The sequence below is a fragment of the Hevea brasiliensis genome, chromosome 6, assembly GCF_030052815.1.
Source record: "Hevea brasiliensis isolate MT/VB/25A 57/8 chromosome 6, ASM3005281v1, whole genome shotgun sequence".
Classification (NCBI taxonomy): domain Eukaryota; kingdom Viridiplantae; phylum Streptophyta; class Magnoliopsida; order Malpighiales; family Euphorbiaceae; genus Hevea; species Hevea brasiliensis.
The window spans coordinates 22,837,138-22,894,506 of NC_079498.1; the positions used below are offsets into that span (position 1 = coordinate 22,837,138).

Below are 57,369 nucleotides of genomic sequence, written 5' to 3' on the forward strand. Positions count from 1 at the left end.
ATTCAGTATCTAACATGCCCGCATTCAAGTTGTTTGTCAAGCATTGTATTTGCTTTCAATGAAGTAATATAATTTCAATTCCAATTCCTTCTAGTGAGACAACCTCTCATATTTTAGTTTACTATGTAATTAAAGGCGAATTTGCATTCAGTGTAGCTGATTCCTACAATCATTTGATTTAGAAGTTAGGATCGTAGTCTAATTAATACATTCAGTATCTAACATGCCCGCATTCAAGTTGTTTGTCAGCTGAATTATTTTTACAGTAAACCACAATGAATTAGTAATGAATCCATTACTAACCTATAATTTTGCGACAAATTAACAATGAATTTAGCAATGAATTCGTCAATCCGTTGTTGATATATTTTTTTAGTGATTGTTTGGAATGTCTTATGTAATTTTATTTTCTTCCATATTTACAAATATGTCATTATTTTTTATATTAACATATTAAATTATAAATTTTACCATTTTTTTTCAATTCAAAATTTTCATTACATTATTATTTTGTATGAAAAGAGGTTTTCTAATTTTATCACCATATTGAAATATTTTATTACAATTTTATCTTTTTATCTAATTACAACTTTACCATTTCACTAAAATTAGTATTTTTTTCTCTGATTTGCAAGACTTTGATTAGTTACATATTTATCCATTCACCATGAGTACTTTACATAATTTTGTTTTGTTTGTTATTTTTAATTTTTTCGATGTAGTTAATTTATTGTGAAATAGTAAAATTAATTGACATGAAAATATTATTTTTCTCTTCGAAAATTTATAATTTTTTGATATATATATAATTTAAAAAACTATAGAGAATAGTTTAAAAACGAAAAATGACCCCTAATAATTATAATCTTCTGTTAATTTCGCTACAACTTTACCAAAAGTTAAAATGTTTTCAAATTTCTTTTCAAACTATTTTTTAAATTAAAAATTAAAGTATTTTATTAATAAAGAAAATTAGAAAGTTAAATTTCTATTAACAAAGCAAATTAGAAATTTAAAGCAATAGTAATAATTATAAAATAATAAATCAATTTATTATAATATTTTAAAAAAATATTTTTACTATTCATAACTATAAAGAATTTAGTATTTCCCCTCCAAAGTTGGAGCCTAGCCCATGATATGTATGCTTACCCAATTTTTAATTGATATATCACTATAAAATATAATGAGTTGATTATAAAATATAAATTTAATTTTAAATTTTAATTAATTGAGTGCATAATTTATGCAACCCTTTGATTTTGCTGTCTCCATTGAAAAACTAAAATTAGCGAACACAAAATCTTATCTCATTTCAATCGACACTTATATGGTCTTAATCATCCAAATCAAATTAAAAATATACAACAAAGTAAAAAAATAAAAAAAAATCAATGTCATATCATCAAAAAAAGAAATTGACCAATTCAATTAATATAAATTATAATCAAAGCAATCAACTCAGATTTAAGAGATCAAATTATTATATATACGAAAATAATAGATATTGAATTATTATAAAAAAATAAAATATAATAGATTAATTTCGAAAAAATATTTTGTTAATATAGGAATATGGCTGAGCACTAATTTATTTTTATAAAAATAAATGAATTAAATTTAAATAAAAAAAAAATTTAAGAAACGTTAGTGAGAATGAAAGCATAGAAAAAGAAAGAGTGGAATAGTCTTTTCGAGAAGGAGAAGGATAAGTCCTTTGGACATTGCGGTCAATCCAAATCATCTGCCAATATTAAATTATATTTTTATAAATTTTTTATTTGTATTTAATGTCTCCTAAGTTGACAGGTGTCCTGGAACGATGTGTACGTGTATCTTCCAGTCTCCGCGTATAGAGTCTGCTTTTTTTTTTTTTTTATATCATATGGGAAAAACCAATTTAGTATTTTTTATAAAAATTATTTTCTGATATTAATTTATTATTATTTTAAAAATAAATTGTTAAAAATTATTAATTTTAAGACTATGATCATAATTTTGATATGATTATACTTTTGAACTATAACTAATCATTAAATCTTCAAATATTACTCTATTAAATGCCATTAAAATGAAAACCTAGAAGGCAAACACTAAATTCTTGGATGGATAGAAATAAAGCATAAATGATTAATTTCTTTTTGATTAAAAACTTTAGATCTGCAGGTATAAAGTCCGGAAAATGCAGTTTATTTTTTATTAATATTTAATAGTTTAATCTTTTTTATTGGTCATAAAAATAGTAAATTCTGAAAAATTAATGATATAAAATATTCCTTCTTACAAAATGAAAAAGTATTAGTTACTACTCTATTCAAAAATTTATTTCGCTCTATTCAAATTATTTCTTAACATAAAATTTTAATTATTTAAGTTTGTATTTTTTTTCTTTTTAAGAATATTATGTTACATTTAGTTAATACTTCTTATTAATGAATTGTTAAAATTTTTATGTATAAAAAAATGAAAATCCCCAATTGCCCATCAAAACAGAAACTGAAAAATAATTTAATAGAGTTATCAGATATTATCAATTGGTTAGACTTTTCAATTCTATGAAATAGTGACTTCTCATAATATCATACCAAACTATTTAGACTATAGAGACTTCCAGTCCACACGTCTCCTTTTCCATCTTGAACTGCAATTCTAGCAATTAAGCAGCCTCAAAGCTTCTGTGAACTCTATAAATACCGCCTCTAATTCTCATTTGCAAGCATGCTACTCATCACTTTTTCACTTACTCTATTTAGGCCAGTCTCTCTCAAAATGTTAACCCACAACAGCATGATGAACCTTCTGTTTACCATCACCCTGGCAATAATTCTTGCAGGAGCCCTCCCTAAAAATGTCATGGGCCAAGGTGTCTCGGTGCCAGACCTTGTGACACCAGCTTTCTTTAATGGCATAATCAATCAAGCTCCTGCAGGTTGTGCTGGAAAGAACTTCTACTCAAGGGATGCTTTTCTTGAAGCTCTCAATTCATATCCTCAATTTGGAAAATTAGGTTCCGCTGATGATTCTAAACGGGAAGTTGCTGCCTTTTTTGCTCATACCACCCATGAGACTGGATGTAAGTGCATGTCTTTTCTAATTTCTTTTCTTGTTTTTCATGAACTTTATATATGCTGATGTGTTTTCTGCTTCTCGTTTTCTTTTTCATGTCAGATTTCTGCAACAAAGAGGAGCAAAATGTTCCTGCTAACGAGAACTACTGCGATACAAACTTCCCAGATTATCCATGTACCCCAGGCAAGAGATACTTCGGGCGCGGTCCACTTCAACTAACATGGAACTACAACTACGGAGCAGCTGGTAAAAGCATCGGTTTTGATGGGCTGAACAATCCTGAAATTGTGGCCACAGATCCTGTCATATCATTCAAGACTGCCTTATGGTATTGGATGCAAAATGTCCGCCCTTCTGTGACCCAAGGATTTGGAGCTACAATTAAAGCCATTAATGGTGCTGTTGAATGCAATGGAAAAGAACCTGCCAAAGTTCAAGCTAGAATTGATCTCTACACTAAATATTGTGGCCAATTTGGTGTTTCTCCAGGGGGTAATCTCCAATGCTGAGATACTTTTGTATTGAAGAAGTCAGAATAATAAATGCACGTACGCCAATCCTGCTAGCTTAGTTGATATCCTTATCTAGGAGAAGGTCGAGTTTGAGTTTTCTTATTGGTCAATAGACATGTCCTGTATTGACTGAATTATTATGTGAGGTGGGATTGTAAAAGAGGATGAGCATCCTCCCATTGTATGTGAGCTTGCTGCGCGTGCAGATAAATAATAGAAATATATAATAATTGCATCATTTTCTCTAATTAATTTCCCTTTCATCTTTTATTTTTCATTTTTTTGAAGGGTTTTATTTTCTTTCTTAAGAAATAATAAATGATCATCCAAGGGTTGGCTAGGTCAGTAAGCATGTGTATTCTTCACTTGATTATATTAGAATTTAACTCTTAGACTAGCACCCAATGACAAATCCATGGGATTGACAGGGACCACTGTTCTCCCCTAGTATTTTAATTTTTAATGGCGAGTAGATTGAATGTAAGCATACTTTTAATATTTTTTTCTAAAAAAATATTTCAATAAAAGTGTGAAATAATTATATTTATTTATTCACTCAATTAAAAAAAATAATTTATATTCCTAAAAAAAATTAAAAAGTTATTTTTATTGATTCAACTAAAATAAAAAAATTAATGACTTATTTTTTAAAATTATTTTTAATAAGAAAAAAATAAATTAAAAAATTAAAATTATAAATAAAATACATTAAAAGTTAAAAAAAAAAATACATGATCAATTTATGTAGCTTTTTTTTCTTTTAATTTCTTTTTGTCTATCAGAGTAGCTGGTTAATTATTTTCAATATTGAATTATAATTCCTGACAGAAAGTTCAGCACAGAATTGCTTGTGATAGCGGACAAAATAAATGAAATAAATTTGAAACTCTGTTCACTGTATATTATAAATTTTCAATGCATATATAGCTCTGTTAGGCCTTATTAATTATTTTTTTAATTATTTCATATATATTGTTAGGCCTAGTATAAATTGATCCTTGGATTGTATGGTAGGTTCACTAATTTATTTGGAGTGCATTTATTTTAAGTTTAAACTCATATAAAAATGAACATAATAATTATTAAATTACATATTCATATTGATATATATATAAAATTAATTAAAATGTGTATAAAAAGTACATAAATTTAAATATAAATATTTAATTCAATAATTGTTACGTTCATTCTCAGGTGAGTTGGAGTAAAACACACACATATATCCATGCAAAGTAAAACGTCAAATATCAGGACTTAAAAGTTTACCAAAATTAAATTGGTTTTGTCGATTGATGAAATGAGAACTGGCCCACCCATGATTGGACCAGGCCCATTTATCAAAGGCCGAGGCCATCTAATTTGCTGCGGGTGTAGAGGGGAGATAGTTCATACTTCCCTTCGGATTTGCTTCTCCTAACTCTGGTTGAGCACAAGACTATCCCGTAATGCATTACGTGGGCAGCATCTTTATGGGCCAATACGCACGCTAGAAGCAGTAGTTGAAAAACTGCTGGAATAAAATGGTAGGCGGGAGCCATTTTTGAAGGTTACGAAGTTTGCATGTGCTGTATAAGGAGAGAGAAATAAAGTTTTTGAGTTCGAATGACTGTAGAATTAGGACCTCAAAGTATAATGGACTGAGCTTGAAGGAGGAAGACTCATAAACTCGGCGTAAGGAGATGTGAACCATGAGCTAGTTAAGGAAAGTTAGATTCTGAGTAGAGAGTCAAGAAGAGCCAGACCCAATTTGATGAGCCAACTCATGTAATGACCACTGAGTCATATGATGGGATGTGAGGAATTCTTGCATGGGTCGGAAATAAAAGAAAAGAAAATTATATGATTAATTGATTTCATACAAAGTATAGTATAATTATTCTGTTACAGAAAATAGAATAATTTCACATAAATTTATCACTTATCTTATTTAGATTTTCATAAAATATTCTTTTTTCAATAAATTAGTTAATTATGAAAATTTTATTAACTTAACAAAAAAATAATAAGTTTCCTCAAATAAAAAAGCACATATAATATTTTTTAGAAAAATCTAAGAGATGAAGTTACATGAAGATTTTTTTTTTTACGTTAAGTTAATAAAATTAAGTGTCCTTATTAAAATTAACGTTGAATAAGTGTTAAGCGACAAATTATAATTTGGAAATTTTAATGAATATTAGAGCTAAATTTAGAAACCGCAAATAAAATTAAATTGCTATAATAATTAGAAATAATTACTCAATAAAAATAACTCAAAATTATAATAATTATTAGAAATTTAAATTTTTAACAAACTATGAAAAAACTTGTTTAAAGAAAAGAGATTAAACTATTTTAATATTATATTAAAAAGCTAAATCTAAACTCAAAATTATAGTATTGGAATTTTAGTACTTATGGTGTCTGTCTTAGTTTACAAATCAAAACTCTAAAAATAAGTTTATTTTTTTATTTACAATATTTTTTGTGCTTATAAACTGAAAAAATTAAGTTGAGGGACTGATTTTTTATTTTAAAACTTATAAGGTAGTTTGATCAAGCATTATATTATATTATATTTATTTAATTTTTAAAATTTTGTTGGACTTAGGTGTCTTAACCCATATTTTGATGATAATAAATAATTAGTGTGCTACTAATATACTTTGGAAGTATTTGTGTTGAGTTTATAGGCCCTAAATCAAAGTTAAGAAAGAGCAAGATAAGGAAGCAAACATTTATGGGACCCTACAATGTAACTTTTATTTATTTTATATCTTGTAAATCTCATTTAATTAATTTTGTTGGCTCAAGTCTAGATGATACTAAGAATATCTTATTCAACTTAGTTTTCATCTAATTCTTCATCAAGGGAAAATTAAATAAAATTTTCAAAAATGTAAAATTAATTTTGAAATGTATTTTAGTTGCAAAATACATTGAATTGGCTTTCCAATGGTTCAAACGGATCAAAAATCAAAGTCCGGATCAAAAAGTTATGAGTTTTTTAAACTCTTAATTTCTTAGTGTCTTCACTTGTAACTTTTTCTTGATCAAGTGGGAGTAAAATGAAATTTTTACATTTAAGAAATATAAATTTTTTTTTTGAAAGTGTTTTCATTGAAAAGTTTATCAAATTAGTTTTCCAACGGTTCAAGCAAATCGAAAATCCAAGTTTCGGTCAAAAAGTTACGCATTTCCGAAGCCTAAGTGCCCTTTTGACACTTTCTGTCTATTGAGCACTTTGGCAGCCAAAAGTGAGAAGTTCAGTTGCCGAAGTTCATTCTTTAAATAATGGTTTTTGAGAGTTAAAAGCCATTTTGTCCAGAGAGCACTCTGACAGTCGAAAATGATTTTTCAAACGCTATTTTTTAGCGCTTTAACCTTCGGCAGCTGAACCTGAGTTTTTGCAACTCGATAAAACAGAGATTTAGATGGTTGAACGGCTAGTTTAGCATTTAATGCATCTCCAATGATTATTTTCTTGTAAAAACTATAAATAGGCACCATTTATAACTGGAAACAAGTTTTTACAACAACAATCTCTTTTAAAATATATTGTGTTCTAAAGATTTTCTTCATTCTTTCTCTTTAGAACTTGAGCTACCATAGTTCATATTGAGAACTTGATATTTGAGTTATAAATTCTTTGTTCTAAGAGTTCATTCAAGATTGTTGTGAGCATTTATTGTAATTTTGAGCGTGATAGAGCTTTAAATAGCTCTTGAGTGTAAAAGGATTTGTAAAAGAGTAAGGATTTACTCTTGTGGTGATTATAAGGGGTTTATTCTTCACCCAAAGAAGAATTTCAGTGGAGTTAACTCTCAAAGAGGACCTTGAAGAGAGGACGTAGGCTTGAAATAGCCGAACCTCTATAAATCTCTTGTGTCATCATTCTTCCTTTACTCTTCTTTGTGTTTAAATTTCTTTTAATCTTTAATTTTGTAATTAGAACCCAATTCACTCCCCCCCCCCCTCTCCTATTGGGTTGCTACAAGGGACAATAAGTGGTATCAGAGCTGGTTTCCATTCAAAGACTTAATCATCTTGGAGCAAAGATCAATGGCAACCCTCAATGCACAAAAAGGTCAATCGATATTTTGAATTTATAATTTATTATATTTTCTGATTTAGTTCAAATTTCACTAATTATTTTATCCAATAATATTTGAATATTAGTTAATCTGATAAGCATTATTAATGGTCAGTTAATTAATTATATTTTTTTCAAAAATTATGTTGTACTTACATTATAATATTTATGAATGAATTATTAATTTTTTTTAAAAAAAATAATTATATTTTTTTTTCTTATCAAAGATTGTGCTCTATATATTTATATTATGATAAAATTATCAATTTTTTTAAAAAATAATTAATTATAAATTAAAAAAAAACTTTAAAATATATTATTAAGTGTCGGGTGCAGTGATAAAACTCACTACGCTTTTATTTTCAAGAGAATAACTCAGTTTTGATTCTCAGAGAAGATGTTATTAGAAGAGATAATCATGAATTTTGAAAAAAATTAATTTCCTATAGATATAATGAATACTCTAATTTAAAAAAAAAACTCAAATATCAAACAGAACAAATTAGTCAAAGTTGACATAATTAAAATTGTGAATACTGCATTTGACATAATTAAAATTATATATATATATATATATATATATATATATATATATATATATATATAATTATTTATTTAGGTCCAATGAATAAAACTTGAATCAAAATTAGAACCTGTCATGATATTAACACAAAATCAACCCTAGCCATTACCAACCCAAATCCATGCTATCAATTAAATTGGTCCTCTTAAGATTGGATATGACCAGATATTCAAAATATTCAGTCCATTATTATTCCTAATTTATGCTTTAATTATAAAGTTGGACCATAAAATTTACATTGTTTTTTATTTTTTATTTTTTTATAAATCCCTTAATCTCAATGTAAAAGAATTTGTCTTTCTTATATCAATCTCTTAATTTAAATTCCATTGAGAGTTGCTTATTAATGAATTTAGGCTCTTATTTGTTTCATGAAAAATATTTTTCATATTTTTTAACGCTTAAAATATCTAAGAAAATGAGTCAATAAAAAATATTTTTAATAAAAAAAATTAAATTATTTTTTTAAATCATTTTTTATTTTATAAATTTTGATTAATCTTGTTAAAATGTGAAAATATTTTTATATATATGATAAAATATTTAATATTATAATTGAATAATGAAAAATATTTTATAAAAAATATTTTTTATATGTAAATTATTTTTTGCAAAACAAAACAAATGAAATCTTAATTAGAGTGAGAGCAACTATTTCTATTTTTCCTTTGAATATTCATATTTTATTTTTATAAAATAAAAATTATTTTACATACAATTTTTTTTTTAAAATCATTGTTCATATGAAATTGTTTAGACACACCCATAAAAATTAATCACATTCTTAATTACCTCATAAATTATGAATATGACTAATTTAAATCAAATAATTAAGTTTTTTTAATACATATATTATAAGTGTTTATATTGTCCTCACTAACCAATTTTTATAAATTTCAAATCCTGACACTCATTCCTATAAATTGATTTCATTATTTATATTATTTTTTATGAGTTGATTTCATTAGTTTGTTATTACTAAATTAAGAGATGAATATTTTATGTGTGAAGCAGAATATTGACTCATTGTAACACAAATTTAGAGAAGGGGAAAAAAAAAAGTCCACCTTTGGCAGAGTTGACGAAGGAGTTCAGGTAAATAGTTAAAGGCAGACACAGAATTAAATATGGGAAGAATGGTACAATTATTAGAATTAATAAAAATTTGTAAATTATATTTTTATTAAATAATAATCAACATTTATTATTTTTTTATAAATTATATATTTATTAATTTTAAACAGTATTTGTTTAGCCATCATATAAGAAATTAATTTTTAGAGAATTTATTTAGGGTTTGAGAGTTAAAAAATTAAAAGTATCCTACAGTAAATTTAAGTTTTAAGTATGTAGAGATATTTTTCAATTAACTAATGTTTTAAAATAATATTTGTAATAATTATTATAAATAATAACTAAAAAATTTGAATCTATAAATATAAAATAAATAGAGATAAATGTTTATGCCAAAACAATAGGTTTTTTTTTTTATTTTAATATTTAATTCATAATTAATGGTAAATTAACTTTAAATATTAAATTTGATAAAATTATTATTCTTAAATTTGAAGAAATTTTAATAGGCAAATTAATAAAAAAAGTAATAACTACAATTAAGATTTTTATTAATTTAAATAAATATAAAATTATTAAAGCTTTATATCTAATTTTTTTTAAGTAAAAAGGGGCCATTTTTATTTTTATTTTTATTTTTATTTATATTTATTTTTTTTAAATGGGGACCAGGGCTCTCAGCCACGATGTCGGTGCCCCCCGTAGACAACCTAGTCTACGCGTACATTTTCTGTAGCCTTCAGCCATGAATCTGTATATTCAAACTAAATTTTTCCTACTTCTATACTTTTTAACATTTTCTATGGCAATAGCATTATAAATACCTCAGTCTCAATCTTCTTTGCCCACCACAATTTTCTCTCCATAACCTGCTCTAAAAAATTAATGGCACCCCTTAAGATGAGAAGAAATCTTCTAACCATAATTGTAGCCATTTGTCTGGCTGCAGGAGCCATGCCCAAAAATGTAGTGGCTCAGAATTGTGGCTGTGCAGCCAATCTGTGCTGCAGTCAATACGGCTACTGTGGCACCGGTGACCCTTACTGCGGCCAAGGATGCAAAGAGGGTCCTTGCTATTCTACGCCTACGCCCACCACACCATCCAGCAGCGTTTCCGTGGCTGATGTTGTTACTCCTGATTTCTTTAACGGGATAATCAATGAGGCCGCCGGGAACTGTGCTGGCAAGAACTTCTATAGCCGCGATACATTTCTCAAAGCTCTCAATTCATATTCTGATTTTGGCAAGATCGGCTCCGACGATGATTCCAAGCGCGAGATTGCTGCTTTTTTTGCTCATGTTACGCATGAAACAGGACGTAAGAACTATTTTTCAGCAACATTAATTATATTTTACGTATTAACACTCATTTCAATAATGAACTTAAAAGAAATTAAACATTCTGTTTTTGCAGACTTCTGCTACATCGAGGAGATAGATGGAGCCTCCAAGGACTACTGCGACGAAACAAACACGCAGTACCCATGTGTTGCAGGCAAGAACTACTTTGGCCGAGGACCTCTTCAACTGACATGGAACTATAACTATGGACCAGCTGGGCAGAGCAATAACTTTGATGGGTTAAACGCTCCTGAAACTGTGGCCAATGACCCAGTTGTGTCATTTAAGACTGCTCTCTGGTTTTGGATGAACAATGTTCGCCCTGTTGTAACGCAGGGCTTTGGTGCGACTATTAGAGCCATTAACGGTGCAATTGAATGTAATGGTGGAAATTCCGGTGCTGTTCAGGTTCGTATTGGGTATTACACAGATTATTGTAACCAGTTTAGTGTTTCACCTGGAGATAATCTTAGTTGTTAGGTAGGTTACCTTATCGGACTTGATTATATTTTAAATAATAAATGATGTACTATTGCAGTAATTAATCCGACTACGCGTCGGAGTTGATGTATTATTTGCAAAGAATAAAATAATAAAGTGGGATTGCATGTTTTTGTTGTTTTTATGCTTAATTGCTTAAAAAAAAAAATAATAAATATGTAAACAAGTCTGGTGTAATGGTGAACGTACACTACATTTTTGATATGTAGAGTCGACAGTTTAGAGAAGAACTTACTTTACACATTGAGCGCTGAATGATAAAAATTTTCTATCAACCGTAAAATAATCAATATCACATTCTTATGCAAGTCAAGGGCCGCGGAAGCTATTTTATGAGTTAAAATCAGTCCTTAATTTATCAACTGTCTTTCCTAAGATTTCTTTTGTTCATAGTCTTTGTGAAGCGAATACTATAGTAGGTTATTTGGCAGAGTCTGGTGTACATCACCGAGATGATTTCATTGTTGTTTTATAATTTTGGTCTGCTGCTCGCGGGTTGTGCTGAGCTGTTAGTGTATTCTCCATGTTGTGTTGAGCTAATGTGGTTTCTTGACATCCAGGGATTCTGTGGTTCTTTTGATTTCGTTGTTTGTGTTTGATTTCTCGCCAACAAGAGCTTACACAAATTATCCCCCAAGGCTATTCCAACCTGTCATTTTTGACACAGATGCATCTGTGATCATTTTAATAACAGACGTTGAAGGGGGCTGCCAATATGGCACTCTGTACATGTGAAGTTTGTTGAACAGGCCTTTCATCTACATGACCATTCATTTGCTCTTGCAACACCATAGCCAAACGACAAATTTAAAGAGGTTCTTTGCTAGAATTATCAAACACCAACAGCTTCCATAAATTCAGTTCTGCCAAACTTCACAGTTCTTTGCTAGAGGTTCTTGGCTTTGGCTCATGGAATGAGTTCAAGTATTTCATAAATTCAGTTCTGCCAAACTAAGCATAAATTTTTGGCTCATTTATTATTATTGTTATTATTTTTGTTCCATTTGTCTAGAATTTCAAGCACTGGCAAGCATCTGTGCCCCATGAACTTATTAAATTAAACGAAATCAGTACTACTAATTTCAAAGTTCTTATATAATATAATTGTATTATTTTCAAAATATAATTTTATTACTTGTAGAAATTAATAGTTCATATCACTTTTATGAAACTAATATTCTTTTTTTTTTTTTCCTTGAAGTTTCAAATCAAATTTCATATATACCTTAATTTTTTTTCGGTTCATCTAAATAGTTCAATAATCTTTGTAACTCAGGAGGTGTCATTCAATATATGATTAATTATGTGGACATGGTGATGTAGTACAGGACTATGATTTAGTTTTTAATTTTGAAATTAAGATCTTTGATTCGGATTTTCTAGTTCAATTTTTATTCGGAAGTTTAAGTTTTTATTATTTAGAAATTATTATTATTATTATTATTATTATTATTATTATTATTATTATTATTTAAAAAGTTACAGTATGTTTCCTAATTAGTGTTGGTAGCATTAGTCTATAATTTAGGTATTTTCTAGAGAGTTATTATTTTTGACATTTGAGAAATTAATAGAATTTTGAGAGCTGTTTTTCTTTTGACATCACATTTTTTGTTTTGGAGAATAAAATGGTAAGATTAACCTTTTGTTGTTTTCTATGCATCTTGTCTGTTGCATGGGCCATTGATTGGCTAAATATGTGCTTTGTATTATTATGAAATTGAAAATGAGCTGAGACAAAATTGACGAGCTTGTGTCGCGGAATCTGATTAGGATAATTTTATGTTCAAAGATAGAGGATGTAAATGAATGAGCCTGAGTTTAATAAGTATTCGACATGCTAAGACCCGTAAGTTGGCTCACTTACAGGTTCCTAAGTTAGTTTTTGAACAGTTCATTAATTAAATAAGCTCGTAAATAAGTTTATTTATAAAAATATTTATATCAATCACTGTATTTCATCAAATTGTAAATATTTATATTTTATTTAGAAATATTATAAAAATTAATATTTTATTTAAAATTATGATATAATCAATATTTGTAATTTAAATTTAATTTTTTATGAAAATTAAGTTATTTTTTTTATAAGAGCTAATCAAACTTACTAATTTGAATTTTATGTTGTTAAATTTAAAATTTACTATATAAATGAGTTGAGTTACTCCGAGACTCAGCTTGATAAAAAGCTCAATTTAACTCAACTCGTTTAGAGTTCATTTTCCAAACAAACTAAACTTAAAATTATAGATATTCGGCTCAAATTCGATGTAAATTAAATTTAAATTCATCTAATTTAAAAAAATTTTAATGAACTAAACCAAAATTCTTTAAAACTCGGCTCGATTAATTTACACTCTATTTAAAGATGTAATTAAATATATCTTTAGAGTTTTGGGTATTTTTTTCATCATTGCCGAATGCTTACAATTGGAAATTTCATTATGCAGAGGAAAACAATGGTCAGGAGAATATATGTGATGGAATTTCGGGGTTTGATTAATTCATCTTCGGTGGAAGCAAAAAACAAATCTGAGGAAGCAATGTTTTCGACGCCTCCCACAATTTCTTTTTATTAATTTTTTATATAAAATATAATGTTATTATAGTATTATAAATATTATATTTAATTATTTAAATGAAAATATTAATTTTAATGTTATTTTAATTAATTAATAAATAAAATAGTTATTAATTGAAGAATTATTATTTTTATATTGAATTATATTTTTATGAAAGTGATATATTACTTTATTTAAACATAAATGTATTATAATAAAAAAATATAATAATAAATTTTAAAAATATAAATAAGTGAAAATATTTAAAAATTAAAATAAATTAATAATAAATGTAAGTTAATTCATTAAATTAAATTCGTTCAAATTCTGTTATTTTACTTGTTTTAAAAATATATGTTTGATTTACCTATATTTTATTTTTTCATGATTTAAAATAATGTTAATTTGTATAATGAGGTTGCATAGCAAAATTAATGTGAAAAAAAATTATTTATAAAATTAAAAAATGATAATTTTTAAAATGTATTTTATAGTTTAGTGTATTATTATTATTATAAAATTTTTATTTTTATTACATTGATATCTTGAAATTTTATATTATCATATTATTTAATATAAATAATTTTAAGACCTATTTAATATTATTTAATATATTTGATAAGTGGTTTTATTTTTTAAAATTATGTTATAAATACGTTATATATTAAAATATAAATATAAATTTAATCATGCATTTTTAATTATTTCATAATAATTATATAATCAATACTCTTATGTAATGAATTTTTTTCTCCTTTTCCTTTTTATCTTCCTCTCATTTTTATTATATTAAAATTTTAAAATATAACAATTTAAAATTAATATTAAGAGGAGTACTTCTCAGGTAAGTATATGCAAAAATATTATTAGGTTTTTGATAACCTTATAATCAAAATCAATAACCTTGTTAAGATTGATTAATAAATTAAAAAATGAAAAATATATTTATGTACATAAAGATATTAACAAATTATAGTTAGTCTACATTTAAATTAAGTAGACCTTAAAAGATTAAAATCTTATACTATCATATGTAAAATGTATTTTTTTTATGTAAAAAATATATTAATCATCCTAAATATTATTAGTTACATCAACATTAAATATGAAAGAAATAGAAAAATTAATCTATCTTATCCTATACAAATATTACTAAATTTGCAAGGATATGATTTGATATTGGGCAATAATAACAAAATCTTAATGATTATATTCATTTATAATTATCCTAATAAAATAATAACTATGACATATAAAAACTTAAAATATTTAAATACTTATAAATAAATTTTACCTATTGGAGAAAAAAGATAAATAAAGAAAAAAATCATATTATATGCCAAATTAATTAGGCTGGGGTCTTTTGCTAAAAAAAAAGTGTTTAAATATAAAAATTTATCCATTACTAATTTAAAAAATAGCTATAAATTTATTGTAAATAAAATATTTATCACTAAATAGGATTAAAATTTTATAAATAACAATTTTTATTTAATTAAATACTTATATTTTTAATGATAATTGCATAATGATGTTAATTAAATAGTTAATTTTTTAATGGTAATTTTTATTAAATATTATAAGCTTATAAATATTTAGAATAATTAACAAAATAAATTAGTAAAAGTGAGATTCGTGTTTAAGATTGTTTAGTAATTATATTAGAATAAATTAAATAATTTTTAATGAAATTAATAATATTTATTAAATTAAGAATATATAATTATAATATGATTTTTGTTATAAATAGAGTCACTATTAAAATAATTTTAAAACTTTAATTTATATTAATTATAATAATATTAGCAATTGAATTTATTTATAGATTTAGTGACGGATAAGTCATTGATAAAAATTATTAGTAATGAACTTGTATATAATAGCTTTTCATTGCTGAAAGTATTAGTGACGTAGATATCGTTGCTAACAATTACATAGGATATTTTTTTATTACTGAAAGTATTAGTATTATCTATATGAATTAGTGACAGAGGTTTCGTCACTATAGTTATTGGCTACAAATTATATATCTGTCATTATAGATTTGATTTTATTAGTATTTTTATAAATAATTTAAATCATAAAGGGCATTTTAAGTAATTATATATATATATATATATATATATATATATATATATAATCTTAATTTTAATTATTAATTTTATAAATTTGTCAACAAAAATTTCCCAAAATTAAGAATATTAATTTATCAAATTTAATATTTAAAATTAATTTTACTACCAATTATAAAAATAGATTAAATATTGAAGAAAAAAATTCTAATTTTTGTCATATAAAAATTTTTCTTTATTTATTGTATCCTTATGGAGTCAAAGTTTTTAGTTACTATTTATTATAATAATTATAAATTATCATTTTAAAATATTAATTAATTTAAAAATATCTCTATCTACACTTCACTTTGAAAACTTAAAATTAATTAGATTTGCTATGACACTTTTTTTTAACTCTCAAAACTTAATTCAAATTCTCTAATAATTAATCTCTTAACTGATGACTAAAAAAATATTGCAATAAATATTGATTACGATTTATGAATTTATTAAGTTTTTTTTATTATTATAAATTAATAAATTATATGATTTATCATAAAAATAATGAATGTTGATTATTATTTGATAAAAGTGTAATTTATAAATTTTTATTAATAATAATAATAATTAAATGACTATATAAATTCTGACCCCTTTTAGTTTAGTTATGCATCTGTCCCTCTTGCTGCTGGATTCACTGGAATTAGTTGGTGAAAAATTAAGATGCTTTTGAAGTTTTGGCTGTGAAAATTACGGGGATGCAATATTAATTGGTTTGTTTTACTTCAATTACTGTCACTGATCACTCATATAAACTTTCACACATATGAAAATGTTGCTCACGCAGAGAACATTGAAGAAGAAGATGGAGCTTTTGCTTTAGTGAATGCAACAGAGAAAGCCCTACAATTATATAACACAAATTCTGCATCACTTGTGAAGAGAATAATGAAATCTGGAGCGGACTACTTTTCTAATCGATCTTATCAGGGTCTTGACATGCACAATGACAATTCCTTGCCAGAACCATACTTCGTCGGTAAGACTGGTAAAGCATTAGGTTATGAACATGAGGAAACCAAGACTGATGATCAACTGTGATCAATTTTGCGAAACATAAGGAGATGAATAAAGTTGACCTGATTTGTGGGATGTCAAGGTGGCAGAGCTCAGCAGGTATTTTAAACAAGAATCGAAGGTTTACACATGGACAGGAGAAGATATAATCTTTTAATCTGTTATTCTATATAATTTCGAGGAATCATTATTCTATTTACTCCAATACTATATTCTGGAGAGAAATAGAAGTTTCTGTTCGTTGAACAAGTATTTAGGCCGTGTTTTATATAATTTAAACCCGTGTGGTATTCAATTTTAACTCATGTTCTAATATAGAAATTATGTGAAAGTTTCATGAGAATAATTTACATAATTAATCTCTCTCTACTCCCTCTTGTTGCAGCGAAACCTTTGAGTTTTAAGAAAGCTTGCCCAGTTGCCTTTTTCTGTGGATGAATTGACATTTATTTAAACTTAAGATTTAAAATTACTTTAATAATATTTAAAATTATGAGTTAATTCGATTCAAAGTGAATTCATTTATGTTGATTTTATTTTTGATTTAGTCAAGCAAGAGCACAGGCCTTTGAAAAGTTATATGAGAAACTTGGAACTAAAGAAGGGGAGAAAGATATTTATAGATTAGCAAGGAGTAGAGAAAGGAAATGTCAAGATCTCAATCAAGTTAGGTGCATTAAGGATAAAGAAGGAAAAATGTTGGTGAAAGATGAGGACATTAAAGAAAGATGGAGAAATTATTTTAATGATCTCTTTAATAATAGTCAAAATGGAAATAGCGTGAATATAGATTATAGAACAGTAGAAAAGAATGTAAATTATACTAGAAGGATTAGATCTTTAGAAGTAAAGGAAGCACTTAAGAGAATGAAAGTGGGTAAAGCCTGTGGACCCAATGAAATACCAATTGAAGTGTGGAAGTATTTGGGAGATATGGGAGTGGCATGGTTAACTAAATTATTTAATAAGATTCTAAACTCAAAGAAAATGCCTGATGAATGGAGAAAGAGTATTTTCGTACCTATTTTTAAAAATAAGGGAGACATACAGAGTTGCTCAAACTATAGGGGAATTAAACTCATGAGCCATACTATGAAGTTGTGGGAGAGAGTTGTGGAGCATCGACTACGTCATGATACTTCTATCTCTCTCAATCAATTTGGTTTCATGCCCAGTCGTTCAACTATGGAAGCGATCTTTCTCATTAGAAGCTTGATGGAGAAATATAGAGATGTGAAGAAAGATCTACACATGGTTTTTATTGATTTGGAGAAGGCTTATGATAGTGTTCCAAGAGAGGTCTTATGGAATGTGTTAGAACAAAAGAGGGTATCTATTAGGTACATACAAGTATTGAAAGATATGTATGAAGGAGCAACTACTATTGTGCGCACAGTGGGAGGGGACACAAGAGATTTTCCGATCTCAATTGGATTACACTAAGGATCAGCCATAAACCCTTACCTTTTTACATTAGTTTTAGATGAACTGACGAAACATATACAAGAGAGTATTCCTTGGTGCATGATGTTTGCGGATGATATTGTTTTGATAGATGAGACACGAGATGGAGTCAATAGGAAGCTAGAACTTTGGAGAAGTACTCTAGAGTCAAAGGGTTTTAAGTTAAGTAGAACGAAGACAGAATACATGCATTGCAAGTTCAGTGAAGGCCAAACTGGTGATAGGGAAGGAGTTAGTTTGAATGGAGTGGTACTGTTCCAAAGTAATCACTTTAAATATCTAGGCTCAGTCCTTCAAGTAGATGGGGGATGTGAGGAGGATGTTAGTCATAGGATTAAAGCCGGATGGTTGAAGTGGAGACGTGCCACGGGAGTTTTATGTGATCGTAAGATTCCCAATAAATTAAAAGGAAAATTTTACCGTACAGCCATACGACCGGCTATGTTATATGGTAGTGAGTGTTGGGCACTGAAAGAGTCGTATGCATCTAAGATAAGAGTTGCAGAGATGAGAATGTTAAGGTGGATGAGTGGCCATACTAGACTAGATAAAGTCCGTACTGAAAGTATTAGAGAAAAAGTTGGAGTGGTGCTAATTGAAGATAAGTTGAGAGAAGGGAGATTAAGGTGGTTTGGTCATGTGAAGCGTAGATATATGGAGGCTCCAATTAGACAAGTAGAGCACATTAGGTTAGAGGATAGAAAGAAAAAAAATGGGTAGACCTAAATTGACTTGGAGGAGAGTAGTACAATGTGACTTAGAAGCATTACATATTTCTGAGGATTTAACCCAAAATCGTTCAGAGTGGAAAAAGCAAATCCATATAGCCGACCCCAAATTTTTGGGATAAAGGCTTAGTTGAGTTGAGTTGAGTTGAGTTGAGTATATATTATTTAAAAATTAACATTTAATTTGATTCCAAATGATCCACAATCGGCAAATTGATTCAATTTTGATTTGACATGTTTTTTATATAATGATTTGATAGATAATTTAAAATATTTTTTATTGATTAAATTTGATTTGATATTTTTTATGGCTTAAAGTTCAATTGCCATCATGTATTTATTAGAAAAGGTAAATTTAATTATTTTTAATTTTTATTTAATTTAGCTTAAATTTTTAAATTTAATTTTAATTTAATTTAAAAATGAAGAAAAGTAAGAAATTAAACTTCTTAATTTTTAGCTTAAATTAAGAAATAAAAAAAAATAGTCACAAAATTAAGAAATTAAATTTTTGACTTTCATTTAAAAAATTTAACCATAAATTTTAATTTTTGTGCTAAATTAAGTTTAAATTGAAACTTTTAAGTTAATTTAGAGAAAAAGTTAAAATGTGTTCCAATAAATACATGAGTTAAATTAAATATTTTATCATTTTTTATATAATGATTTGATAAGTAATTTAAAATATTTTTTTTTGAATAAGAGATTGGAAGAGTGAGACTCAAATTTAAACATAATTTATATTAACTTTTAATTCAAAATATTTTATTTTTATCTAAATTTCGTTTATCATAAATTTAATATATAAAATATATAATAAGGCTCGACTATTAAATATATAAATATCACATATTTATATTTTAAATCTATAAGGAATCTCATTTAGAGAAGAATAGTCATATACCATGTGAAAGTTATGATAACAAATTTGGATTTATTTTATTTGCATTTTAATTTATTAAATTTATTTTATTTATTAAATGAGCTTTTATTAATTTATTTAAGGATAATTATTGTTGTCCCAAAATAGTCCAAGAGGGGGGTGAATTGGACTTTAACAATTTTTCGGCCCTTGCTTATAGCCTAATGAAAAATTGTGGCTTTGTTCAACTATGTGATTCTTCTATATAAAGAGAAAGTAATATGTGCTTCAACAATGTGTTTCTATGTTGCAATTCAATTCTCAATCAATGTATATGGCAATCTCTAATAAAGCATTTATCAACTAATTTTCTCAAGTCTCTCAATATGTCCACAAATTTATCAACTTAATATATTTAACCAACATTCACTATCATGTATATGAGAAAAGAAATTTAAATTGCATAAAAGTAAAGAGGTAAAGGTTAGAGAAATCAAACACAAGGATTTTATAGTGGTTCGGCTTAGCTAGCCTACATCCACTCTCTCAAAGAACCCTCTTTGAGTCTTTTCTCCACTATTTGCTCTTTTGAAGGCAAGAGACCAAAAGCCCTTTACAATTTCTCAACACCAAGCTTTTACACCAAGGTAGCTTGAAACCTCCACAAGTGCTATCACAAGCACTTACACTTCCAAGCTTCAATAGGTGCTTGTACAACCTCTCTTGAATGCAATTCAATATTTCAACACTCACTCTTACTCAATACAAATCAAACTATAAAGAAGAGATGAGTAGATTTGCCAATGGAAGCTCAAAAATCTTTAAAGCTCTTGAATGAAAGCAATAAATGAAAAATCAATGTTGGAGTTCAATTGTTAGCTTTCATCAAGTGTAAATGAAGTAAAGAATGTGTATTTATAGTCCCAAATCATTTTAGACCGTTTGAAACCCTTTTGGAACGTTACACAGACAAAATAGCCGTTATTTTGTCCTTTGATAAATTAGCAAACTAATAAAATTTGCAAACTAAGTCAACATCTGCATATCTCAACTTGCAATGTCAAATGATTTAGACCTTAAAAAATATTTCAATGGTAGTATCCAAGGTCATGATGAGAAAAAAATAATCAGAAAATAAAATTTCATTTTTGAGCTCCATATGACTAAATTCTCATTCATTCTTTTTACAAAAGACCTAAGACTCACTCCTTAATACTATGCCTTTTATACCTTTTCTTTGAGTCTTGGCTTCCATAGTCTTGTCCTTTTCTTATTTTGAATTTGTCTTGAAATGCCTTTGAGTATCCTTTCTCCTTAGATGCAACTTCAAGAATTCTTTAGTAATAAGACAAAGAATCTACACATCACTTTTAAAGTTGGGTTAGATAGATTCTCTTTGAGTTTTGTTATCATCAAAATCAATGATAATATTGAGCGGGGTCAACAATCTCCCCCTTTTGATGATGACAAACTGATCAACTGAATCAACAAACAAAAATAAAAGTGTGTGAAAGTTTATGTGAGTATGTAAATCCAAGTATAGTATAAAATGCTCCCCTAAATATATGCACATAATTTCCAAGAAATCATAAACTCCCCTAAATTTATGCTATAAAGCATTTTCACAATTCTCAAATATAAACACCAGTATAAACACATATTCATCAACACAAGTATCAACACATATTCTCATATCATCACACTTCACAAGTATATCAACACATTTCCATATTTCCATATTTCCATCAACACAAGTAAGTATGAACACATATTCACATCAACATATTTCATATTCACATCAACATATTTCCATTCTCCCCTTTTTGTCATCAATCAAAGGAAATAGGAGAAAATAATCCAAAAGAAGTCCAAAAAAAAGTAGACGCAGAAGGTAGACAAGAGCAAACTAAAAACCAAAAGTATAGGAAACTAAATATGCAAGAATCGAACCAATTTTAGCAGAGGAGGAACCACCCTTTTCAAACCTTTTCTTTCTCCCATCGAATGTATTTCTGCACCATCAAATCAGTCCTAGAGCTTTCCTTAGAGACATTCACATAAGAGATGTGCATAAGGCAATTTTCCAAATCCATAAGCTTTGCACATGTTCTTAAAAATCTAATATGCCAAATTCATTTTTACTTTGTTAACAATGTGCCACATGATACACATATCCAAGTGACTCAAATAACCATAGTAAATTGCTCTAAGCACCTTTTTCAAACTTAACCAAATTAACCATCCTAGCAACATCCTTATGGGTGGAAATTTTATTTCCATCATTGGGCAATTTCAAGCGTAGCTATAGTTTCAACAGATACATCATATAAACTGTTATTCAAAATCATTTGTACATTCACAAACGACCATCCATCCTTGAAACTCAAAAATCTCTTTGAATTGAAAGTTTACTGATTGAAGTACTCCCATTTGATAAATTTTCAATCTAATAGTGCTTTATCCATCCCAAGAGATGGCAGCCCCATTTTGCGTTGGGGAAAAGATTGGGCAGCCATTTTTGCGCTGGGTATCACTCTTGCTTCTTTTTTTTTTCGTCGGTACATTGGTGGTTCTTCCCTTGGATGGGGGAAAAAGACCACTGTTTTATTTTTATCTGTAAATTTTTCTTCCCTTTCAATTTCTTTAATGCAAATGCCAGGGGATATATATCGGAGGTGATGAGGATGAGAGATTTTCATTTAGCATGAGCCATTGTGAAAAAAAAATGTGAAATTAGTTGGTTTTTCGGTATGTAAGAGTGGAGAGGAAAGGAGAGACGATGGGTTTGGATATATTTAAAGAAAATGGGTTTATTTTGGAGAGAGAGAGGGTTTTTGTGTGGCAGAGGATTTTAAGTTCTCTTGCGCTTTTTTATTTCGGTGTACTTTCTCTGAACTGTTTTCTTCCCCCTTTTTTTATTTTAAACAAGTCTATTTATCTTTATAGGCACAAATAAATATTTTATTGAGAATGTAATATCAAATGTGAAAAGATAAATGCAAGAAAATTTCAGCCATAATCACGTTTTGGTTTGAGATTTGATATAGCAAACTAATTTAATATTAGCATACAACTTAGTAAACTAATTTCACAAGTACACAAACAAGTTAGCTAATATTCTTAAACTAATATCACAGCAGATCAATTACACATTCAATAAAATGTAGATACATGATGTCATTATGATTTAGATTTCAAGCTAGTGATTCACACTTCCCAATGTCCCTTCTAATTCTACAAAAGCTTTCTTCATTAAGAGGCTTTGTAAAAATGTCAGCAAGTTGATTTTCAGAGGTAACAAACTCAATCTTGATATTTCCATTTTGAACATGATCTCTAATAAAGTGATGTCGATCTCAATATGTTTAGTTCTTGAATGTTGACTGGATTTTTGACCAAGTTTATGGCACTAGTGTTGTCACACCTAATTGGAACAAGATTATATTTTAGACCAAAATCTTCCAATTGTTGTTTCATCCATAAAATTTGAAGTCACTATAGCCAACAAGATTAAATGATTCGCACTTTGGATACCATAAACCAATTGATTGTGACCCTATGAGATATCTAAAAATTCTTTTGCACTTAGATGGGATTCTTTTGGACATGATTGAAATCTTGCACACAAACAAACAAGATACAAAGAGAGCCAATCATACCTCTATAAAGCTTGGTATCTACTTCTTTACCTTTTCATCACATTTTAATTGTTGAACTCATAGGAGTGCCCATGCTCTTCAAATTTTCCATCTTAAATTTCTTTAGCATATCCTTGATGTACTTTGATTGATTTATGAAGATGCCATCTTTCATTTGTTTAATTTGAAGTCCAAGGAAGAATGTGAGCTCACCCATCATGCTCATTTCAAATTCATTCTGCATAATCTTAGAAAATTTCTTGCAAAGAGATTCGTTAGTAGCACCAAAAATTATATCATCAACATAAATTTGCACAATGAGCATATCATTATGATGCTTTTTAACAAAAAGAGTTGTATCCACTTTGCCTCTTTGAAAATCATTTTGTAAAAGAAATTTACTAAGCCTTTCATACCATGCTCTAGGAGCTTGCTTTAAACCATATAAGGCTTTAGTAAGTTTATAAACATGATTTGGATGTTCATGATTTTCAAAACCTGGAGGTTGTGCAACATACACTTCCTCATCAATATAACCATTTAAAAATGCACTCTTGACATCCATTTGATAAAGCATAAAATCTTTGAAACATGCAAAGGCACACAACATTCTAATAGCTTCAATTGGTGTCATCAATATCAATCCCTTCCTCTTGATTGTAGCCTTGAGCCACTAGTCTAGCTTTGTTCCTAACAACATTGCTTTTTTCATCCATTTTGTTTCTAAAGACCCATTTAGTACCAATAATTGAATGATCTTTTGGTCTAGGTACTAAATTCCAAACTTTATTTCTCTCAAATTGATTTAGTTCTTCTTGCATAGCAAGAATCCAACATTCATCATTTTGAGCATCTTCAAAACATTTAGGTTCAATTTGTGAAACAAAAGCAACATTACCAAAATATCTTCTTAATTGTGCTCTAGTCATCATCCTCTGAGATGGATCATCAATAATGTCTTCTTGAGGATGGTTTCTATGGAATCTCCAATCTTTAGGTAAATCTTCATGTTGGGGCTCATTTACTTGTAAATCTTCCAAATTTGGCATTTCTTCATTAATTTGATCTTCATTGGCATCATGGACATCTATTGTAGTTTCTTCTTGAGTTTCCTCATCTTTGTCATCAACTTGTTCCATTTCTTGACTTGATATTATATTTTCTTTTTCAAAAACCTGTTCATCATTATCATCACAAGCATTTTTCTTTCTAATAGAAGGGTTAGCCTCATCAAACAATACATGAATAGTTTCCTCAATAACCAAAGTTCTTCTATTTAACACTAAGAAAGATTCCTTCATCGGATTTAGCATCAAATTTCTTTAGGTTATCCTTCTTGTTATTTAACAAAATGCTTTAAAATAAGAGATATTTGGTTTCCTTCCTTTCCATAGCTCATAGGGGTCTTTTCAAAATTGATCTAATCAAAACTCTATTCAACACATAACAAGATGTATACTTTGGCAAATTATTTTCACTCAACATAGTTCTAGTCATTTCTTGCAAAGTCCTATTTTTCCTTTCTACTACCCCATTTTGTTGTGGGTAGAAGCTGAAAAATTATGATTGATTCCATATTTATCACAATATTTCTCAAACAAATGATTTTCAAATTATAGATGAGATGCAAAAGCCTTTTCATTTTGAACCATTTCAAAAGTTTCATCTTTGTGAGCAAGGAAAAATGTCCATGTATATCTTGAATAGTCATCAACAATAACTAAAGCATATGACTTTCCACCAAGACTAGTAGTATTCTTAGACTTAAAAGATGCTCTAGTATGCTTTCCTAGTGCACATGCTCTACATTGAAATTCATTTTCATATTTAATCTTAGGAAGACCATTAACAAGTTCTTTCTTAGTTTTGAGAGTGTATGCATGCTTTGCATGACCAGTCTTCTATGCCACAAATAACTAGAGTTATCAAGAGATACTAGACATGTACCATGATTAGTTTCAAAATTATTCATGTCAAGCAAGTAAACATTATTGGATCTATTGGCAATGAACAATGTATCATTATCTAAGTTATTGATTTTACATAGAGAAGAAGTAAACTTTACCTCAAAACCTTTATCACAGGCTTACACTTAGCAAGTTGTATTTCAAACCTTCAACAAGTGAAACATCTAATTATTTTCCTCTTTCCTTTATCTCCAAATTTTACATATCCTCCATCTTTCATTGTGATTTTTGAAAACTTGTCCTTTTCAGAACAACCACTATCTATGTACCATTTTTCACTTTACTTCATCCCTTTGAAACAAACCTGAAATTTAATCATTGAACTTAGGTACCCAAGCAACTTTGGGTCCTTTGGGGTTAGTGACCATACCTTCTTTACCTTAAGACGACCTTTTCTAAATGCACAAGAACTAATCATATGACCTCTTTTATTGCAATAATAACATGTAACATTAGGCAAGGAGGATGTAGATGCTTTAATGAAATGATTCTTGTACTTGTCATAGTTCATGAAACCATCAAAACCAATTCCATATTTCTCATTTGAAATTCTTTGGTTTCCAAGGAGTACATCTAGAGTTTCTTTTCCTTTTGTGAATTTTGCTAAATCATTTGTCAAAGACTCTACCTTAGTTTCAAGAACTTTATTTTTCTCAATGAGCATCTCACATGTTTCTTTTGATATTTTCAACTCTAAGTCTAATTCTTTAAACAAAGCAATTTGTCCTTTGTAAAATTCATTTTCTTTATACACATTGGACATGGCAGTGTTTTGTGATCTCAATGATTCAATCTCTAAATTCATTTTAGTGCACTTTCTCTTGTAATTTCTATACTCATCATATACTCTAGCAAATGCAAGTTCAAGTTCTTCTACATTAGGAGATTCATAAGAATTTACCTCATTGTCGCTTTCTTCATCTTTTTGTGAGCTCTCAACTTTCTCCTCACATGCCATCAAACAAAGAAGAGCAGCCTCTTTGTCACTTGATTCATCATTTGAAGATTCTTCACTGTTGCTCCATACTACTTTCATTGCTTTCTTGCTCCTATCTTCTTTTTCTTTCTTCTTCTTGAGTAGTGGACATTTGGGCTTGATATGTCACACACTCATAACATACAATTTCTTCTTTTGAATCTTTGAAATGTTTATCCTAAATTTTCTTGCAAGCATGACCATTTCATCTTCATCATCACTTGAAATACTTGAGTTGTCACTTGAGTCAACTTTAAATGCAACACCTTTCTTCTTATCTTCATCCTTGTTTGACTTGAGAGCAATGCTTTGTATACCATCTCATGTGCATAAGAGAGCCAATGAGTTCATCATAGGTGAAAGTCTTAAAATCCTTGGTATCTTGGATAACTGTAGTCTTTGCTTCCCAAGATTTTGGAAGTGATCTTATTTTTTTTTTTTCAAAGCTTTTCTCAAAAATTTTTACAAAGCGCTTTGAGAAGATTCACAAGATACTCATATCCGCAATTGATTCTCCTGGCCTCATTTCAAACAGCTCATAATCTCGAATAAGAAGGTTTGCTTTGGACTCTTTAACAACATCAGTTCCTTCATAAGTCACTTCAAGCTTATCCCAAATTTTTGACATCACTAAACACGATTGTATTCATTAAGGTCAAGTGATCAATGCAAAATATAAATAGCTTTAGCATTTATAGAGATATTCTTCCAATCATTGTCATCATATTCATCTACAAGTTTTGGAACTTTAATAATTCTCCATGCATCAATATCCACAGATTGTATGAAATTTCTCATTCTTACTTTCCAAAATGAATAATTAGTGCCATTGAAGTTACTAGATGAACTAGCCATTATGGATCACTCTGTTGTTGTAATACTAAGCAGAAGAGTCAAGCTCGATACCAATTTGTTGTCCCAAAATAGTCCAAGAGGGTGAATTGGACTTTAATAATGAAAAATTGTGGCTTTGTTCATCTATGTGATTCTTCTATATAAAGAGAAAGTAATATGTGCTTCAACAATGTGTTTCTATGTTGCAATTCAATTCTCAATCAATGTATATGGCAATCTCTAATAAAGCATTTATCAACTAATTTTCTCAAGTCTCTCAAGATGTCCACAATTTTATCAACTCAATATATTTAACCAACATTCACTATCATGTATATGAGAAAAGAAATTTAAATTGCATAAAAGTAAAGAGGTAAAGGTTAGAGAAATCAAACCATCCACTCTCTCAAAGAACCCTCTTTGAGTCTTTTCTCCACTATTTGCTCTTTTGAAGGCAAGAGACCAAAAGCCTTTACAATCAAGCTTAAGCTTTTTTACAAAAAGTGCTTGAAACCTCCACAGTGCTATCAAGCACACTTACACTTCTTTCAATAGGTGCTTGTACAACCTCTCTTGCTACAATTTTCTCAACACCAGCTTTTACACAAGGTAGCTAGCTTGAAACACAAGTGCTATCAGCAGCACTTACACTTAGCTTCAATAGGTGCTTGTACAACCTCTCTTGAATGCAATTCAATATTTCAACACTCACTCTTACTCAATACAAATCAAACTATAAAGAGAGATGAGTAGATTTTGCCAATGAAGCTCAAAAATCTTTAAAGCTCTTGAATGAAAGCAATAAATGAAAAATCAATGTTGGAGTTCAATTGTTAGCTTTCATCAAGTGTAAATGAAGTAAAGAATGTGTATTTATAGTCCCAAATCATTTAATGTCAAATGATTTAGACCTTAAAAAATTTCAATGGTAGTATCCAAGGTCATGATGAGAAAAAAAAATAAAATTTCATTTTTGAGCTCCATATGACTAAATTCTCATTCATTCTTTTTACAAAAGACCTAAGACTCACTCCTTAATACTATGCCTTTTATACCTTTTCTTTGAGTCTTGGCTTCCATAGTCTTGTCCTTTTCTTATTTTGAATTTGTCTTGAAATGCCTTTGAGTATCCTTTCTCCTTAGATGCAACTTCAAGAATTCTTTAGTAATAAGACAAAGAATCTACACATCACTTTTAAAGTTGGGTTAGATAGATTCTCTTTGAGTTTTGTTATCATCAAAATCAATGCTCATTTTGAGCTACACGGGGTCAACAATTATTATTAAAATTTATTATTTAATAAAAAAATAAAATTATTGGTAAAGAATTGTCAGGTACGCCACTTATAGTAATTTTGATTGGTAGATTATTCAAAGTGAATTAGCAGCCAGTCTTGGTTGGGTGTTGCATATTAATTAATTATACAAACTTGTTAATCTCATCCCAAATTAGTTGCAGATTATATGGAAGAAATTCCCAACTTGTTCTTCACTCCAAGAAGAATATTCAAAGCAATATATCATATTCCATTAGTCTTTGTGGGGTGGTGAAATTGTTTGTTTGCTGACATTTGGACATTCCTTGATCAGGATATATTTAAACTGCACGGCACTTGAACATGTCGTTTTTATTTGAGAACTTTGAATATCTGCAATCTTTTTTTTTTTTCAGAAGAAATAATTGTCACAACTGTTTTTAGCAACTGTTTTCATATTTCCGATTGCTATTTCCTGTCTTTTTCTATTTTCAAAATTATTATAAAAATCAAAGTAAATATCAAGAAGCATGCTGGCATCAATCCAGCAGCTATGAATTGATAATTAAATTGCTATTTTATCAATAAGGGTTTAATCTTGAGAACAATATTTAAGAGAATTATTTTTTAATGTACATATTTGAGGCTTTAAGAGAGTGTATGTATTAGCTTAGCTTATAAGTTGATCCATTCAATTTATAAATTATAAAACTAAACTGACCTATTTATTTATAATAATTTTTTAATTTATAAATTAAGCTTATAGATTAAAAATATAAATATACAGTTGAAGAACCAACATTTCATTTTGATACTTATAAGTTCTATGTTTATAAATTAGTTTGACCAAGTATTTTATTATATTATTCTAATTTAATTTTTAAAATTTCATCATCAATTCCATTTAATATCATTTTTCTGCCATTTTCAATAATAAATATACTTATAAACTATTTTTCTCTAAATATATTAACTGCTTATCAGTTATTTATAAGTATTCTAACTAAACATGTAACTACTTAAACTTTAAAATGCTTACAAACTAAAATTAACTTATAAGTATTAGGTACTTAAAAGTCGATTTTCATAAGCTAATTTAAACGTCCTCTGAATTTATTAAAAAAAAAAATTTAATCTCGATTAAAAATGCTTTTAATTGAGAAAAAAAAAAGAAAATTGGCTACCATTGAGCCAGTCTTTTTGAAATTTTTAAAATTTTTATATTATCTATAATTTTGCAAAAGAACTAATTTTGTTTAGAATGATATATATTCTTAATAAATAAATAGTAATAAAAATTATTATAATATGATATGTCAAGGAAAAAATACATAAAAGAAAGCTTAATTTTTATATGATTTAATGTAATTTACTTTAGCAATAAATAATCACATAAAAATTTATTTATATTTATAAATATTTTAATAGAATAATGTTTACTTTAATTTTCACATTATTTATATAAATCATAACTAAATTCATCATTATATATTTGTTGATATTCATCATTATATAACCAAATTTATTTATCGAAGAGTAATTCAAAGCATTCATTTATTAGTGGGGATATACCTAAAGAGCCAATTAAGGTCTTTAATTTCTGCTGGGAAAAAAGCTAAAATATTTATTAATGCCATCACGTTAGTCAAAGTTGACAAAATTAAAATTATGAATTTTGGATATTGTATTTGATGGAATCTTTCCGATCCAAATTAAATTGATTTAGAGGTCCAGCCGTCCAGTGAATTGAATTGATTAACAAGACGTGAAATCACCCTATTCAAATTCAAGTGACATTATTAAATCAAAAAAATTTGTTTAAATCAAAAAAATTTGACATTATTAAAAATTCTTTGTTCATATATGATACGTGACAAGGAGAATAATATTCAATGTGGTAATTGATCACTTTGTTGTCTTGGACGATAATATATATATTTTTTTCAACATTACCTTTAAAGAACTTGTTTCCTCGTATAACCTGTAAAAGAATTTAAACCATCAAAAGTTAATAGGAAAATAGGCTGCGCTACTTAACTCTATTGATAGAACATTATTACTCATACTTAAAAATTCAAAATCTATAATAAAAAGAAATCAACTATATGTGCTATATCTCAAACTGCCAAAGAGCCCATTAAATACAACAATAAACAAAAATAATTATTTTCCTCAATTTTTTTATAATATTTTCATCATTTATTTTCTAATTAACAGTCAATTTGGAGTTTGAGCATAATAATCATTTTATTAATGGAATAAATTTTTCAAAATTAAATTATTTTTTATTAAAATATAAAAATTGACCTATTTTTTTATGTATTTCAAATTTATAATTTATTATATTTTCTAATTTAGTACAAATTTCACTAATTATTTATTCAATAATATTTGAATATTAGTTAATCTGATGATAAGCGTTATTAACTTTCAGTTAATTAATTATATATTGTTTTTCAAAAATTATGTTGTACTTACATTACAATATTTATGAATGAATTATTTTTTTTTTAGATTTAATTATAATTTTTTTTCTTATCAAAGATTGTGCTCTATATATTTATATTATGATTAAATTATCATTTTTTTTAAAAATTAATTAATTACGAATTTTTTTTAAAAAAAACTTTGAAATATATTATCAAGTGTCGAATTTTTTTAAAAAAAAAACTCATTACGTTTTTACTTTCAGAAAAAGAACTCAGTTTTGATCTTTAGAGAAGATATTATTGAAAGAGTCAATAATAAAATCATGAAAAAATTAATTTTTTATAAATAGTAAAAGAGATATAGAGAATAATTCAATTTAAAAAAAAAATTGACATAATTTTTTATAAATAGTCAAAGTTGACATAATTAAAATTATGAATACTGCATTTGATGAATGAGGAATCTTCTGTGGATGAGTGAATTGAATTGGTAAACGCTTGGACGGCAAGATAATGGTATATGTGAATCACCCTATTTAAACTTAAGTTGACTTAATAATTTTAATATTCAAATTATATTTATCTCTATTTTAATTAAAATTTATTATAAATTACTTACACATATCTTAAATTTTATTGTTATTATTTGAATATTATTTAAATTTATTTAGTTACATAATTTATATAAAAATTTAAATTTTTTATTTAAAATGTAATATTCCAAAATTTATAAATATTAGTATAAAATTATATATATATATATATATATATAAGAAATTAATTTTTTAGAGAATTTATTTAGGGTTTGAGAGTTAAAAAATTAAAAATATCACAAAGTAAATTTAAGTTTTAAGTATGTAGAGATGTTTTTTAATCAATTAATGTTTTAAAATAATACTTGTAATAATTAATAATAATAATTAAAAAATTTGAATCTATAAAGATAAAATAAATAGAGATAAATGTTACAAAATAAATAGAGATAAATGTTTATGCCAAAAAAAAAAAGATTTTTTATTTTAATATTTAATTCATAATTAATGGTAAATTAACTTTAAATATTAAATTTGATAAAATTATTATTCTTAAATTTGATGCAAATTAATGAAACTGAGTTTTTCTGTAGCCTTCAGCCATTAATCTGTATATTCAAACTGAATTTTTCCTACTTCTATACTTTTTAACATTTTCTATGGTAATAGCATTATAAATACCTCACTCTCAATCTCCTTTGCCCATCACAATTTTCTCTCCATAACCTGCTCTAAAAAATTAATGGCACCCCTTCAGATGAGAAGAAATCTTCTAACCATCATTGTTGCCATTTGTCTGGCTGCAGAAGCCATGCCCAAAAATGTAGTGGCTCAGAATTGTGGCTGTGCAGCCAATCTGTGCTGCAGTCAATACGGCTACTGTGGCACCGGTGACCCTTACTGCGGCCAAGGATGCAAAGAGGGTCCTTGCTATTCTACGCCTACGCCCACCACACCATCCAGCAGCGTTTCCGTGGCTGATGTAGTTACTCCTGATTTCTTTAACGGGATAATCAATCAAGCCGCCGGGAACTGTGCCGGCAAGAACTTCTATAGCCGCGATACATTTCTCAGTGCTCTCAATTCATATTCTGATTTTGGCAAGATCGGTTCAGACGATGATTCCAAGCGCGAGATTGCTGCTTTTTTTGCTCATGTTACGCATGAAACAGGACGTAAGAACTATTTATCAGCAACATTAATTATACTTTACGTATTAAAACTCATTTCAATAACGAACTTAAAAGAAATTAAACATTCTGTTTTTGCAGACTTCTGCTACATCGAGGAGATAGATGGAGCCTCCAAGGACTACTGCGACGAAAAAAACACGCAGTACCCATGTGTTCCAGGCAAGAACTACTTTGGCCGAGGACCTCTTCAACTGACATGGAACTATAACTATGGACCAGCTGGGCAGAGCAATAACTTTGATGGGTTAAACGCTCCTGAAACTGTGGCCAATGACCCAGTTGTGTCATTTAAGACTGCTCTCTGGTTTTGGATGAACAATGTTCGCCCTGTTGTAACGCAGGGCTTTGGTGCGACTATTAGAGCCATTAACGGTGCAATTGAATGTAATGGTGGAAATTCCGGTGCTGTTCAGGCTCGTATTGGGTATTACACAGATTATTGTAACCAGTTTGGTGTTTCACCTGGAGATAATCTTAGTTGTTAGGTAGGTTACCTTATCGGACTTGATTATATTTTAAATAATAAATAATGATGTACTATTGCAGTAAGTAATCTGACTACTCGTCGGAGATGATGTATTACATGCAAAGAATAAAAAAAGAAAGTGGAATTGCATTTTTTTGCTTCTTTCTTTGTTGTTGTTGTTGGTTTTTTTTTTTTTTTTTCAACTTTTGCTCGTTAGGCACTCTAATATTATGATATATTATATCATGCTTAATGGCTTAAATAAAGTCTGATATTGTGATAAATCGTCCACTATATCTCATAAGTGAGTAAAGTTCGAACCAGAAAGTTGATGATTTAAAGAGTCTCTCACATTACATGTCCAGTGCTTGAGGAGATTATTCTTCCTCAACCATAAAATAAAACAATCAACATTTCTCCCACCTCCCTACGACCCGCTGCCAACGAGAGCTTACCCAAATAATCCCCAAAGGCTGGTCCAAACTTTCCTTTTTTGATACAGATGAATCTGTGATCATTTTAAAAAAACAGCCGTTGAAGGAGGCTTCCAATGAGGCACTGCACATGTGAAGTTTGTTGAACGGGCCTTTCAACGACAGTACCATTCATTTGCTCTTGCAACACCATAGCCAAACGACAAATTTCAACAGGTTCTTTTCAACAATTATCAAACACCAACAGGTTCCTAGCATAATGATAATCAATGCAATATTAGACTCGTCCAAATGCTCTGTAGTATATCTATGTGTGTTTAGGTTGCTAGAAACTTTAAGTTGTAATTATATTCATTCTGTTCATCATTGATAGGATAATCTGTGAATTTATTTTTGATGTTCCCAATTGACTAGGTGTTATTTTCAATTGATTTTTTTTTTTTAATAGCAAATAAAAAAATACTCTCTGGGTATGACGATTATAACCTCCTTAGGCTTGAAGTGTGGAGTTATCGGTTAACTTTCTTGACTTAACCCAATCCTATAGGAGGGAACCTAATACTGAATCCGAGGTGGCACCCAATAAGACAAATCATTGGACAATCCATTGCTTCCTCCCATTACACTCCTAAGCGAAGACAATACATAGTCATTATGCTGGTGCGGGGAGTCGAAACGAAATGGGACAAGGCCATCTCACTAGGTTAATCTGATAAGTCCAAATGCTCTATGGTATATCTATAGGCTTAAGTGACGAATTAGCAACTGTTTGCACCAAAAATAATTATCTTATCTCATTAATTACTTTTTAAGGTTTGTAATTAGTTAAATTAATTTATTGTGATTAGTTAAATTAATTTTTTGTAAAATTAATTTAATTAATTTCGTTGCATCAATTTAATTATAAGGCCTAAAATAAATATTTTAATTATTGGGGTAGTTATCGGATATTTAATTATTGGAGGTTATTGATTAATGGGAAATTCTTACCTAAACCGAGTTTGCCCAAGGCACAAACATGTGGAATCTCTTTATTTAATAGGTGGATCTTACCACACATTCTATGTCTTGGATTTATGTAAACTCGATCTAAGCAAGAAAAATCTTTGATTAAATGCGAAGTTATTGAACTAACCACTACAGGAAGTTACCAACGTTAACAAATTAATGGATAGTAGTTGCGGTAATTGCTTTGGGCGTGCAAGGCGTGAAGTAGAGTAGACTCCAAATACTTTCAGTCGGTTAGATGCTATTATAAATAACATCGGTGTACAATGGAAAAAGTCCTAACAACCCAACAACTCAGCCAACCAATTCAACAATCAACAACTCAATCAATTAATAAAGGACTTCAGCAGTCTAATCAATTCAAGAATCGAGTTGCCACTTTCAATTTTTAGGCATAATCTATTTCAATTTCTATTTTAATTTCATTTTCCAAGCATTGAATTTGCTTTCAAAGCATTGTATTTGCTTTCAATGAAGTAATATAATTTCAATTCCAATTCCTTCTAGTGAGACAACCTCTCATATTTTAGTTTACTATATAATTAAAGGCGAAATTCTATTCAGTGTAACTGATTCCTACAATCATTTGATTTAGAAGTTAGGAGCATAGTCTAATTAATACATTCAGTATCTAATATGCCCGCATTCAAGTTGTTTGTCAGCTGAATTATTTTTACAGCAAACCACAATGAATTAGTAATGAATCCATTACTAACCTATAATTTTGCAACAAATTAACAATGAATTTAGCAATGAATTCGTCAATCCATTGTTGATATATTTTTTTTAGTGATTGTTTGGAATGTCTTATGTAATTTTATTTTCTTCCATATTTACAAATATGTCATTATTTTTTATATTAACATATTAAATTATAATTTTTATCATTTTTTTTCAATTCAAAATTTTCATCACATTATTATTTTGTATGAAAAGTGGTTTTCTAATTTTATCGCAATATTGAAATATTTTATTACAATTTTATCTTTTTATCTAATTACAACTTTACCATTTCACTAAAATTAGTATTTTTTTCTTTGATTTGTAAGACTTTGATTAGTTACATATTTATCCATTCACCATGAGTGCTTTACATAATTTTGTTTTGTTTGTTATTTTTAATTTTTTCGATGTAGTTAATTTATTGTGAAATAGTAAAATTATTTGACATGAAAATATTATTTTTCTCTTCGAAAATTTATAATTTTTTGATATATATATATATATATATATATATATATATAATTTAAAAAAATATAGAGAATAGTTTAAAAACGAAAAATGACCCCTAATAATTATAATCTTCTGTTAATTTCGCTACAACTTTACCAAAAATTAAAATCTTTTCAAATTTCTTTTAAAACTATTTTTTAAATTAAAAATTAAAGTATTTTATTAATAAAGAAAATTAGAAAGTTAAATTTTTATTGACAAAGCAAATTGGAAATTTAAAGCAATAGTAATAATTATAAAATAATAAATCAATTTATTATAATATTTTTAAAAAATATTTTTACTATTCATAACTATAAAGAATTTAGTATTTCCCCTCCAAAGTTGGAGCCTAGCCCATGATATGTATGCTTACCCAATTATTAATTGATATATCACTATAAAATATAATGAGTTGATTATAAAATATAAATTTTAAATTTTAATTAATTGAGTGTATAATTTATGCACCCCTTTGATTTTGCTGTCTCCATTGAAAAACTAAAATTAGCGAACACAAAATCTTATCCAAACTCAATAATCCCATAATAAAAAAAATCCTTAACAAATGAAATCTAAAATCAAAATAAGAAATTGACCAATTTAATTAATATAAATTATAATCAAAGCAATCAACTCAAATTTAAGAGATTAAATTATTATATATACGAAAATAATAAAAATTGAATTATTATAAAAAAAATAAAATATAATAGATTAATTTCGAAAAAATATTTTGTTAATATAGGAATATGGCTGAGCACTAATTTATTTTTATAAAAATAAATGAATTAAATTTAAATAAAAAAAAATTTAAGAAACGTTAGTGAGAATGAAAGCATAGAAAAAGAAAGAGTGGAATAGTCTTTTCGAGAAGGAGAAGGATAAGTCCTTTGGACATTGCGGTCAATCCAAATCATCTGCCAATATTAAATTATATTTTTATAAATTTTTTATTTGTATTTCATGTCTCCTAAGTTGACAGGTGTCCTCGAACGATGTGTTCGTGTATCTTCTGGTCTCCGCGTATAGAGTCTGCTTTTTTTTTTTTTTTTTTTTTTATATATCATATGGAAAAAACCAATTTAGTATTTTTTTATAAAAATTATTTTCTGATATTAATTTATTATTATTTTAAAAATAAACTGTTAAATATTACTCTATTAAATGCCATTAAAATGAAAACCTAGAAGGCAAACACTAAATTCTTGGATGGATAGAAATACAGCATAAATGATTAATTTCTTTTTTATTAAAAACTTTAGATCTGCAGGTATAAAGTCCGGAAAATGCAGTTTATTTTTTATTAATATTTAATAATTTAATTTTTTTATTGACTATAAAAATAGTAAATTCTGAAAAATTAATGATATAAAATATTTCTTCTTTCAAAATGAAAAAGTATTAGCTACTACTCTATTTAGAAGTTTATTTCGCTCTATTCAAATTATCTCTGAACAAAAAATTTTAATTACTTAAGTTTGTATTTTTTTTTTCGTTTTAAGAATATTATGTTACACTTAGTTAATACTTCTTATTAATGAATTGTTAAAATTTTTATGTATAAAAAAATGAAAATCCCCAATTGCCCATCAAAACAGAAACTGAAAAATAATTTAATAGAGTTATCAGATATTATCAATTGGTTAGACTTTTCAATTCTATGAAATAGTAACTTCTCATAATATCATACCAAACTATTTAGACTATAGAGACTTCCAGTCCACACGTCTCCTTTTCCATCTTGAACTGCAATTCTAGCAATTAAGCAGCCTCAAAGCTTCTGTGAACTCTATAAATACCACCTCTAATTCTCATTTGCAAGCATGCCACTCATCACTTTTTCACATACTCTATTTAGGCCAATCTATCTCAAAATGTTAACCCACAACAGCATGATGAACCTTCTGTTTACCATCACCCTGGCAATAATTCTTGCAGGAGCCCTCCCTAAAAATGTCAGGGGCCAAGGTGTCTCGGTGCCAGACCTTGTGACACCAGCTTTCTTTAATGGCATAATCAATCAAGCTCCTGCAGGTTGTGCTGGAAAGAACTTCTACTCAAGGGATGCTTTTCTTAAAGCTCTCAATTCATATCCTCCATTTGGAAAATTAGGTTCCGCTGATGATTCTAAACGGGAAGTTGCTGCCTTTTTTGCTCATACCACCCATGAGACTGGATGTAAGTGCATGTTTTTTCTAATTTCTTTTCTTGTTTTTCATGAACTTTATATATGCTGATGTGTTTTCTGCTTCTTGTTTTCTTTTTCATGTCAGATTTCTGCAACAAAGAGGAGCAAAATGTTCCTGCTAATGAGAACTACTGCGATACAAACTTCCCAGATTATCCATGTACCCCAGGCAAGAGATACTTCGGGCGCGGTCCACTTCAACTAACATGGAACTACAACTACGGAGCAGCTGGTAAAAGCATCGGTTTTGATGGGCTGAACAATCCTGAAATTGTGGCCACAGATCCTGTCATATCATTCAAGACTGCCTTATGGTATTGGATGCAAAATGTCCGCCCTTCTGTGACCCAAGGTTTTGGAGCTACAATTAAAGCCATTAATGGTGCTGTTGAATGCAATGGAAAAGAACCTGCCAAAGTTCAAGCTAGAATTGATCTCTACACTAAATATTGTGGCCAATTTGGTGTTTCTCCAGGGGTTAATCTCCAATGCTGAGATACTTTTGTATTGAAGAAGTCAGAATAATAAATGCACGTACGCCAATCCTGCTAGCTTAGTTGATATCCTTATTTAGGAGAAGGTCGAGTTTGAGTTTTCTTATTGGTCAATAGTCATGTCCTGTATTGACTGAATTATTATGTGATGTGGGATTGTAAAAGAGGATGAGTATCCTCCCATTGTATGTGAGCTTGCTGCGTGCAGATAAATAATAGAAATATATAATAATTGCATCATTTTCTCTAATTAATTTCCCTTTCATCTTTTATTTTTCATTTTCTTGAAGGGTTTTATTTTCATTTTTAAGAAGTAATAAATGATCATCCAAGGGTTAGCTAAGTAAGTAAGCATGTGTATTCTTCACTTGATTATATTAGAATTTAACTCTTAGACTAGCACCCAATGACAAATCCATGGGATTGACAGGGACCACTGTTCTCGCCTAGTATTTTAATTTTTAATGGCGAGTAGGTTGACTGTAAGTATACTTTTAATATCTTTTTCTAAAAAAATATTTCAATAAAAGTGTGAAATAATTATATTTATTTATTCACTCAATTAAAAAAAATAATTTATGTTCCTAAAAAAAATTAAAAAGTTATTTTTATTGATTCAACTAAAATAAAAAAATTAATGACTTCTTTTTTAAAATTATTTTTGATAATAAAAAATAAATTAAAAAATTAAAATTATAAATAAAATACATTAAAAAATAACTATAAATTTAATTGTTAGGTTCTTCGCTAGCCTATAAGTTTAAATACAATACATCTTATAGGCTCCTAAATTTAAATATTGCGTATCATTGCCAGCACCCGAAAGTTCAACTCCTATACTAGCCCTAAGAAATAATTTTTTAATATATTAAAAGTTAAAAAAAATACATGTATATAAAAAGTATATAAATTTAAATATAAATATTTAATTCATGGTTAAGTTCATTCCCACGTGAGTTGGAGTAAAGCACACATATATCCATGCAAAGTAAAACATCAAATATCAGGGCTTAAAAGTTTACCAAAATTAAATTGGTGTTGTCGATTGATGAAATGAGAACTGGCCCACCCATTATTGGGCCAGGCCCATGTATCAAAGGCCGAGGCCATCTAATATGCTGCGGGTGTAGAGGGGAGATAGTTCATACTTCCCTTCGGATTTGCTTCTCCCAACTCTGGTTGAGCACAAGACTATCCCGTAATGCATTACGTGGGCAGCATCTTTATGGGCCAATACGCACGCTAGAAGCAGTAGTTGAAAAACTGCTGGAATAAAATGCTAGGCGGGAGCCATTTTTGAAGGTTACGAAGTTTGCATGTGCTGTATAAGGAGAGAGAAATAAAGTTTTTGAGTTCGAATGACTGTAGAATTAGGACCTCAAAGTATAATGGACTGAGCTTGAAGGAGGAAGACTCATAAACTCGGCGTAAGGAGATGTGAACCATGAGCTAGTTAAGGAAAGTTAGAATCTGAGTAGAGAGTCAAGAAGAGCCAGACCCAATTTGATGAGCCAACTCATGTAATGACCACTGAGTCATATGATGGGATGTGAGGAATTCTTGCATGGGTCGGAAATAAAAGAAAAGAAAATTATATGATTAATTGATTTCATACAAAGTATAGTATAATTACTCTGTTACAGAAAATAGAATAATTTCACATAAATTTATCACTTATCTTATTTAGATTTTCATAAAATATTCTTTTTTCCATAAATTAGTTAATTATGAAAATTTTATTAACTTAACAAAAAAAAAAATAAGTTTCCTCAAATAAAAATGCACGTATAATATTTTTTTAAAAAAATTTAAGAGATGAAGTTGCATGAAGATTTTTTTTTTCGTTAAGTTAATAAAATTTTTATAATTAACTATTTTATAAAAAAAAATAATCATTTTACAAAAATTTCATAAGGCAAATTATAAATTTATGTGAAATTATCTTATTTTTTATAATAAAGTAATTATACTTTATATAGAATCAAGTAATTATAGAATGTACTTGATATCCAAAGGCTTATAAAGCAGAGTGATTGAGAGTTTAAATTTCAGCTCAATTTAGATTCATTTATTTAATAGAAAATAACTTATATATGAAAAATATTTTTTAAAGAAATATTTTTAAAATAATATTTCTATTAAAATATTTTTAATTATTTAATTACAATATTAAATTAACGGTACATTTATATATATATATATATATATATATATATATATATATATATATATATATATATATATATATATATATATATATATACATTTTAATTAGATTATTAAGGTCTACACAATGAAAAATTACTTCATCTTTTAAAAAGTTTATAAAAAATTATTTATTTTTTGTTCATTATTTTTTTGAGTGCCCTAAATATTAAAAAATACGAAAAAAATATTTTCTAGAAAAATATTTTTATAAATAAATGGTACTTTAATATAAAGAATAATTTATTTATCAATCATAAACATTAAACTATTGAAAATAATTTTAATATTATTAAATTCAAATTTATTAACTACTCTAAACAATAACTTAATGTCCATGGATCGTATATGTTATGCAATTGCTTAGGTAAGTTTCTATAATTTGAACAATATAAGTATTTAGTTCTTATAATTTTGAATCCATCAATTATTAGATTTACATCGATAATTATTTTTTTTCTTTTAATTAAAATAAAAATTAATGAGATGGGCTAAACAATTCAAAAATTAAAAATAAGAGATTAAATAATAATTTTTAAAAAAAAATTTAAATAATTAATTTTATTAAAATACATGAACTAATAAGTTTTCTCCATTATCCATAAGTTGTATTAGTTGATTAAGGTTACTATTGTCCACATTTGACTCGTTCTTAAATGTGGACCAAACATCAACCCAATATGATATAACCCAACACTTGCCTAAGCATGGGACAAAATTTATGACCTTCTTAATAAAAAATTTCAAGTTTAATTTAATTTTTTTTTTTATCAATAGGCAGACACCTGACTTAGAAACAGGATATGCATCTTAGTAAAATTATAACAATTTTATCAAGGAGTAGAATTTCATATAAGTCACGCACGCACACTTTTCATATCTGATATGAGATTCCAAAGCACTAGGCCACAAACTTACTTGGCTTTAGGCTATGCATAGAGGACTTCAGCACACATCAAATCCGCTAAAAGCTATGACCTTTGATTTTTAGTATTGGTAGGCAGAGAGAAGCATACACCCAAATTAAGGACAGAAACGTTCCTTAGTAAAATCATATAAATTTTACTAAAACATGAAATTCCATATAAGCTACGCACAGTTTTCAAATTCAATGGAGGATCCGAAGGATAAATTTCTTAAGACCTAATAAAAAACTTCCTGTATTGCTGTATATAGTTTATTAAAATTGGGTTCATTTTGCTTTAAAAAGAAATGGGTTCATGTTACCCTCTGTCCCTGAATTGCAAACCATGATACTCTCATTTTTCACTTTTGATGGTGCCCGTGGCAGATTAATAACAAATTTTATAATGGTAAAAAAATGTGATGTAAATTTAGAATTTGGTAAAAAAGTAAGCTGTTCTTATTAAAATTAACGTTGAATAAATGTTAAGTGACAAATTATAATTTGGAAATTTTAATGAATATTAGAGCTAAATTTAGAAACCGCAAATAAAATTAAATTGCTATAATAATTAGAAGTAATTACTCAATAAAAATAACTCAAAATTATAATAATTATTAGAAATTTAAATTTTTAACAAACTATGAAAAACTTGTTTAAAGAAAAGAGATTAAACTATTTTAATATTATATTAACAAGCTAAATCTAAACTCAAAATTATAGTATTGGAATTTTAGTACTTATTGTGTCTGTCTTAGTTTACAAATCAAAACTCTAAAAATAAGTTTATTTGTTTATTTACAATATTTTTTGTCCTTATAAACTGAAAAAATTAAGTTGAGGGACTGATTTTTTATTTTAAAACTTATAAGGTAGTTTGATCAAGCATTTTATTATATCATCTTTATTTAATTTTTAAAATTTTGTTGGACTTAGGTGTCTTAACCCATGTTTTGATGATAATAAATAATTAGTATGCTACTAATATACTTTGAAAGTGTTTGTGTTGAGTTTGTAAGCACTAGATTTAGAATTATCAAATTGCTTCAAATCAAGGTTAAGAAAGAGCAAGATAAGGAAGCAAACATTTATGGGACCCTACAATGTAACTTTTATTTATTTTATATCTTGTAAATATCATTTAATTAATTGTGTTGGATCAAGTCTAGGTGATACTAAGAATATCTTGTTCAACTTAGTTTTTACCTAATTCTTCATCAAGGGAAAATTAAATAAATTTTTCAAAAATGTAAAATTAATTTTGAAAAGTATTTTAGTTGCAAAATACATTGAATTGGCTTTTCAATGGTTCAAACAGATCAAAAATCAGAGTCCGGATCAAAAAGTTATGAGTTTTTTAAACTCTTAATTTCTTAGTGTTTTTACTTGTAATTTTTCTTGATCAAGGGGGAGTAAAATGAAATTTTTACATTTAAGAAATGCAAATTTGTTTTTGAAAGTGTTTTCATTGAAAATTTTGTCAAATTAGCTTTCCAATGGTTCAAGCAGATCGAAAATCTGAGTTCCGGTCAAAAAGTTATGCATTTTCGAAGCCTAAGTGCCCTTATGACACTTTCTGTCCAGAGAGCACTTTGGCAGCTAAAAGTAAGAAGTTCGACTACCAAAGTTCATTCTTTAAATCATAGTTTTTGAGAGTTAAAAGTCATTTTGTCCAGAGAACACTCCGGCAGTTGAAAATGACTTTTCAAAAGCTATTTTTTGGCGCTCTAACATTCGGCAGCCGAAGTAAATAACTTCGACAGCCGAACCTGAGTTTTTGCAACTCAATAAAATAGAGCTTTAGGTGGTTGAATAGCTAGTTTAGCATTTAATGCACCTCCAATGATTATTTTCTTGCAAAAACTATAAATAGGCACTATTTATGACTGGAAACAAGTTTTTACAACAATAATCTTTTTAAAAATTTATCATGTTCTAAAGATTTTCTTCATTCTTTCTCTTTAGAACTTGAGCTACCATAGTTCATGTTGAGAACTTGATATTTGAGTTGTAAATTCTTTGTTCTAAGAGTTCATTCAAGGTTGTTGTGAGTACTTATTGTAGTTTTGAGCATGATAGAGCTTCAAATAGCTCTTGAGTGTAAAGGGATTTGTAAAAGAGCAAGGGTTTACTCTTGTGATGATTGTGAGGGATTTATTCTTCAACCAAAGAAGAATTTTAGTGGAGTTAACTCTCAAGGAGGGCCTTGAGGAGAGGACGTAGGCTTGGGATAGCCAAACCTCTATAAATCTCTTGTGTCATCATTCTTCCTTTACTCTTTTTTGTGTTTAAATTTCTTTTAATCTTTAATTTTGCAATTAGAACCCAATTCACCCCCCCCCCCTCTTGGGTTACTATAAGGGACGATAAGTGGTATCAGAGCTGGTTTCCATTCAAAGACTTAATCATCTTGGAGCAAAGATCAATGGCAACCCTCGATGCACAAGAAGGTTAATCGATAGTAAAACCCTCTTTCTTTGATGGACATGATTTTCTTTATTGGAAGAATAGGATGTATTACTTCCTTAAATAAGAAGGAATGGATTTATGGGATATAATTGAAAATGGTCCCTTCATTCGTATCAAAATAGTAGATTATAAGCATGTGCCAAAGATAAAGGGTGAATGGAGTAAGCATGATAAGTATCTGTTTTCTTTGAATATAAGAGCTATGCATATGTTGAGAATTTCTTTAAATGATTTTTCTTATGCTAAAATTTCTAAATGCTCCAATGCTAAAGATATATGGGATTCTCTTGATTCTATGTGTAATTCTAACCATTGTTGTCAAGTTGATGAAGTTCAGTACACCAAAAACTATTCCTCTCATCAATAAATGGAGCAAATGCCGCAAGTGGATAACGCTTATGAACAAAGCTTCAAAGAACACTCCATGATTAACATGTGCTTAATTGCTTTGGAAGACGACGAAAAAAAAATCAAGAAGAACAAGAAGCATGGAATGTTCAATATCCACAAGATGTGAAGGTGAAGAGATCAATGATGAAGTTGCCAACATGTGCTTCATGGCAATGGAAGAAAGCTCTAATGAGGTAACTTTAAATGATGATATTATTGAATTTTCTTATGATGAACTCGTTAGTGCTCTTAAGGCTATGAATAATGAACTAGAACTAAGTTATAAGAAAAATAAGCTCTTGAAAAAGGAAGTAGTTTGTTTGAGGAAAGAAAATGAGACCTTAATTAAGGATGATAAACCTTTAGGGGATGATATGCAAAAATCCTTAGATAACCTCTCATTAGAAAATGAGAAGTTGAAAAATGAAATTATTGAGCTAAAACCTTCTCTTTCCAAATTTGCTAAAGGAAAGGATAAACTTGATGCAATTTTGGACTCTCAAAGGTCTCCTAGCATCAAGTATGGAGTTGGCTATAGTAAATTTGCTTAAGCACCTCTTTCCAAGACCATCTTTAGTAAAGCATCTAGTTCTAATGAGCCTAGTCCTCAAGTGCCTAGTCCAAAGGTGTCCAACCTTAAAGGACAAGAGCCAAGGAAATCTTGTAATAATGAAACTAGAAAGACTTCATTTCATCAACATGCTTCTAGACAAAATGTAAATAGGACATATACATTTAGGAGAGTTGCATCTAGGCCAAACCTTCGTAAGGGACATGCTACTAGAACTCATACTTATTATCACACTAACCATGTGTCATGCTCACATTCACATAATGGACATAAAAAGATTGGTCATATGAGACCATTTGCTCACCCTCATGCACATAGAAGGTTCAATGGACATTGTCACTATTGTGGTAAGATTGGTCATACCAACTATAGGTGTGCCATTAGGAAAATTCATCTTGGATATGGTAGAATATTTGATTTTAATGATGGAACTACTAACCCTCAAGGACCCAAGTACATTTGGGTACCTAAAGTAAATTGAATTATTATATGTAGGTGTGCTTGAAATCCTCAAAGCTTGAAAGCAAGTGGTACTTGGATAGTGGATGTTCAAGACACATGACCGGAAATGCCAATCTCTTCCTTTCACTTGAAAAGAAAGATAGAGGTGGGCAAATGACTTTTAGTGATAATGGTAAAGGTAAAATTGTGGGAATAGGTAAGGTTGATAAGGAAAACTCCCCTATTCTTGACAAAGTACTTTTGGTTGATGGTTTAAAACATAATTTGCTTAGTGTTAGTCAATTATGTGATAAGGGTTGTAGAGTTGTTTTTTAGTCTAAATATTGCTTTGTGTCTAGGATGAGTGATAACAAAATGTTGTTTATTGGTAAAAGAATTGAAAATATTTATGTTATTGATTTGCATGCTTTGACTAATAAAGATGTCAAGTGTTTTGTTTCTATTAGTGATGACTCTTGGACTTGGCATAGAAGGCTTGCACATGCTAGCATGGACCTTTTTACAAACTTGAACAAGCATGAGCTAGTTGATAGGCTACCAAAGATCATGTTTTAAAAGGATAAAGTGTGTAATGCATGCCAAATGGGTAAGCAAGTCAAGAGCTCTTTTAAATCTATTCATAAGGTATCTACTTCAGGACCCCTTCAATTGCTGCATATGGATTTGTTTGGTCCTACTATAGTAGCTAGCTTAGGTGGTGCATATAATGCCTTGGTGATTATTGATGACTACTCTAGGTATACTTGGGTTACATTCCTTGCTCATAAGGATGAATGTTTTAATATTTTTGAGAGATTTTCAAAAGGGTTCAAAATGAAAAGGGCTTTCAAATCTCTTCTATTAGGAGTGATCATGGTAGAAAATTTGAAAATGAGAAATTTATTAAGTTTTGTAACTCACTAGGGATCACTCATAATTTTTCTTCTTCTAGGACTCCCCAACAAAATGGTGTTGTTAAAAGAAAAAAAAAAACTCTTTTAAACATGGGGAGGACTATGTTAAATGAATATAATTTGCCTAATCATTTTTGAGCGAAAGCCATTAATACGATTTGTTATGTTTCAAATATAGATTTGATTAGACCTATTTTGAAGAAAATCCCTTACGAGCTGTGGAATGGCAAGAAACCTAAAATAGGTTATTTTAGAGTTTTTAGTTATAAATGCTTCATTTTGAATACTAAAGATAATTTAGATAAATTTAGCTCTAAAACTGTTGAAGGTATCTTCTTGGGGTACTCTACATCTAGTAAAGCATATAAAGCCTTCTATAAGAGAACCTTAGTTGTTGAGGAGTCAATGCATGTTGCATTTGATGAAGCTAACCCCTTTGGTCCTAGAAATGATATTTCTTGTGCTGATGATGTTGTAGGTAATCTTGATGAGTTGACTCTTGAAGATCCTCAATCTAGTGGAAATCAAAATCAACACATGGAAGATCCCTTGAAGGACTTGGGAGTTGATCAAGTTGAGTTTCAAGAGCAACAAGGTCAACCAGTTCCATATCAAAAAGTTCAACAAGATCTACCAAAAAGTTGGACATTCAAGAAGGATCATCCTAAGGACCTAATCATTGGTGATACATCAAAAGGGGTAACAACTAGATCCTCTCTTAGAAATATATGTAATAACTTTGCATTCATTTCTCAAATAGAACTTAGGAGCATAGATGAGGCCATTAATGATGAGAGTTAGATACTTGCAATGTAAGAGGAGCTCAATCAGTTTGAAAAGAATAAGGTTTGGACCTTAGTTCCTAGGCAAAGGACTATATATTCATAGGCACCAAATGGGTGTTTAGAAAAAAATTAGATGAGGATGGAAACATAACTAGGAATAAAGCTAGGTTAGTAGCCAAAGGCAATAACTAAGAGGAGGGCATTGACTATGATGAAATCTTTGCCCCCGTAGCTAGATTAGAAGCCATTAGAAAATGGTTTTATTGATGAGGAGGTATATGTTGAGCAACCTCCTGGTTTTGAAAATCATGAGTTTCCAAATCATGTTTTTAAATTAGCTAAAGCCTTGTATGGTTCAAAACAAGCTCCTAGAGCTTGGTATGAAATGCTTAGTAACTTTCTTTTGCAAAATGGTTTTTCAAAAGGAAAAGTTGATATAATTCTTTTTGTTAAAAATCATGTAAATGACATTCTTGTTGTGACGCCCCTTACCCATCTACTGTATAGCCGAGCAAGAAGTGCCACATTCGGTGCCGGAGTACCCTATCTTGTTTTATCATATCTATTGTAAACTTTTGATGTCATTTAAAACATGTATTCTATGTGTAAATTTTTTTTTATGACTTATTTCTGTGGAGACCTGGACAGAGCCTCCCCCATTTTATTAGCATCTGACGGGTTCCACTATCACCTGTTAACATATTTATAGTCATCTCACATATTTTCATATCATATTCTCTTTTATCATATCATTCACAACTATTTATGAGATCTCAAAATGAAGTATCATCTATTGCATTCATATGGAAATTCATAGATAATAAATTACAAGTTTTCATTTCAATCTCAAGTTTAATTTCAAGTCCAAAATGAAATACATCATAAACTAGTAATTACATCATGACTAAACATAATGAACCAAAATACTAGTATATACATGGGCCCTACCAAAATACAACTGTAGAGGTGACTAGTAAACACTAGCAGATCTGATCGGTCTCTGTGTGAGTACTACTACTGCTACTGCTGCGGCTGCTGGGACTGATCTCCAGTACCTACGCGATGAAAAACCAACGCGCTAAGCATAATGTATAGTGCTGCATAATTTATAATAACAATAATTTAACAATTAAAATAATATCTGCAAATCATAATTTCTGGGTCTTTTACATTTTTATTGCTCTTTGAAAGCAATTAACATTATCGGGATCTTTTATGATTGCTTATTATATTTTAAGTCTTAATTAAATTTTATCAGTGCCCAAGAAACCTATAACAAATTATAAAAGCTGGAGCACGGGTGTATACTGGTTAGACAGCCGTATGTCTATCCAGTATACGTCTATCAGGCACGAGGCCAGCTGTCGGGCATGAGACCCGCTGTCAGGCTTGTAAAGCCAGAAATAAAATAGGCATAATGGCCAGTAAGTAAGCATATAGCCTGTAGAACAATCATACCGGACATATTTTGTCAGTTCATAATTTTCTCGTTTGGCAGTACTGCTATCAGTAGTCTCTAATTGGTATACCAATTTATCCAAACTAAATAAATAAGTCTACGTATACTATGGGCAATTAAACATTTTTAATTATTTTAGCACTATTCACTGTTACTGTTTTCTGGTACTGTTCATTGGTACCATTAATTTCATATTAATAGGACATTAGTCCCAATTTACATATTCATATCATTTTTAATATTTAATTATCCTTATGAGTATTTTAATTGTCATATATAGCATTTTTCCCATAAACCTTTCTTTAGGTTTATGTTGATGTGTTATATTTATCTAGGAATTTGACTAGGTTAGGATGTCTATTTAGTCACACTTCCTTCATAACAATTGCTCCTCTATGTTTAAACTTGAATTTCAGTTTTTGAATCATTGAATTTGGGGTTATAGAACTCAAGTTATGGTCAAAATACCATAACTGGTCCCTTTGCCTCTAAGCTGTCCAGAAGTTACAATTCCTGGTCAATAAACTTTGACTAGTCATTTGATCATTTTATGGTCATTTTTAGACTTAGGTTCCTTCACAAGATATGTTTCTCTATGTCTTAGAGACTCTCAGGTACAATTTCATAATTTTTCAAGCTTGGTATAGTAAGTTTTAGTCATGTATTAACCTGGACTCTCAATCCTATAAAGGCAATAACCAAACTTCAAGGCAGTATGTTTGACCCTCTTTTTAGGGTCTTTACACTTAGAATTTGGCAAAGGTGTCTAAATCAATGTTGTAGCCCTAAGTATCATGTTTCTAGATCATATTGGCACATCTCAGATGGAATTTCCTAGTGGGAGTTATGGCCAAATGAACATACGGGTATCAAATGGCATTCTGGGTTCCACTTAATATTTTCCAGATTTCAATTCCTAACTTTGGCTAGTATTTTCCCTAGGATGCAATGGTTTCTAGAGCTTGGTCAAAACATAAAAATTGTTGTGTTATGTCTTATAAAACTTTTGGCACTAGTTTCACTCAATTTGCAGATTTGGAGACCAAGTTATGACATTTTTACCAAAACTGGTCAAGCATATCAAAGGAACAGTATTTTGGACAATTTCTGGGTTGGTAGTTTTAGTGACTCAACTTGTGCTAATAATTTGATTTGGTTAAAAGCAAAACTTGATCAAGTGGTCTTCATGAAAAGTGTAGCCCTATGTCTAAGCTTTCCATTGATGTAATTTCAGGTCATTTGGACCAGTATAGAGAGAGTTATGACCAAATGAACACGTACTGTTTATTTAGTCATTTTCTGGGTTGGCAGTTTTAGTGACTCAAATTGTGCTAACAATTTTATTTGGTTAAAGGCAAAACTGGGTCAAGTGGTCCTCATGAAAAGTGTAGCCCTATGTCTAAGCTTTCCATTGATGTAATTTTAGGTCATTTGGACCAGTATAGAGAGAGTTATGACCAAATGAACACGTACTATTCATTTGGTCATTTTCTGGGTTGGCAGTTTTAGTGACTCAAATTGTGCTAATAATTTGATTTGGTTAAAAGCAAAACTGGGTCAAGTAGTCTTCATGAAAAGTGTAGCCCTATGTCTAAGCTTTCTATTGATGTAATTTTAGGTCATTTGGACCAGTATAGAGAGAGTTATGATCAAATGAATACGTACTATTCATTTGGTCATTTTCTGGGTTTCAATGTTTGGTCATCCAGGTTTGGGCAGAGAATTGGTCATGATTTTGGCAAAATTTGGTCATGGCGTCTACATGAAAAATGGGTTATTTTGAGTCTATTTTCACTTCAAATTGGCCTCATACCAATTGGAGTCACACATTTTTAGTTTTGGGTCAATAAACCCACTGGACTCATTGAGTCCAAACCTGCAGAAAATTGAACACTCCCAATATCTCAATTCCTCTAACTTCCTTACTTCAATTTTCATGCAATACACTTCTATAAGCAACAATTTCAACTCAATAGGTCAATTTCAACATTTACACCAAGTCCTCAAGCATTTACACAAACCCTAGTTTTCAAAGTTTTAAATTTTCACAAACACTACACAATCAAACACCCAAACATTTTAACTCATCACACATTCTCATGGAACTATTTTTCATCACTTAAAAGCAATAAACTTCAAGTTCCATGGCTGCCAAAAATTCAAGGGTTCGTTCCTCTAGATTTTCTTTTTGTTTTAATGATATTTATGCTTGGCTAAACATGCTTTTCATGTTTAATAAAGAGAAGAAGAGGGATTAGTGCACTAACCTTACTTGAGCTTCCTAAACCTCAACTTTCTTGCTTCTTATGGGTATCTATGGCTTCCTTATAGAGTGGGGAGCATTTTTTGTGAAGGGTGCTAAAGGTTTTGATGGGTAGAATCTTGGGAAATCAAGCTTGAAAGCTTGAATATCAATGGAGGAAATGGGGGACAAGGGTGCTAGAGGAAGAGAGAGAGAAAGAGTAGAGAAGAAGATGGAGTTGGTGGCTTTTATCTTCTAATGGGTATATATATATATATATTCTATTGTGTACTTTAAATTTTAAAAATTTCATAAGCTTTTTTTTTTCTTTTCTTTTCCTTTCTTTTCTTTTCTTTTCTCTTCTCATTTTTCAAATTCAAATTCATAAATTTAATTTATGTTAATTATTTTATTTCCTAATTTTAATTTGACATTTAGGTCAAAATTCACCTTTAGGGGTGAAATGACCAGACCAAAATGCCATTCATGGTGCTCATCGGGTTATTTTTATTATTTTATACCAATTAATAAATTCTCTAAATTTTATTTTATTTTCTCAAAATTTTTCCTATATTTTTTTAATATTTATTTCATTAATTTATGCCTCCTCACTATAGTTTAAGTGTAGTTCCAGACACCCTGATTGTCCGAACAGACATTAGTCGTCAGAACAGTAAAATGTACGGACTACCTTTGGTGAGGGCGTTACACTTGTGGTACAAATATATGTTGATGATATTATATTTGGTGCTACTAATGAGTATTTATGTGAAGAGTTTGCTAATACCATGAAGAGTGAGTTTGAGATGAGCATGATGGGAGAACTCAAGTTCTTTCTTGGGCTCCAAATCAAGCAAGCTAAGGTTGGCATCTTCATCAACCAAGCCAAGTACACCGAAGAATTGATCAAGAGGTTTGGAATGCAGAATAGCAAGCCAAGTAGAACTCCAATGAGCACAAACACCAAACTTGATAAGGATGAAAAAGAAAAACTGGTTGATGAAAAGCTCTATAGAGGTGTGATTGGTAGTCTCTTATATCTCACAGCTAGTAAACCGGACATTATGTTTCTCGTATGTTTATGTGCACATTTTCAATCATGTCCTAAAGAGTCTCATTTACATGCTGTTAAACATATTCTCAAATACTTGAATGGTACATTACATTTAGGTCTATGGTATCCTAGAAATGCATCCTTTGATTTATGTTCCTACTCGAATGTCGACTTTGCTAGAAGCATCTTTGATAGGAAGAGTACCTCAGGTATTTGTCAACTCCTAGGACACTCTTTAGTTTCTTGGCGTAGCAAGAAATAAAACTCGGTTGCACTTTCTACGGTCGAAGCCGAATATGTGGCTGCGGGTCTTTGTTGTAGCTAAATACTTTGGATCAAGCAATAATTGAGAGATTTCAAAGTATCTCTTGATCACATTCCTATTAAATGTGATAACACAAGTGTAATGAATTTGACTAAGAACCCCATACAACATTCTTGAACAAAGCATATAGACATTAGACATCATTTTATACGTGATCATGTATTGAATGGTGATGTTGTTCTTGAGTTTGTTGATACACATCACCAATTAGCTGATATCTTTACAAAACCTTTGTGTGAAGATAAGTTTAATTTCATTAAGAGAGAATTAGGCATGCTTGACAACCTTGATGTTTGAGACTGTGATTTACTGTTCACATGAACAAAATATTAGTTTCCTATTTTTGGCTGCCATATGATTACAATACCATTCCTCATTAATTTAGATTGTTCTCCTTGATTGTTATATGAAGGTTATTTGTCAAAATTCTATTGTTGCTTTGAATAGACTCCTTGATGGTTTTACAAGTCCTATGCAAATGAAATTACGAAATTTGTATTTTAGTCTTTTTGGCTCTTTGTAGGCTATTCTTGAGAATAGCTGTTTATGCTACCTCTAGATTGAGCATGCACTAGTTATGTGATTTGAGTGTCTAAATAACACAGTTGTATTCATGATAGGATTCAAATCCAATAAGCTATGCCTTGTCTTAGAATTGCACCTTGTAAGTTTTCCATTATATGAAGTGTTCTTGTAATCTTTATATATTGCCATATGTTCTTATATCTTTTGGCATGGTGGTATGCCTTTGAATGATGCCATAATTTTTTGTATGTCTTTCCTTTTAGAGTGCATTTTGATGATGCCCAAAAGGGGAGATATATAGCTAGTGGTTGAATAGTTTAAAATTTTAGGCTTTAAACATGATTACATGGCTTTCAGTGGGATACAAGTTTTAGGTATACTTATATGATGCCTCTTGGTAATCTTTTGATACATATTCTGAATTGTTTTTGATATAGAAATGACTTTACATCATCATTCACCTAGGATTAATGGCATTTCATTCATTGAGTCAAAGCCTCTCTTATATGCTCTCGAAATTCTATTTATTAAGGCACAAATTGTTTTTTGACAGGGGGAGTATATTAAGGGGGAGAATTTATGAAAACACATACTTCACTTGTGCTTAATTTTCCTCATTCACTAATTATTTGTCAACATCAAAATGGGGAGATTATTGAACCTAGGTGTCTTAACCCATGTTTTGATGATAATATAATAAACAATTGTGTGTTACTAATATACTTTGAAAGTATTTGTGTTGAGCTTGTAGGCCCTAGATTCAAAATTATCAAATTGCTTCAAATCAAGATTAAGAAAGAGCAAGATAAGGAAACAAACATTTATGAGACCCTACAATGTAACTTTTACTTATTTTATATCTTATAAATCTCATTTAATTAATTGTGTTGGCTCAAGTCTATGTGGTACTAAGAATATCTTGTTCAACTTAGTTTTCACCTAATTCTTCATCAATGGAAAATTAAATAAATTTTTCAAAAATGCAAAATTAATTTTGAAATGTATTTGAGTTGCAAAATATATTTAATTGGCTTTCCAATGGTTCAAACGGATCAAAAATTAGAGTTCGGATTAAAAAGTTATAAGTTTTTTAAACTCTTAATTTCTTAGTGTCTTTACTTGTGACCAAGAAGGAGTAAAATAAAATTTTTACATTTGAGAAATTCAAAAATCTTTTTGAAAGTGTTTTCATTAAAAATTTTATCAAATTAGCTTTCCAACGGTTCAAACGAATTGAAAATCTGAGTTTCAGTAAAAAAGTTATGCATTTTCGAAGCCTAAGTGTCCTTTTAACACTTTTTGTCCAGAGAGCACTTTGACAGCCAAAAGTAGGAAGTTTGGCTGTCGAAGTTCATTCTTTAAATCATGGTTTTTAAGCATTAAAAGCTATTTTATCCAAAGAGCACTCCGACAGCTGAAAGTGACTTTTCAAAAGCTATTTTTTGGCTCTCCAACCTTTGGCAGCCGAAGTAAATAACTTTGTTAGCCGAACCTGGGTTTCTGCAACTCGATAAAATAGAGCTTTGGGTGGTTGAATGACTAGTTTAGCATTTAATGCACCCCCAATGGTTATTTTCTTGCAAAAACTATAAACAGGCACCATTTATAACTGGAAACAAGTTTTTACAATAACAATTTTTTTGGAATTTATTGTGTTCTAAAGATTTTTTCATTCTTTATCTAGAACTTGAACTACCATAGTTAATGATGAGAACTTGATATTTAAGTTGTAAATTTTTTGTTCTGAGAGTTCATTCAAGGTTGTTGTGAGCACTTATCGTAATTTTGAGTGTGATAGAGCTTTAAATAGCTCTTGAGTGTAAAGAGATTTGTAAAAGAGTAAGGGTTTACTCTTGTGGTGATTGTAAGGGGTTTATTCTTCACCCAAAGAAGAATTTTAGTGGAGTTAATTCTCAAGGAGGGCCTTGAGGAGAGGACGTAGGCTTGGGACAACCAATCTCTTGTGTCATCGTTCTTCATTTACTCTTCTTTGTGTTTAAATTTCTTTTAATCTTTAATTTTGTAATTAGAACCCAATTCACCCCCCTCTTGGGTTGCTACAAGGGACAATAAATTTAATCACATATCTTATTGAATATCCTTTTTAATGATTTTAATAAATGTACTTATAAGATTATTTTTATTAAACCTATTATCTACTTATACCATGCTTGGATCATGGTTTGGGATGGTTTCATATTATATAGTATAATTACTCTCTATATATATTTAATTGGTGAGTCTATCATATATCGTATGTTTTGAGTTTATAATAAATTAGATAAGAAAAATCCATCTATACAATATCTTTGAAAGGAAGTGTGTATATTTCAACCAATGTTTAGCTAGGACTACGAAAAAGGGGGATGGAGTGCTTGCTCCTCAAGTTAGCAACAAAAGGTAAAGCAAGTGAGAGGAAATTAAGGGAAATAGAAGGAATTTAGGGAGGGTGATTAGAGGAAGAATCAATTAAGAACAACAAGCGATTGGCCACATATTCCAATCCAAACAAGAACCAAAACATACACAAATTACGTGAGGAAATTAAGGACATTGCACAAGTCAGGGAACTGGAAAATTCTTGTATGGACCGTGATTCAGTGCAGGAAATACTCCAGGGAAATAAGTAAGTCTAACCAAGGGTATAGCTAGAAATCATTTTTAAGGGGCCAAATTCTAAAGAACAACAAAATATCATATATATATATATAGAGAGAGAGAGAGAGAGAGAGAGAGAACTGAAATGAGAAACCATCTCAAAACCACCATTCTCTAGGAACAATCTTCACAAACAAGTAGTATTACCATACCATATATTATGAAATCATGGGAAACTATCATCCAAATAAGGTGTTAAGGTATTAATGAGAACTGCTATGGTTGATATAAACAATTACAGATAGTATTTATATAGGCAATAATTTTAAACATAGGACCTCCTGCAGAGATCTAAATGCGTTCATTACTACAGGCCGAAGTTGACCTAAGAGATGCAAATTAAGCCTTTATTTATAATTCAGTTTTCATGAAAAAGTGACGAAAAGGTGGAAGGGTTTCATGTAAAAACAAGAACATGCATCATTTGTTTAATAAATTGGTCTCATATGCCAAATTTAAGCAAAACTTTCTCTTGAAAATTTCCTCAATAATATACATGACACTATGTTAATAGTGGTTAATCTATAATATTCATAGTGGATTAATTAAGTGCGTATGTGAAGTCGTTTTATAAATATAGAGCATGTGTTCCAAGAATTTTTTTTTTTTAATTAATTGGCTTTGATTAGTATTGGAACTCGAAACCTCATAACTTTGAAGACTGCTAATTAATCATGAGTTTTTAATTCAGTGATATTGAAATCATATTTAAAATTATAAGATTTTCGATTTGAATCATGAAGTCAAATGAAAAAGAGAAAAGAATTTCTAATGCCAATCATTTATGAAATAAAGAATAGTATGATTTATTTACATTTTTCCCATAGAGTTCCTACAACGAAAGTTACAGCACGAGTATATTTTGTTTCTAAAGCAAAGAAACTAACAAAGAACAAAAGAAATCAATGTTTTTCTTTTCTAATTATCTTGTATGAATGAAAAATCCATAAAATCTCTCACTCTATCTCACCCTTATGAAGAATAAAACGAACTAGTGACCAGGTCCTTTGGGGCTAGGTCCTGATGCTAGGCGTTCAAGCCAACATGCCATGGTACTCTTTGCCTTCTCATAAACAGACGAATAAGTCTCCAGATGATTTGCAGTGGCAAAATCCTCTGCCAACACCCTAGTTGCCTCCACCCTAACCTGGCCAAAAACAGCCACCAAGATAAAGAAAATGGCTAGAACAGCGGTTGCCTTGCTGAAACTCATCATCTTCTCCCAAAAAAGCACTGCACTTGCTGAAAAAGAAAGAACTTTAATTTTCTGTATACCCAGAAAGAAAGAATTTGCGCTAGAGTTGTTGATTGATTGTGGATGAGAGGAGATGAGAAGGTAGTTGGGTTATTTATAGCAATACATGTGCAGGACTTCGCGTTGCTATAGCTCGTTGAACACAGGGCTTTATGGTTGGCTTTTGGAGGGCTACGTGTTGACCAAATATATGTATGTTTTATTGAAATAGTCATAAATGCGGGCTGAAGTTTATTGGTTTAGCTCTGCTGGGAAACCCGCAAACATGTGATTTTTTCAATTTCTTTTATAGTTTGAATAAATGCGTCTCCTCCTGGATATTACTATTTGGGTTCTGAATATTATACTTTTTTTTCCAGTCAAATGCCCTTCTTCAGGACGTGGATATTTATGTGAATGGTGGCGCAATTTGGACATAATAGTTAGAGTTGGAAATACTGAAATACATTAGGAAAAGACTTTTAGGGCCGTGTTTTGCAAATGTAAGTCCAAGGTTGGAAATTTTGAATATTGACTAATAAATCTTATTATTACTTTTTTTTTTTCAATGGACTACGTAAGAAAAATGAAAAATTGTGCACACCAAGCAAGTAAAGCTTAAGAGGCCATGCTTTCACATGTTTTGAATTCTTAGAAATTTTGG

General features: G+C 29.2%; 4 protein-coding genes across 4 annotated transcripts; all 4 read left to right on the forward strand.

Moving 5' to 3' along the window:
- Positions 1–2,728: 2,728 nt before the first annotated feature.
- On the forward strand, positions 2,729–3,829 carry LOC131180781 (endochitinase EP3-like). The gene is made up of 2 exons (XM_058148459.1): positions 2,729–3,073; positions 3,169–3,829. Exons 1-2 carry the CDS (start codon positions 2,770–2,772, stop codon positions 3,576–3,578), a joined length of 714 nt encoding a protein of 237 aa, XP_058004442.1. The 5' UTR covers positions 2,729–2,769; the 3' UTR covers positions 3,579–3,829.
- Positions 3,830–10,070: 6,241 nt separating this feature from the next.
- Positions 10,071–11,276, forward strand: LOC110650948 (endochitinase PR4). Its single transcript, XM_021806113.2, has 2 exons — positions 10,071–10,628; positions 10,725–11,276. The coding sequence occupies exons 1-2, from the start codon at positions 10,196–10,198 to the stop codon at positions 11,129–11,131; spliced, it is 840 nt and encodes a 279-aa protein (XP_021661805.2). The 5' UTR covers positions 10,071–10,195; the 3' UTR covers positions 11,132–11,276.
- A 20,954-nt stretch (positions 11,277–32,230) lies between these two features.
- LOC131180778 (endochitinase PR4-like) lies at positions 32,231–33,352 on the forward strand. Its single transcript, XM_058148456.1, has 2 exons — positions 32,231–32,706; positions 32,803–33,352. Exons 1-2 carry the CDS (start codon positions 32,274–32,276, stop codon positions 33,207–33,209), a joined length of 840 nt encoding a protein of 279 aa, XP_058004439.1. The 5' UTR covers positions 32,231–32,273; the 3' UTR covers positions 33,210–33,352.
- Positions 33,353–37,684: 4,332 nt separating this feature from the next.
- Positions 37,685–38,779, forward strand: LOC131180783 (endochitinase EP3-like). Its single transcript, XM_058148460.1, has 2 exons — positions 37,685–38,025; positions 38,121–38,779. The coding sequence occupies exons 1-2, from the start codon at positions 37,722–37,724 to the stop codon at positions 38,528–38,530; spliced, it is 714 nt and encodes a 237-aa protein (XP_058004443.1). The 5' UTR covers positions 37,685–37,721; the 3' UTR covers positions 38,531–38,779.
- The last annotated feature ends 18,590 nt before the right edge of the window (positions 38,780–57,369 follow it).

Coding starts and splice junctions, on each gene's coding strand:
- LOC131180781 (XM_058148459.1), top strand. CDS start 2,770: ATGTTAACCCACAACAGCATGATGAACCTTCTGTTTACCATCACCCTG. Junction 3,074..3,168: donor TACCACCCATGAGACTGGAT/GTAAGTGCATGT, acceptor TTTTCATGTCAG/ATTTCTGCAACAAAGAGGAG.
- LOC110650948 (XM_021806113.2), top strand. CDS start 10,196: ATGGCACCCCTTAAGATGAGAAGAAATCTTCTAACCATAATTGTAGCC. Junction 10,629..10,724: donor TGTTACGCATGAAACAGGAC/GTAAGAACTATT, acceptor CTGTTTTTGCAG/ACTTCTGCTACATCGAGGAG.
- LOC131180783 (XM_058148460.1), top strand. CDS start 37,722: ATGTTAACCCACAACAGCATGATGAACCTTCTGTTTACCATCACCCTG. Junction 38,026..38,120: donor TACCACCCATGAGACTGGAT/GTAAGTGCATGT, acceptor TTTTCATGTCAG/ATTTCTGCAACAAAGAGGAG.
- LOC131180778 (XM_058148456.1), top strand. CDS start 32,274: ATGGCACCCCTTCAGATGAGAAGAAATCTTCTAACCATCATTGTTGCC. Junction 32,707..32,802: donor TGTTACGCATGAAACAGGAC/GTAAGAACTATT, acceptor CTGTTTTTGCAG/ACTTCTGCTACATCGAGGAG.